This window comes from Alnus glutinosa, chromosome 5 (assembly GCF_958979055.1).
Source record: "Alnus glutinosa chromosome 5, dhAlnGlut1.1, whole genome shotgun sequence".
Classification (NCBI taxonomy): domain Eukaryota; kingdom Viridiplantae; phylum Streptophyta; class Magnoliopsida; order Fagales; family Betulaceae; genus Alnus; species Alnus glutinosa.
This window is the reverse complement of record NC_084890.1, coordinates 13,959,895-14,031,983: the sequence shown is the minus strand read 5'-3', so window position 1 is coordinate 14,031,983 and position 72,089 is coordinate 13,959,895. Positions and strand designations below refer to the sequence as shown.

Below are 72,089 nucleotides of genomic sequence, written 5' to 3'. Positions count from 1 at the left end.
CTAGAAGCCAAGTCCAAACGCCACCTATGTAAATTCAAGTTTGAGTAGAATTAGGATTTCTGAAACCTATTTGAAGAGGCTTCTAGGTTGTGTTTTTTAGAGAATTCAATGTAGAATTCCAGTGTGCTAAGAGATGGTATTTATGCAGATATTGTTAGATGTTCTAACTTTCTTAGAGTTTTGTGTTGTATTTGAAATACCGTGTGAAGACTAACTTATAGAGGAGCTTTAAGTTATAAGGTTCTGTTGAAGAACTCTTCAGATAGGAGTCTGGTTGAGAGGCGCTCAAGTATAGGTACTTGTTTGAGTTTAAAGTACGACTATTGCAAGGATATTATGAGTATTACTATCTTGTGATGAGTGCCAAATATTGTATATTTGGATCATTTAATTTGCATGTGATAAATCTTTAACTTTGTTATTTTCTGATTTTTTTTGTTAGTTTTGGTGTTTTAGTGTTTTATAAGTCATTGAGAGAAAATAACGATTTTTATGTTGACCCAAGGTAGTGTCATGGGCCATAAGACCAACGCTCATCGTGGATCTTCACTAGACCCATGGTGACCCATGTCAGCACGGCCACCATGTCTATTGTTGGTCATCGGACCCATAGTAGCGGCCTTGGATCTTCTTCACCCTGTTTGTTTTTTTTTCCTTTTTTTTTTTTTTTTCAAAGTTATAAGGTAATTTTGGTTTTATTGAAAAAAGTTTACAACTATATATTGACTTTTTTAAAAATAAATAAATAAATAAATAAAAAATGGTCTGATTTGAGGTCTTTTTAAAAAAAATAATAAATAAATAAATAGGAAAAAAAAAAAAAAAGAAGAAGAAGAAGAAGAAATGTTTGGTTTCATTATTATTTACATCTCTTATCCATTTCCGTACAAAAGATGTACAAATCTTCCATTGAATCTATGAAACCATAGATGAATTCCTCAAATTTAATGGGAAATTTCCAAAAATACGTGTAAGAGAATGATACCAAACACATTTCAATTTCAAATAAGAGTCGTAAATCCAGAGCAATTATGTCACCCTATTTGGGAGCTTTATAATAAAAAGGAATGACAAAAAAGAAAGATTAAATTAAGAAGGAACCGAATGAAATAGAAAGACACGAGCTGCTTTCCTCCGTGTGCATGTGTTGAAAAAGTATTTGGGGGACTAGTGCCCCTCCAATGCCAAGGGTAATTCCACTCCCGATGAAAATCGCGACGATTAGAAACTTATTTGGTTTGAAGATGTTTTTAACTTTTTTATTATGATATGACATAAATATAAAAGCTAATTTTGATTATTGTTTTATGAATGTTTTATGTTTTGAAATGTTTGATAATAATTTTATTTTTTTGCTAAAAATAAAAGAGAATAACTTTTATAGAGACTTCACATACATAAGATCTTTTGTACCTTCCAATGAGAGAATGACATATCAGCGTAGAAAAAAAAAAAAAGGATGGAAAAAGAGGAAAAAAAACCAAATTATTTGATAATATGGCTACTCTCTTCTAAAGCAAATCCAAATTATTTGATTTTTCATCAATATTAAAACTGAAGCTAGCTATTAAAAGTTATATGACTGCAATGTTTATAAATTTAACATTGGTTTATTTTTAAAATGAAGATTTTAAGATTAAAAGTTGATAATGTCACTTAAATTAAGAAATTAAGAATTACATATATAAATATCAAATGATATAAATTATTAATTTTCAAATAGAGCTATTGAGACTGCCATTAGTATGGAATGAGTATAATAAATGGGTATAAAGAAAGAGGAGTATTATTTTACTCCGAAACATCTGTTGTACATGTAAGTATATATATTGTTTTGAACTTAAGGGTTGTTGTTTACTCTCCTCTTTCGCTCTCCAAGCATAACGTTTTCCTTGGGCTAGTCTCCTTCCCTGTAACCTGACTTAGGCTTCTGTATTTAGAAAAATTAACATAGAATATCCTCCCAAACTTTAAAGTTTAATTATTTGTCATTTAATACTAACTCATCCATGTTAATTATTTAAAATTAGTCCGAAGTACGTGTTAGCCACGTGTACGGACACTGTACACGTGGCTAACAGGTTGCCACTTGTCATTGGCGACGTGTTCCGCGCGTGTTAAATCTGGGTGTAGCTAAATGCACATTTGGCCGTGTGTACAGTAATACACGTGTCCAATTATGATACACGTGGCCAGATTGCCATGAGTATTAAAATACTCGTGGCAAGTTTGCCACGTGTATCATAATACACGTGGCAGGCTGCTGTCCTTTTTTAAATTATATTTTTTATTTAAATAAAATTATTTCATATATTAAATATAATTATTTAATATAATTTTCGAATTAATTAAATTTTTATTTTTATTCCTTTTTCAAATTTTAATTGTATTTTTATATTATTTAATTTTTAATTGTATTTTTTTATTTTATTTAATTTTTAATTGTATTTTTATTTTATTTAATTTCTAATTGTATTTTTATTTCATTTAATTTTTAATTGTATTTTTATTTCATTTTATTTTGTAATTGTATTATTTTTTAAATACCTAATTGCATTTTTATTTAGGCTAATTATTTTTGAAATTTATTTTGTAATTTCTTTTTTTGCAGTAATTTTGTTATTGCCGGCCTAAAATATCGCAAAATCTATTTTACCCCAAAATAGAACAAAATGAAATTACACATATCAATAATTAATAACATATTTGTTAACTATACATATCTTCACAAACCAAAAATAATTACATAAAATATCTACGACTCGGAAGGGTGTCTCTGCGGTACCGTCGCAGGAGTATACTGGCCACCCGGCGATTGCTGCACAATGGACGGTGTAATAGGCGATGGTGTCCCAACAGGGGAGTGCTGGCTCAGCCGTCGTCCAGAGGGCGACAACGGACCAATTGTTGTCGCATAACCTGCAAATAATAAATACACTTATAATATATAATGCTATACATAAAGTATGACAATTAATGAAAAGAAAATTAAATTAATTATGTCATATACACAATATGAATCATACCTGCAGATGCACTACTAACTGACGACGTGCTACCTACGTTTGCAGATGAACCCTGCTGAGCACCTCCTGTGCCATGCGAGGCCATGAATGCCTCGAACCCTCGCATGCGCTGCTCCAAGATGTCGTTTCTCTCTCGCTCGGGACGTAGCTTCGCCCGCAAATCCGCCACCTCCCGGGTATTTTTAGCCAAAGCCTGGGACGTGCTATCTGATGGAGCCTCCTGTGAACGAGACCTGTACGCGAAACACGTCCCACGAACAGGAGTAACATTCGGCCCAACCTGCCGAACCTTCCCTGCGTACTCAAGCCTCCCAATCACCTGTTCGTACGCGTCGTTCGGTGCCCATCGCATCGTGTCTTGTGACACGCTCTGCGTGGCGGCGAGATCAGTAGATAAATTCTGCGCCATCCTCTCCTGTACGTCATCAACATAAAATACACATATATTAAATAATGTCATATCACACACATAACTTAGAAATAGACGAGTAAAATAACGATGTAGCATACACATAGGATCCGTGTGCGTTCATTCGGGTAAGTGCTGTCCTTCCTTGTGTGCGTCTTCACGAACGACTCGGCGCGAGTGGGGGGCGTGCCAGATGTACATGCCTGTCACCATCCAGTTGAAATATATAACAAACAGAGAGCGAGAAAATAGTGACAATTAGCAACAATTGGCAACAAATATTGTATTTACATATATTTGTTCATACCTCCTCGTGATTAAATCTAGCATAACTTTTAGATCCCGTACAATGAGGGAGGTTATTCTGCACGCGCAAACGCTTCATCCGTTCAGATGTCGCCTACGCATTGAACATGATGGTAAAAATGTAAGCATTGACACAATTAAATTAGTAATCAAAATTAAATTAACTAATTTACTAAAAAACACAACATTTTTATGTCATACAATCAAAGACCTACATACTCTTTTTTGCTCAGTGCACCAGTCGGTCAGCAGGAACTCCACATCTTCTGCGTCATACTTCTCCAAAAATCTGACTGGCACTCTCGCACGTATAATATCGGGTGTGTCACCGTCTCGAATTTTTAGCTTGGTTTTGAACTTCGACTTCCACGAGCGGTGCTTGCGGCCAATATCATTCAACGCTTCCTGTTCTGCCCTGCGCTCATCTACAGATACAGGTAGATGGAACTCCTCTTACACATTCAATGTAAGCATTAATTTTTAAACCTTCAAGAGAAACTTAATCTTAGATTTAATTTAAATAAATAAATAAATTAGATTCATAACCATACCATCAGCGCGTGCCACATAGCCTTTTTAATCTGCTTATCTACTTTGGCCCATTCGTCCCGCATATGTATGAATGACCCGCTCCTAATGAGCATGCCCTCAGCCCGCCAAAACCGATTGCAAGCTCGCCCTACAGGTTGTATCGCAGCATTGTACTGCAATACAATCTTCTTCCCCCTCGGGAGCACCAAATTTCTCTCTGGGTCCCTAATCACCTCATAATAGATGCTCCCGTCTGGGTTGTACCCTAATCAAAAAAATATACAACATTTAATTGTTTAACACTAAAAAACATAATTATATTAATAAATTGAAAATTCAATTTATTTTTCTTCCAAACTTAATATTTAAGTATTTCGGTAACATAATATGAATTTTAATGATGTCTAAATATGTACTTACCTATCAATCGAATCTGGTCAATCTCTATGTGCTGGGTCGCTGGGTCGCCTGCGACCTCCTCGCCAACCCCTCTCGCTGGGGGAGGCTGCTCATCATCCTCTGAAAGCATATCTTGGGGGCTATCGGGGGCCAAATCATCGGGACCCAACATCGCAACGTCCCCCTCATGTGGAAGCTGGCTCCCCCCCAAATCAGGCATCTGGCTCTCACCAGCTAGTGGCACCTGGCTCTCACCAAATAAAGGCACCTGGCTCTCACCAGATAAAGGCACCTGGCTCTCTCCAAGTCCCGAGCCCTGACTTGCTGCCGATGCTGGCATCTGTCTCAACCCTATAATCTGGCCCTTCATCTCCAGATGTGCTGGTATCTGTCCCAACCCCATATCCGGCATCTGCATCTCCCCGGTCTGTGACAGGAGAACCCTATCATCCCGTGTCTCACTATCAGGGTTACACAGCGTAGGTGGAGTATATGTATACGGAAAGTACGGCGCATAACCATGTGGCCCCATCCCCTCTCGCAGCCACCATCGAGTCACGTTACCCGGTGGAGTGAACCCTATCTAAGATAATGTCGGGAGCTCCGAATATGGAGAACTGGAACATCCAGCTGTGCTGGTCTGCCCGTGATCTGACGTGGGCACAGCCACCGTACCCGGCATCAACGGTCTGTAAGCGGCATCTGGGTGGTGTGGCCACGCCGCAGTATATAATGCCGTCGAATATGTGGGCGTGGTCATGGAGGGCAGGGGTGGGCGGGGTGTCCGATATGCACAAGGAGGGTGTCTCTGGTCCATCGATACCTGCGAACAAATGTAGACAAATTAATTAAAATTTGTATTTTATATATTATTAATGAATATGCAAATTATACAATGACATTTACGCAAATAAAAAAAACTGTATTGAGTTCAAGCGAATTGTACTAACAATAAATATCAATCATTGTATCACGGGAGCTTCAATCGGATCAATGTCGGGCCTGTCGTACTCGAATTCATCATTCGTATTGGGTATGTCATTAGTGGCTAGTACGAGCGGTACACACTCATGATAGGTTGTACCTGTCTCATTACTCCCTTCCCCCTGACCAACGTCGTATACGTTGCGCGGTTTGGTCCTAACTGCACAAACCCAATTTGGGTTCCTTCCATCCTCGACGTAGAATACTTGATCTACCTGAGATGTAAGCACGTACGGCTCGTCCTGAATCAGTTCTCCCCTGTGGACGAGGTGATTGAAGTTGACAAGCAGGCCATACTCGTCTATTTTGAACCCTATGCCCATCGTCGGGTTTGCCCAATTGCACTTAAACAGGACGTACGTAGTCCTGTCATAGTACTCGACCTCAACTATATCGGTTAACTGTCCGTAGTACATTTCGCCGTTAACAGTTGGAACACATACGCCGCTGTTCTGTGTCCTCCTTCCAACATCATGGGCAAGCGTGCGGAACAATTTTCCATTTACCACGTACTCGTTATACTTGACTGCTGTCTCCTTCAGCCTTCTACAACGCATAACCAATTTGTGGCCCAATTCCTCCCTACGTTGATCGTCCAGGCCATCGACCTATGTTATAGTTACATATATTAAAGACAACATTGGTTAATTACACCCAACACGGGTAAATTTTTTCAATTTCAAATTTACCTCTATTTCCTTACATATGCACGGTACCATTCACAGAACTGCTCATGATGTTGTGCTTCAGTAAGAGCCCCCGTGATGCGACTCCTAGTACATGATCGCCTAAGCGCGTCTTTGTGCATCCTACACGCAATGTATACAATTACGTAATAATAGTTTTTAATATTTTTAATTTTTATTCTATTAAATATATAAACACTACTTACATCCGCAAATTGTGAAACTCGTCAGAGTTGAACACAATATAACGATGAATCTGGTGCATTGTCAACCGGTTCAGGGTAACTCGCGTGCCCGCCCCCTTGGATCCATCAGGATTTCGCTGAGGTCTGTTGTGACAGGTTGGTGCGTTATTCAGATACCTAGAACAGAACGTTATCAGCTCCGTTGCTATGTACCCCTCTGCAATGCACCCCTCAGGAGCTGCTTTATTACGCACATTAGACTTAAAAATCCCAAGACTCCTGGTGTACACACATGCACGACGATAAATTGACATCGTTTATTGAACCAATTAAATCAACGAAATTTTACTAACAGAATTTTACCTCTCTGCTGGGTACATCCACCTATACTGCACGGGTCCGCCGAGTCTACACTCGCGCACAAGATGCACGACCAAGTGGACCATGCTGGTAAAAAACCCTGGAGCAAATACCTGTTCTAGCTTGCACAACGTTGTACAGACTTCACCCTACAGTCGGTCCATCTCATCTTGTTTTAGGTTGGTTGAGCATATGCCTCTGAAAAATGCAGAAATCTCCACAAGAGGTCTACCCACTTTTTCTGGCAATGACTAACGCAATGCAATTGGGAGAAGCTATTGCATCAGTATGTGGCTATCATGGCTCTTCAACCCCGAAATTGTACGGTCCTTGAGCCGAACACATCGTGAAATGTTCAAGGCGTATCCATCCGGGACCCTCACATTTCGAAGAACCTTCAAAAAATTTTCTTTGTCCTCCCTAGACATGGTGTGACAGGCGGCAGGCATATATGTCTTACCATTTGCGGCTGTGAACGGATGCAACTTAGGTTTCAACCCCATTTCTTGCAAGTCCAGCCGAGTTGCCAAGTTGTCCTTTGTTTTCCCTTTGATATCCAAAATAGTGCCAAGTATATTATCCATGACATTTTTTTCTATATGCATGATATCAAAATTGTGCCGAAGCAGATTGTCTTTCCAATATGGCAATCTAAAAAAAATACTTTTCTTCTTCCACAACACATCATCAGAGCTTGCTGCACCCCACTTCCGCTTCTTTCGTTTCCTCTTCTTACCCGCGTTCTCATCCCCAAACGCAACTCCGTCTAACTGTTGGATGATCTCGTCTCCGCTTGGCACGTTTGGTGCGCTGTCAAATTCTTCAGTATTGTTAAATGTTCTTCTGTTCAGCCGCCACAGATGTTCAGTTGGCAAGTATCGCCTGTGCCCCATATAGCAAAATTTACATCCGTTCTTTAAATATTTAGAACGTGTCGAATGCATACAGCAAGGACATGCCTTCACACCCTTGTTAGGCCAGCCTGATAAATCTGCATACGCTGGTAGGTCGTTTATTGTCCACATCAACTGAGCTCGCATATTAAAAATTTCCTATCTTTGAGCATCAAATGTCTGCACCCCAACACAATTCCAGCAACTCATTAATCAGTGGCTGAAGGTAGACATCAATATCCATACCAGGTGAGCTCGGTCCAGGGATAACCAGTGAGAGGATGAACGATGTCTGTTTCATGCACATCCAAGGAGGCAGATTGTACGGCACAAGCATTATGAGCCAGGTGCTGTGGGATGTGCTCATGTTCCCAAAAGGATTAAATCCATTGGCTGTCAAACCAAGCCAAACGTTCCTGCTGTCTGCCATGAAATCTGGATGTAAAATGTCAAACGATCTTCATGCCTCACCGTCAGCCAGGTGCCTCAAAACGCCATCCCTAGTGCGGCCTTCTGCATGCCATCTCATATATGGTGCAGTATGCTCAGACATGAATAGCCTCTGTAACCGTGGGATGAGTGGAAACCACCTCAACGTCTTCACCAAACGTTTTTTCCTCGATGTTATGACCTCACCATCCTCATCTACATGTGTATCAGCCCTCCACTTAGATTCTCCACAAACGGCACATGAATCTAAGTCTTTATTGTCTTTCCAGAATAACATACAGTCATTACAGCACGTCGGAATCTTCTCATACCCTAGACCCATGGAACTTAGGAACTTCTTCGTCTCATATGTACTAATTGGCAAAGTCTCATCACAAGGAGGTAATAGCTGATTGATAAACTCGAAAATGTCTGAAAAAATTTTGTTATTAATACCTCCCACGCACTTCAAATTGTACATGTGCACAGTAGCACTCAATTTAATGTGCTTGGTACCAAAGTGAAGTGGCTTCTCAGCAGTCTTTAACAACTCTTGGTACTTCAATGCATCCCTGCAAGAGGTTCCTTCATCAACATATTCAGGATCCGTATTGAAGGCTTCAGGAACATCGTGCATGCCGAAGGCGTCACGCAACATGGCGTGCATGTCACCCCTCCTTGTTCTGTGAATTCACCCTGTTCAGTGCTACCGGCAGCCGGATCTGTACCACTAGGATGACTCGAACGCTGACCAGGAACAGTAGACCCGCTCGTGGTCTCCCCGTGCATATACCACAAATTGTATCCTGGACTCATCCCCTTACCTCCTGTCAGGTGGGCAAGAACGTAATCTGGAGTGTGACGCTAGTTATTTCGACAATACTTGCATGGACAGTAAATTTTGCCATCGATAGCCGTACATTTACTAACGGCAAATGCAACAAACGACCTACACCCGTTGTTATACTTTGTCGTACCCCTACGTGCTGACATCCAAGACTTGTCCATATTTCTCTGTGTAGGAGTAAGAGACCTAGTCAAATCATATTTCTTATAGTATAAACTTGTAAAAAAGGAAGATCATGTGTTACAATTTGGCGGTTATGGTTTTAGGGTTTAGTGTTTAGGGTTTAGGGTTAGGATTTTAGTTTTAATTTTTTTTTTTTAAGGGTTTAGGGTTAAGATTTTAGTTTTTTTCCTTTAAGAATTTCGGGTTTAGGGTTAGGGTTTTAGTTTTTTTTTTTTTTAAGGGTTTAGGGTTTAGGGTTCAGGTTTTAGGTTTTATTTTTTTTTAAAGGGTTAAGGGTTTAGGGTTTGGGTTGTAGTTCTAGTTCATTTTTTTTTTTAAGGGTTTAGGGTTTAGGGTTAGGGTTTCAGTTGTTTTTGTTTTTTTAAGGGTTTAGGGTTTAGGTTTTAGGGTTAGGGTTTTAGCTATTTTTTGTTTTTAAGGGTTTATGGTTTAGGGTTTAGAGTTAGGACTTTAGTTGGTTTTTTTTTTTTTTTTAAGGGTTTAGGGTTTAGGGTTCGGGTTTTAGTTATTTATTTTATTTTTTTTTAGGGTTTAGGGTTAGGGTTTTAGTTTCTTTCTTTTTTTTTTTTTTTTTTTTTTTTTTTTTTTTTTTTTTTTTTTTTTTTTTTTTAAAGGGTTTAGGGTTTAGGGTTAGGGTTTTAGTTCTTTTTTTTTTTAAAGGGTTGAGGATTAGGGTTAGGGTTTTAGTTCTTCTTTTTTTTTTTTTTTTTTTTTTTTTTTTTTTTTTTTATAGGGTTTAGGATTTAGGGTTAGGATTTTAGTTTTTTCCTTTAAGGATAGAGGGTTTAGGGTTTAGGGTTAGGGTTTTAGTTCTTTTTTTTTTTAAAAGGGTTTAGGGTTAGGGTTTTAGTTTTTTTCCTTTAAGGATTTCGGGTTTAAGGTTAGGGTTTTAGTTTTTTTTTTTTTTTTAAAGGGTTTAGGATTTAGGGTTAGGATTTTAGTTTTTTCCTTTAAGGATAGAGGGTTTAGGGTTTAGGGTTAGGGTTTTAGTTCTTTTTTTTTTTTTTAAAGGGTTTAAGGTTTAGGGTTAGGGTTTTAGTTTTTTTTTTCTTTAAGGATTTCGGGTTTAAGGTTAGGGTTTTAGTTCTTTTTTTTTTTTTTTTTTAAAGGGTTTAGGATTTAGGGTTAGGATTTTAGTTTTTTCCTTTAAGGATAGAGGGTATAGGGTTTAGGGTTTAGGGTTTTAGTTCCTTTTTTTTTTTTTTTTTTTTTTTTTTTTTTTTTTTTTTTTTTTAAGGGTTAGGGTTTTAGTTCTTTTATTTTAAAGGGTTGAGGGTTTAGGGTTAGGGTTTTAGTTTTTTTTTTTTTTTTTTTTTTTTTTTAAAGGGTTTAGGGTTTAGGGTTAGGGTTTTAGTTTTTTTCCTTTAAGGATTTCGGGTTTAAGGTTAGGGTTTTAGTTTTTTTTTTTTTTTTTTGTTTTTGGGTTAGGGTTTTGGTTATTTTTTTTTTTAAGGGTGTAGGGTTTATGGTTAGGGTTTTTGTTTGTTTTGAAGGGTTTAGGGTTGTGGATTTACGGTTTAGAGTTTTTGAAATTTTTAAGGGTTTTTATTGGTGTTTTTTTTTCTAAGGGTTTGTGTTGGTTTTACGGTTATGATTTTAGGATTAAACTCTAATCCTAAACTTTAAGTATTTAAAGTTTAGAGTTAGAGTTTAGCTATTTCTTAACGCGTAGACGGTCAATTTTTTTTTTTTTCCTTTAATTCTTATACTAAAAAAAGTTTTTTTTTTTTTGTTTTTGTTTTTTTTTTTTAATTTATCATTTTCAAAACTGTCATCGTTGGTTTATAACGGGAAACTAATGGCGGAAATTGTTTGATTTTTTTCACTAACAAAAAAACTCCTAAATTCATAATAACACATTAAAATATGTATATATATAAAACCTCTCAAATCAACCATTACAAAAATCAAATTATAAACACTAAAAACACAACAACATAGTGAAAAATGTCGTGACTTAAAAAAAATATTAAATAAATTAAACCCTAATCAAATTTTTTCACATGCAGCATTGTTAAAAAAAAATAATAATAATAATTAACCAAATTAATACTTATGGACTGAAATACCTGGTCCATAAAAAAAAAAAAAAAAAAAAAAACCCAAATTATATGTATACAACTTTCAACAAGTCAGTAACATTGGATAAAAAAAATGGGAATAACAAAAAAAATATTACAACCTTAGCATATGCTCAACAAAATACAATCCTCAACAATATATATATCACAAGGAAATGAACACAGCCGGATATACATGTAGAAGGAAAAAATAAATACAAACAATGACACACAAAATACTCACAAAAAATTTCAGGGTTTATGGATTTAGGGTTGCTTATATATATATACATATATATACACCTGCATATATGGAGGAAAAAGAAGTTAAAAAACTGAGAAAAATATATATGTGGAAACCGGCCGGTAGACAGAGAGCTAGAGGAAGAAGAAGATTACCGGAGCAGATCGACGCACAGCCGTGCCCAGCTGCCAGAGAGTAGTCCCAGTAGAAAGAGAGAGCTAGAGAGAGAGAGAGAGAGAGATAATTAGATCCGATATATACGTGAGAGAGAGGGAGAGAGAGAGAGAAACAGCCGGTGAGAGAGAGAGGTGATCGGTGGTGGACGGTCACCACGGCGGAGACAAGGCCGGAGGCACAGTAACGGGCTGAGCTCGACGGAGAGAGAGGGAGAGAGAGAGAGAGAGAGTGTTCGTAGAAATGGGTAGGTTCCAGAGGAAGCTACCCATTTCTATTATATATATATATTAATATAAATTTAAAATAATATGCACGGATGGCCAGGTGGCGCGCGGGAGAACTCCCGCGCAGTGTGCCTGGCCAAACGATTGGACACGTGTTATTATAACACGTCTTCAATTGGAGACGTGTATTTTAAATACACGTCTCCAATTGTATTATATATTTAATAAGTAAAATATATTATAATTATATATAAATTATTATTTATATAAATGTGTGTATAAGTTATTCACGTGATACAAATACAAACCCATGCAACCATGCAAACCTATTCATAAAAAAAAAACAAAAACCATGCAACCCTATTCATCAAAAAAAAAAAAAAACCGTACAACCCTAAGTGTATGTAATGTACACATTGCTAAACCCTAAGCCCTAAAACTAAACCGTAAACTATAAATCAAAACTAAATCCTAACCATAAATTTAAACCCTAACACTAAGTATATATATATATATATATATATATATATATATATATATATATATATATATATATATATATATATATATACTAGACTAAACCCTAACAAAAAAATTAAACCCGAAAACCCCTAACCTCATCGTGTATATACTATATATAGCCATAAACCATAACCTTAACGGATATCTTGAGTGTATGTATTATATATACCTATAAACGACACCCATAAATGTATATACTATATATATCTATAAACCTTAACCCTATATACTATATATAGCTATAAACCCTAACCATAAATGTATATACTAATATATCTATAAACCCTAACCGTATATACGATATATAGCTATAAACCCTAACCCTAAATGTATATACTATATATATCTACAAACCCTAATCGTATATACTATATATAGCCATAAACCCTAACTCTAAGTGTATGTACTATATATAGCCATAAACCTAGTGTATATCAAATATATATAGCCATAAACATTTATCTTTAAAGAATGAGAAAAATGAATATTTAGCTTTTTAATTTTTAATTTTGCTATTGTTTGAGGAGATTCTCTCTTTAACTTGATTGAATAAAATTCGACTAAAATGCCGTAAAAAAATATAAGATATACGCTATAGTTTTTTTCAATTTTTCAACTGTTTAGATTTAATATTACAATCTTTCTAATACAAAATTAGAGTAAATATACTGTACTTTTTTTGTAACAACACATAAGCCAAATTCATTCGAATTTATATGATATCGGAACAATCTAATTATAATCAATCTAGGATTTAAAGTTATATTTAAAAGTGTACAATAATGACACGTGAAAAAATATTGACATTATTATTCATAAAACGTAAAATCAAATAGGTTATAACTCATAACCCGAAGTGTATATATTATATATACTATAACCCTAAGTGTAAATACTATATATATCAATAAACCCTAACCCTAAGTATATATACTATATATAGCTATAAATCCTAACCATAGTCCATAGGTATATATACTATATATAGCCATAAACCCTAACCCTAAGTATATGTACTATATATAGCCATTGACATAAGTGTATATAGCTATATATATAGCTATAAACCATAGTGTAAATACTATATATAGCTATAAACCCTAATCCTAAGTGTATATACTATATATATCGATAAACACTAACCCTAAGTATATATATTATATATAGCTATAAACCCTAGCCCTAAGTATATATACTATATATAGCTATAAACCATAACCCTAAGTTTATGTACTATATAAGGGACTAAACCATAAGTATTTAATTTATTATGTAGCACGTAACCCTCAAAATAATTGCATTTACTATATATAGCCATAGATAGCAAGGTTAGGGTATATATATACAAGTCATTATAAATGTATATATATGGTATATATATAAATGCATACATATCTATATATATAGTATTAATTATAGGTTTTTTAACTTTGTTATGTTTGAAATTTTTTTTCTTTGGTTTCTAAATGTTGATAGTGTACAAAACTAAACCCTAATTTGAAGTACTATTTGGTTTAATTATGCATATAGTACAATATGTAAATTAGGTTAGGGTTTTTTTTTTTTTTTTTTTTTTTTTTTTTTTTATTTTTTATATATACTTAATAAAATAAGAAGTTTTTTTTTTATTTTTTATTTATTTTTATTTTTATTTTTATTTTTAATACACGCGTCTATATACACACGTGTAAAAATACACGTGTCCATATAGACGTGTAATAATAAACGTGTCCATATGGACACGTGTATTAAATACACGCATCTATATGGACGCGTGTATTTAATACACGTGTCCAATTGGCCGCATGTATTAAATACACGCGGCCAATTGGGCCATGTATACTATTAGCCACGTGTCATAATGACACGTGGCTAGTTACTTGTACTGTAGACACGCGGCTAATTGTCAGTTTTTTAGTAGTGTAAGAGCAACTAATTTCGAATTGATTGTTTTCTCTCCTATCTAATGGCATGCCAACAAGTGTTTAGTGTGACCAAGTGGCCAGGAAATTGCTTTGCATGCTTCCCAGCTACTAGCTAGCTAGTTCTTATTGTTTCATAAATGAAATTAGAATGGAAAAGTTTTTCTTTAACAACTCAAGTAAGACCTCCATACCCATTTCACAAGATGGTTTGTAGAGCCATTTGAAAACTTGGCATGCTTCTTTTCTCTGCATGTTGGAGGATAGCATACCAGTCACTCACATCACATAACATAACGTACAACTCATTCAAAGTGGATGAAGGCTTCATGATAGAGATTTTATTAAAGTACTTCAATCATAAAACTACATACTCTCAAATCATAGATTGTGCGCAACCCTAAAATTGTCTACCAGGATTTTTTGTAGGCCAAGAAGTCTTCAATGATGCGGGTAAATTGCAATAACATACACAGGACATCTCCCTACGGCCCACATACAAAGATCCAGATGATGACTTCGTTTGCTTAAAATATATATATATATATATATATATATATATATATATATATATATATATTTGACATTACCTCCCCAAAGAAAATAAAAAAATTACCATTCATATAAAGAACATACCTTATCTATGCCACGAGAAGCTTCCTTTACTTTGGAATCTTGTAGGTGACTTGATGAAATTTCTTCCTTCTGTGCCTTTCATCGTGGGATTTTCGAGAAGATAAACTCTAGATGAAGCTCCCTCGACTTCCTCTACTTCAACTTCTTCGTTACGGCAAAATCAAATTAACTGGCTAGGAATCATGTGTTTTGGGGAAATTGGGAGAAATCAAGAAGGAAGCGGAAAATGAAGGTAAATCTAGGTTTTGCGTGGATTTAATTCATTACGTGACACTGACGTGGCGACATGGACAGGTCTAGTGGCATCTTGGACAGGTTTCGCCTTTTTAAATTAGCTTATTGGCAGTGAGGTGGGCTTCAGATAACTTTTTGGATGGAGGTACCATCTCCGTTTTTAGCCGTAAGAGATGATATTATCTATGAAACAAATTGAAACCTAGCTAGGTGAGAAAAAAATAAAGTTGTAAAACTACAAGGGGTCAAAGATATTTAACCCTTTATTTTATTTCAAAATTTTCACTTTTTTTGTGGTTATATACATGTTGTATACTATGCTATACATGAACACAGGCCGTACATTGATATTCATCAAAATCCAAGGAAAGAGATTAGAGGCTATTTAAGGCCCAACTTTTAACTTGATCTACTAGGATTAAATAGCCCAACATTATTGATAAGGTACTACTGTTTTATCCGTGTTTTGTTCTCCACTTTGTTCTTGGTGGGATACTTCAAGGCTTATCTAGTAAGATGAAATAAATCAACTTGCAAAATGGTACGTATGAATAAGGTATGCTCCTGCCAGGAACAACTCTTGTCTCCCTAATAAAAAATCAACAACTATCATCACTACAAAAAAAAAATAGTATTTTGCCACTTGCATTTAGCCACGTGTACAGACACAGTACACGTGGCTAACAGTTTGCCACGTGTAAATGGCCACGTGTGCGACTCATGTTAAATCCGGGTGTTACTAAATGCACATTTTGCCGCGTGTATCACAATACACGTGGCCACTGTGCCACGTGTATTATATGGTTCACGCGGCTGATAGTTAGCCACGTGTATTTAGTACACGCGGCTGACTGTTTGCCGCGTGTACTAAATATACGTGGCTAGCTGCTTCATTTTTGTTAAAAAAAAAAAAAAAAAATTCTGTTCTTCTTCCCTTTTTTTTTTTTTTTTTTTTTTTTTTTTTTTTTTTTTTTTTCGCCAGTGCCCTCGCCAGAAACTTTTTTTGCAATTTTTTTTTTTAATTTCCGTCGCCGGAAATTTCTGCAAGGCCGGTGAAATCACTACGAAAATCCCCCAAATTTAATATTCAGTCAACCACATTACCAAAAAATACCAACAAAACACCAAAAAATCTCCAACAAAATACGAAAAAATCACCAACAATCACCAAAAATCACCAACAATTACAAAAAATCAACAACAAAAACCAAAAATCACAAACTTTCAGATCAGAGAACTCAAAGAAACAGAAGGAAAAAAAAAAAAAAAAAAAAAACTCTCAAAAAACGCCGGTAAAACACCCCCTTGGCTTCACCGGCGTGGGACCATGACCCTCCGGACTCCGTCACCATCGACGACCATGGCTCTCTCTCCGCCGGCTGGCCCCCCTTGGCTTCTCTCAGTCTCCCTTTCCATCTCCCTGTCTGCGTGAAGAAAAAGGAAAAAAAAAAAGAAAGGGAAAAGTACACATAAACCCCTCAAACTACCACCTCATTGTCAATGTACCCCCCAAACTACCAATTGTGTCAATGTCCCCCTAATGACAAAAATGTCCTTCATAAAATTATTAAAATAAAATAAAATAAAAATTATTAAAAAAATACAAAATTTTATTCCAAAAAAATAACAAAAAATTAAAACTGTTTTTTATTTATTTTATTTTTTTTTAAAAAAAATTAATTTTCAGTATTTTTTTTCGTTTTTTTATTTTTTAAAAAAATTGTTCTTTTTCGTTTTTTTAATTTAATAAAAACTGGTTTTTTTTTTTTCATTTGTTTTAAAAAAAAAATTAGTTATTTTTTGTTTTTTCGTTTTTTTTCTTTAAAAAAAATTGTTCTTTTTTGTTTTTTAATTTAATAAAAACTGGTTTTTCTTTTTTTCATTTTTTAAAAAAAAAAATAAATTTCTGTTATTTTTTGTTTGCTTTTTTTAAAAAAAGAATAATAAAATTGTTCTTTTTTATTATTATTTTATTTTTCGTTTTTTATTTAATTTTTTAAAATATTTTTTTTTTAGTTTTTTATTATTTTTTTTGTAAGTTTTTTAGTTTTAGTTTTAATTTTTTAAATTTATGAGGACATTTTTGTCTTATTCAAAAAAAATTAGGGTCCTTTTTATCTTTTTGTTGGTCTTAGGGGGGACATTGACATTTTTTGGTAGTTTAGGGGGGGACATTAACACAATTGGTAGTTTAGGGGGTACATTGACAATTGAGTGGTAGTTTGAGGGGGTTATGTGTACTTTTCCCCCCAAAAAAAAATAGAGAAGGAAAGGCGTCTGTGCAAGAGAAAAAGGGGAAGAAGGAAGAAAAAAAGAAGAAAAAAGGGAAGAAGGAAAAGGCCAGGCGTCTGTGCAAGGGAAAAAGGGGAAGAAGGAAGAAAAAATAAGAAAAAAAGAGAAGAAGGAAAAGGCTAGGCGTGTAAAAAATAGAGAGGAGGAAATAAAAAGATAAAGGGGGGAAATGGAAAAAAGAAAAGGGGGGAAATTAGAAACAGTTGGCCATGTGTAAAAAATACACACGGTCACTTAGCCACGTGATAAAAAATACACGCTGCCAATTAGCAGCATGTAAAAAATACAAATACACACGGCTACTTGTTTCTCAAATGCAACCAGCCACGTGTTGGCCGCGTGGCTACAGTAACCGCTACTGTAGACACGCGGCGAATTGCAGCATTTTTTGTAGTGCATCTTCATCTTCTTCTTCTTTTCTTTTTTCTTTTTTTCTTTTTCTTTTTCTCTATCTTTTTTTTTTCTTTACAATTACATTATTAATGGCCGAGACTCGGATCCCTTGACTAACCTAATGCTTGACGAGGGATAATTCAAATTCTCAAAAAAATTCAATCCCTGGCCTCGTGCATGTGGATAGTTTCCACACGGATCGTTTCTCCTATTGAAAAACAAAAAAAAACAAAAAAAAAAGTAATGCTATGTACGTACCAACTTTTCCACACTTGCATTAACTGAAGAAAGGCAATTTTTGTGAACAAAATTGCACTGTAGAATTACGTACATATATACTTAATTGCCAGCGTTCTATTATATATTTATATATTTTCCGAAGCATTTTATTTTTTCAATTGGGAGACCGATTACGTAACATGGCTTTAGACATTGACTTATAATTATATATACATAAACAAAACCGTCTCATTTGATATCTTCAGGAATCTAGATCATTTGAGTGCTTCCGTTGTTGATTGAGCAGAAGGCAGCCTTTACAAATATGTTACGGCGTTGAAGTGGTCTGGCCCAATGAAAAAAATGACAAACTACTTCTCAATTACTTGTGGAGTTAAGCACGAGAAGAAGTAATCCATCAAGAGAAAAGAAAAAGCATGCAATATGGGATTAAGAAGTAACCACACGTGGTTAAAAGTCAGCTGTAGTTGTTGAAGAACTTGGTCCTCGTCATATTAAATCATGGACCAGTTCCATATATAGCAGTTGTCGATCTATAAATAGACATGTTTCCCATATAATATATCTCACCCATCACTCAAGCAAAATATTAGAGATCGAGCTTAATTAGATATGTCGACGAAAGGAGTCCATTTCGTTGTAATTGTGGCTCTCTTGTCACTCTCATCTTCCCTTGTCTCTGCCTACGATCCCAGCCCTCTTCAGGACATCTGTGTAGCAATCGATGACCCCAAGTCAGCTGGTATTTACTTTTTTTATTTATCAACCTTCTACATATATATTTAAATTCATTATATTCTGCTTAGATGCAAGCCTATCAGTAGTACTATTGCTTTCTTAGTAGTCTTGTATGTCATCTTACAAACTGTTACTATATATGAATGTGTCACTTTCTTTTTCCTTTAATGCTAACCAAGATTTCTTTCCTGCAGTGTTCGTGAATGGGAAATTCTGCAAGGATTTGGAAGATTCCAAGGCTGAAGATTTCTTCTTTTCAGGGCTTCAAAATCCTGGAAATACAGACAATCCAGCTGGGTCGAATGTTACCACTGTGAATGTGGAAAAAATACCAGGCCTCAACGCTCTAGGCATATCTTTGGCTCGCATTGACTTTGCACCATATGGCGAAAATCCTCCCCACACTCACCCTCGTGGCACTGAGATTCTTGTAGTCATAGAAGGTACTCTGTTAGTTGGTTTTGTCACATCCAACCCCGAAAACCGCCTTTTCACCAAAGTTCTAAAAAAGGGAGATGTCTTTGTGTTTCCAATTGGTCTCATTCACTTCCAATTCAACGTGGGACACACCAATGCTATAGCCATTTCTGGTCTTAGCAGCCAAAATGCAGGTGTCATCACGATAGCAGACACCGTTTTCGGATCTAATCCTCCTATCAATCCTGATGTTCTCAGCAAGGCCTTCCAACTTGACAAGAATATTGTTGAATATCTTCAAAAGAAGTTCTAATGGGATAACATTTAGAGAAACTTATGAAACAATATTTATGCTAGTTTGTCTCATTCTATCGTAATAATATTAAAATAAAAGATTGCTTATGTAACTCTCTCTAGGTAGAGTTGGAGAATAAAATAATGTTGACGTTTGTTGAGCATCTCTCTCTCTCTCTCTCTCTCTCTTTCTCTCTCTCAATAGAGTTGAATCGAAGGTCATAACTCCTCGTTGAATGGCCACCAGGAACAATTGTCGCTAGTTTGAACGAGCCATATTTGTCCAAACATAAAAAAAAAATAAAAAAAAAATAAAAAAAAAAATAATAACAGATTCGAAATTTGCATTTTGTTTCTCCTTTATAGTTTGTATAACTCCCCCAAATTTAAATAATTGTATTTACTTAAGTTGGAGAGTTACTGGCGATTCCTAGCCTCTAAATAAATTAATTGGTAACTGATCGGTAGAATTACCAATAAACTTATCAAATAAAAAGTATACTTAAAGCAGAAATCATGAATTGAGAGTTTTAAAAATAATTATTCATAAGTATGTATTAAGATTGACATATTAATAAGATAGCATGTAGGCACTACTATAAAAAGAAACAAAAATGAAAAAGTAAAGTTTCTAAAATTGCAGCTTACGCTCCTTTAGAGAACTAGCTAAAATCATTAAGTATCAAATTTGAATTGACTTTCACAATAATTTCTCTTTTTCTATATAGATAACTATTTGTTGTATAAATGAGAATAAGCACGATGTTAACATTATGACATAAACAACTAACATGCTACGAGTTGAGCAACACAACATAAGAGGCTTCTAAAACTAATTGAGAAGTAAAAACCACTGAGGCGTTACGCCTTCTTAAATTGGAAGAAAAGTCATTCTTTGTTTACACAATTGATTTTTAAAAAAATAAAAAATAAAATAAAAGGAGTGGGCGTGAGATAAAAACATGATTTTCACTTCCCTTTCACTTTTGGGTGGTGGCCATTTTGAAAAGTCAACAAAATCATGTAGAGTCATAGCTTCTTGAAACGGATGAATTGACTAAGCATACCATTTTTTTTATTTTTTATTTTTTTTTTTTTAAGTTTTTGCAGGGTCCATGGCCCCTTCTTGTCCTTAAGTGGCCCCGCCATTGATTGAAGGCCATAACTCCTCTTTGAATGGCCACTAGGAACAATTGTCGCTAGTTTGAACCAGCCATATTTGTCAAAGCATAAAAAAAGGACAAATTCTAAATTTGCTTTTTCTTTCTCCTTTATAATTTTTGACGCACCCAAATTTAAAGAATTGTATTTACTTAAGTTTGAGAATTACTAGCAATTTTTTCAGATTAATTAACTCGTAATTGACTGGTAGAATTACCCATAAACTTATCAGATAAAAAGAATGCCAAAAGCGAAAATCTTGATTTGAGACTTTTAACAATAAACCTCTAATACATAATCATGTATCATCAATCATCGACTCAAAGCCTCCGAACAGACATTATTATCAAGTAACTACTAATTACCTAACCTCATAATATGAGCCATCTGCTTGGCGTCTTCATCCCAACGAATTCTCACTCTAACGCCTCGCAACCCGCTAAGCTGTAAACACCGAGTTATTCGACAAGTGGAGGAAAAGTAATTGCGTAAGTCCATGAATTAGTAAATAAATTACTAAAATACCAGTTATGCAATGAGCCTTAGGTAATATTTCAAAATTCTGGAATTATAAACATGAGTTTTCACAAAAATGATGTGTGTTGCCTCCGTTAGTACGCCAAATAAACGGTAGTTTATTTTGAAAAATTAATGAGGCATAATTCCGGTAACAAACACTAATATATTAATATAGAAAAAAACATGCTATGCATATACAAAAATAAGGTCATAACTATTCACCATATGGTCTACCCAGTATATTAACCCCTTCTCGGCAAGGTTGGCGCATTCATAAGGCACTTGTAATACAACATGATACTCCATATATTGTATGCATAATGTCATATACTAGCAACCGGACTGAGTCCCACCGCAGGTGGCCTACGTTACTAGCAAAGCCGTAACCATGACCCTCATTCAAACATGGTGCGTTGGTCACAAAACAACTATTAGATCCAAGACTCATCATAACAAAATCATAAATCTCTGTGACCATATGATCAAACTCGTATAGCAAGCCTATGGCCGTCCTACAACATGTACAGTGTACCATGTCATACAATGTAAATATTGCTCATTTATCATCATCATAAAATAAGTAATACTCGTATCAAAGCAGTTATCAAAATAATTGGCTCATGACATATCGTTATGAAGAATAAAGCATGCTCAGTCCACGGCCACATCGCATATTAAAGTGAAACCAATTTTGTGAGTACTTACTTCAAACGCTCATCCGTAGGCTCAGATATCTCGAACTCCAGCTTTTGCAAAACATACCCTAACATTAAACATAATACAACAAGAGCTCTAACTCAAGCACATAACAATTTTAATATCAACCTTGGCACTCTAACCTACCATTAAAACCCTAATTAATTAATTCTAGCCATTGTTGAACATTCGCTATCGAGGACGAGCGTTCGATCAGCAAGGGTCGAACGTTCAAGGGGTACCCGAATGCATAAAAAACTCAAAGTTCATACCCAGGCCATTTTTTTTTATCCTAACCAAAGCTCAGAATAGCTTTATAAAAACACATTAAACCACGTTAATGTGAGAGTTTATGAAAAAATGAGGGTAAGTTCTCAAATTTTTAGAAAACTATTTCTTTTTAAGAGAGATAGATTATGAACTCTTCATGGCATGTTCAGAACTCATAAAAACATGATAAATCACGTGAATAAAATACTAACAATATATCTTACTTCTAATCTTGCATTTTGATGCACTAACGAAACACAGAAATCGGTTACTACTTTTTTGTCACAGATCTAGTGGCCGAAAAGGCATTTAATTTCAAATTTTTATCAAGCCACGATCAGATTGCAAATGTCTTAACAAAGCCCCTTGTCTCAAGAAGATTCTGCATGCTACAAAAGAAGCCCCTTGTCTCAAGAAGATTTTGCATGCTACGAAAGAATCTCAATGTCTTTCCAACCTAGAGATTGTAGGGGCGTATTGAAGCACAACATAAGGAGAAGGAGAAAGATCCTCAACAAACTGTGATACTCTCAACAAGAATAGAGGTGAGCGAAACCCACAGGACTCGATCTGGCCCGCACAAACCGCCCTGGTCCAACCTGCAAATCACGGTTTTAACTTTATAATTTGAGGGCATGGGCACAGGTTTTGCAAAACCAAGCTAGGCGGGGCACGGGTTGTGTTTTTTAAAAACCTCGAGTATCCGACCCGCCCCACCCCGCACAAAACAAACAACTAAAAAGTAAAAAACCCTAATCTCATATATGATTCCTCATTTCCTCACCTGCACCGCTCTTCATCTTCTTCACCCTCCCTCACTCTTGCCTTCCTTGCGCCACTCTTCTTCACCCCGCACACAGCACACTTAGGGTTAGGGTTTTCCAGCTCTTCATCTTCTTCAATCCCTCCCTCACTTTTGCCTCCCCTGTGCTAAGAGTCCAAGACCTACATTGCTCTCCACCACCAGCGATGGATTCTCACGGCAATCTCACCACCGCGTTCACCACCTACACGCGGATCACAACTTACGGCTAAGCTCGTACACCCATGACACATGGCCACCAACAACGCAGCCCCAAAAGGCACGTACGGCACAATACGTATTTTTGTTTCTCTCGATCTTTCTTTCCTTTCATTTGATTCAGAAACCTTGGCCTAAATTGGGACTACCCGCCCTGCCCCGTACAACTCACATAACCCACCCCCGCAATTAATCCCGCCCCGCACAACCCGCAACCATGCGGCTACACTATAAAACCTGCGGCCATGGGTATGATTTTTTGCACCCGCAAGGTGTGGGGGAAGGGGCCAAAATGGAGGAAACCTGCCCTGCCCCGTGCCCAGTCCAAAACAAGAAGTTTGAATCCACCGTGATACTCTCAACATGAGATTGAAACCTCCTCAACAAAAAATTCAATATGTTGTGATACTTCAGTACATTTTAAATTTCAAATAGATAGAGTTTTTTTATTTTTTTTATTTTTTATGAATGAGTAACTTTCATTATCAACAAAGTATCTAATTACAAATAAACCCTAGCAAAGCTAAAGTAAAAGACAACAACCCACCTAAAGTATTCAACAAGAGGAGAACAACGGGAAAAAACACAACAAAATCAAACTAAAATCCCTTCTAAAACCAAAATCCTACAAATGATAACATTTCCTTTAGTGGCCTTAAACTTACCTTTAGAACAAATCCTAGTTTTAACGTCCCATACAATCTGTTTGAGCAATTGTTCTTCAGTTTTATGATGATTAACATAATCGTGGATAGCATTACCGTTTCTCTAAATGTTGTAAACAACATAACCAAACACCAACTGGCAAAGATAAGCTTTCAACTTAGCACCCTTCCAACTCTACATCCCCAAATCAACAATACCATCCCAAATTGTGGGGTGGTTCAAGACATTACAAAGACCCATAACATGCTTCCGAACTCGACTACTAAACGCACACACACAGAAGAAAAAAAAAAAAAAAAAAAAAAAAAAAAAAAAAAAATCCTCTATCCTCAATGCCATACCGACAAAACACAAATTTCACCTCACCCTTATATCACCAATTTGAAAGCTTTAATTCTACCGGTGGCCAAAGCATCCTTAATCACCAGCCAAGTTGCAAAAGCTTGTTTTGGGATGGAGAGAGAAAACCAAACTAAATCTCACCACTCCACATGGTTGTGTTTGATACGACCAAATTCAAATTCAAAGTGTAATTATCTTACACTTATTATTCGTGTAATTTTTCTATAAATGATAATCATCCCAAATGTTGAAGTTGGGATTGTCAAACTCAAAACAATTTGTTCGTATTGCCTTCTTCTTCTTGTTCATCTTCTATTGAGACTGATTCCAAGGCCTCTTGGACAAACGTAGTGAAGGGCTACTTCTTGATTCGATTGTGACGAGGGTTGAGGAGCTGTGCTTGCAAGACTCCACCTAACAACGACATACTTCTCTCTGTTCATTCTGCCTTTGGCAGATCTTCTTCATCTCCTATATCAATGGTTTACACTCTCAAAGGGGCAAAAGATAATAAAGTCGACCTCATGAATCATTCAATATTTTGTGTAGATGGGTTTTAACTCCCCCACGGAAAAGAGTACAGTGATTATAGCTCTATATACATATATGCATTGAGAAAATCAAAGAGTTTTAAATTGAACTCTTCCCATTTCATCACGATTAACCAACAAAAAAAAAAAGTCTATCACAAAACTGATGAGATCAAATACACTAATATTGATTGCACAACATTATGACTTCGTTATAGTTAACCAAATGGGACTTCCCCTTAAGAGAGCACCTCTGGCTCTGTGAGTCCTTGAAATTTTATTTGGAGGAGCCTTACTACCTCAGTGAGTAAAATTCACACGGATACTTGTTATTTCAAATTACTCAATAAAATGATTAGTACTTTATATGATAAACATGCAAATTTACAACTTACATTAAATTTATTTTAGAGTAATGTAAACTATATTTTTGTGAAGAATGAGATGAATAATGAATATGATGTAAAATGATAGTTTCTAAATGCATGCATGAAAAAAAAAATGTTAAATTCTATTGTATGACATGGTGTTTCATATACGGATGAAAACTATAGGCTATTATTATACTGTTTAATCCCTATGGTCAAAAGAGTTATATTTATTGTTCAGCCTTGAATCTAATAATTTTATAAGTGACCAGTGCAACCACATTTGATTTTAATTAATAATATGCTTTAATAACTAGCTTAGATTAATTGGGTGCTTACTTGGCTTCCTCATTTTATGAACAAAATTAGGAGTTGATTGCTTTGCGTTGCATGGTTGCAAGAGAAAAATAAAGAGACTTCGAATTTGTGGTGTATATGTGTGTGAACAATGTGTAACAAAATATCAAAGTGTGAAATTTAAATGAGACAAATATTTTGTTAACGAAGTGGAAACTCAATTAAGAGAAAAACCACTTCAGGGCAGCCAAACCCAGGAATTCCACTATTCAGAAAACAAAGCTAGTAACAAAGCAATAACACTCACATACTGCAATGTAACGATCGTACCTTACACTCTGACACATAACCCAAAGTGAATGTTTCCCAACTAGGCCTCCTATCTGAAGGGTTCTCAATGGATTCATTTAACTTAGAGCTTCTCCCTAAGTTAGACTTCACACGAACAAGAACCACACACCGGGCAGCATTTAGAGAGCTAGTAAATCTTCATAATTTCTACCATAACACCCTCTCTAAGCTCTATGGAATTCAATACCGAATTCTATAAATAATACATGCCTAGAGGCCTCTATTTATAGGCTTAGAAGACCTAAATCGCCACTGATTCGGATTTCTCTAGGCAGCGTCCGGACAGAGGTAAAGAGCGTTCAGACGGTGAACTGTGCAGCCGTCTTTCCATAACGCACTTTACGCGTTTTCATATAAAGGCCGCATTCGAACAATGTTGCCCTAGCGTCCGGGCGATTGCAAGTTGTCTTTCCCGATTTGTGTCTACAAAAAAAAACTGGATTCTTCTCAAACACTAAAGAGCATCCGGACGTGTTCCCCTGACGTCTGGATGGATGCACGCTGAGCTTGTCAGAATCTTCTCGACACAGGAAGGCGTTCGAACTCTCCACTGGACCATCCAAACGAGAACAAGGGATCCGACTTTTGCTGAGTTGGAAACTTCACAGAATCTTGCTGGAACTCTGAAATTGCCTTCTTGAAGCTTGTGACACTGAAACTTGTCATAATAAGGCTATTTTCATATTAGAGAAATAAATTCTGAATATTTGAAAACTCTGAAATAAACGGTATCCCTGTTGGTAGCGGACTAACCGGCTACGTGGATTTTAAATTTATAAGTTTACCACTCGCAATAGTACGTATCGATTGTACTATAGTAAGGGTGATCGAACCACAGAGATTATTGGTTGTTTTTTATGTGTCCAAATTATTATATATTTGGACCCCTTAATTTACATTAGTTAAACCTTTAGCTTTGTTATTTTCTAATGCTGTGGTTAGTTTTAGTGTTTTTATACTTTGTAGGACAATAAGAGAGAAATGATATAATTCAAGCAAAATACAAGGAAATTCGGATGCAGCAGACTACTAGATTTAGACCTATCATAACAGGACCAAACGATATCCTTTTTGAGAGTTTCTTAGGTCTAAATTGAAATTCAAGATGTCAGCTTTCCAACGCAACAAATTTCAGCAGTTTAGAGATGCGTGGAGAAAGTTATGGCTATTTTAATTTTAGTCGTTGGATCATCCCGAAAATCCAGAAGTTTGTCCATCTCTCTTATTTTATTTTATTTTGTCCTATTCCTTGTCTCCCCAAGCTGCACGTGAAGAACAAAGCTACAAAGCTGGACAGCACATATCTCCATAATGGGCAGCAACTCTACACTTATTGACAACAAAGATTGAAGAAAATTCAACAAAGTGGAAAAGTCCAAAACCAATATTTCAACAAAGTGGAAAAATCCTTGAGTTATGCATGTTACTTTCATCATAACTTTTGACTCGAAAATCATATTGCGTTGATTCTGGTGGCGTTGGAAAGCTCATGAAAAATTCAACAAATAAGTCTGAAATAGGTTTTTTCTATTTCGGACTTTTACTATGCCCAAATTGCCCCGCAATAAAAGTGCGCAAATCTGTGCGAATTTGGAGTTTGTCTTTTCCTGCTTTGATTGGATTTTCTATAAGTATAGAGGGAAGAAGAAGGAGAAGAGAGAGGGGAGTTCCAGCAACATTATTGGGCAGAAACTTTCGGTGGACAGCAAGGGGATGGAAGGGTTTGCAACACCAAATTCTCAAAGGCTCTCCATGCATAGCTAAGCTCTTCCTAGGGTTTTGATAAACCCTATCCAAGTATCAATGGCTTAATTGTGTTTTATTTTGGGATATTTATTTTGGGCATTGATGATTGTATAACTATGAGAATTACATTTTCGTAATTGGTTTTAAAGTTAAATGCAATCATGATGAAATGTTTATCTAGAAAGCTTATCATTTTGATTGTGCTCAAATTATATTTGTCATCCAAAAAATGATAAGTGTAATGGTTATGCAATGGTATTCTTTGAACATGCAACAAGAGGTTTTGATAGTTCATGCCTAGGATAGACAAATGATGCTACACCCTAGCTTAGGTAGATGATTTGTACTAATCTTAGGATGGGCTACACTTAATCATTGTTTGCATGTAACTAAGTTAATAAATTTGATACCTCATGCCTAGGATAGACGGATGATGCTACACCCTAGTTTAGGTAGATGATCCGTACTAATCTTAGGATGGGGTATGCTTATTTTTAATGATGGTATTTTCTTGTCACCTTGTTGGGCGCTTGACAACCGCACACGGGTAATATCATGCCTAGAAAGAATGTCCCATGTTAATGTGATGGCCATTGGTACAAGGATAGTGGTGAAATCAATTCCCTAGTTTCCCATATCATTTCATACAACTTTAACTTACTTTGTAGAATTTAATTTCTGTTAGTAATTTACAATTTGAAAATCACAAAAAAACAACATACTTTCCAAAGGATAAATTTGGACCGATTTTATTAAAGCTTGATGCATGCAACCAATACATTCCCTGTGGATCGACACCCTCAATATAGACATTATCCTACAACGATTCGTTCTATTGCGAGTGGTATTATTATTGAAGTACAAAACGACCACATCAGTTTTGCGTAACAGGATATCTAAAGAGTGTATTTAACTTAACTTAAAGATAAAAATAAAAGCAAGGGTTGTAGAATTGAAGCTACAACAATAAAGTGAAAGAATGAAAGCAGAAAATGAAAACAAACTAAGAGAAAACTTAGGGTATTGATCTTGTCCAATCCTCAACCAATGAAATGCTTAAAGTCTATATGGATCTTCCTAACATACATGATATGAGTGCGTAATGGGCGTCAACCATTACGACGACCTCGACATTAAAACACTTTTGTTAAGACGTAGTTATAAAGCACCTAGTTTTACATTAATCAACTACACGTAAAGATTAGTCTATAATTGAAAAACGTTTACACTAATCCTAACATACATGATATGAGTGCGTAATGGGCGTCAACCATTACGACGACCTCGACATGAAAACACTTTTGTTAAGACGTAGTTATAAAGCACCTAGTTTACATTAATCAACTACACGTAAAGATTAGTCTATAATTGAAAAACGTTTACACTACGAAAGGTGTGGAGTGATTAATGCTCCCTAGCTTACTACTCTACAACACATCCTAATAAGCATACACAATATATGAAAACCCTAGTTAGGCTACAATGATAAGGTATCTAGTTTTACACCGAACGCATCACGTAAAAGTTACACTATAATTGAAAAACGGTTTAAACTACCAATGGTGTGAAACGACCGGTATTCCCTAATATACCCTATAAGGTGACTCTAATGAGAAAACACACATTATGTCAAAAAGCATCATTGCACAAGACATCATTCTCTTTCAAAAATGTTGATTTTATTCATGAATCCAAGAAAACTTATAAACAAGCATAACTCTTTTTCATGAATAAATGGATTGAAATATTGAAAACAAAACCTTTTAGCATGAGTTTTGCAATCCTATAGCCTTACACAATTATCAAACATATTAAGAAAATCTCAAGAACATCAAGAACACTTCATGGTTTTTGGAGAGGATTTTGATCAAACCCTAAGAACTAAATTAGCTAGACATGAATTGAATCTAATCTAAGCATGAATTTAAAGGAAAGCAGTAAAGAAACAAGAAAGAAATAAATCAAAAACAACTATATTAGAATGATGAAATTCGGATTACAAAAAGGAAGAAAAACCTAAGCTAGAACATGAAGAACAAAAGGGAAAAAGAAGAAGAAATTGCTCTCTGGAATTAAACCCAGAAAACGTGCATCAAAGTAAACTAAGACATGAGAAATTAAAGTGATACACCTGAGAAAATCCGAACAAACCCCAAAAGATGCATCCTCTAACCTAAATCCCTAATCTCATATATATAGAGAATTGGATTTACAAAAGACCATCAAGAATTAATTCTAGCCACACAAACAAAGCTGGTCGGTGTCCATTTCTGTCCACAAAATCCAACTTATGATTTGAATTGCATAAAGAATTCAAAAGATCTTGAAATATCTGATTTTCTGGAAGACGGAGAAATCGATCGATCACAGTCGGGCATGTCCTGGTTCGATCGATCGAGTTTGACTCGATCGACTTTTCTTCGACTGATGAACTTCGATCGATCGATTATAAAGTCGATCGATCGAATTGCCTTGGTCAATTCTTCAACTAACAGGAACAATCTCGAACTCTGAAAATGACTAAAATACCCTTGATGTATTTTCAGGTCTAATTCAAGTGTTTTGAATTAGATTTCAATTAAGACCTGAAAATAAGACAAAACAATAAACTACAACAAAAAATTATATATACAACAAGAACTAGGTATAATAAATGCAAGTTAAGGGGTCTTGAATCAGATAATTCAAGACTTATCACCTGTTAAGACAGCATCATTACATAATAGTGATTTTGTCAACAGAATGAAGCCAATTAAAACTAACAAACTCCCCATTTGGCCATTCTGGGACAAAAATCACTTGATTGGTTTAAAAATACAATCTCGGTTCAAAAATAAAAAATACTCCCCCTTGTTGTCTCAAAAGGACAAGGGTAAACAAAATATATAAAATCCATAGTCATAAAATTACAAATATCCAAAAACATGAATAAAAGTAAAAAGTCTCAAACAAGAGCCAAGAAAACAATAAAAATGAGTGACAACAATACTCAATCCTCATCATCGTTATGTGGATGATGGTGCTTAAGGCACTCCTTGATGTCAATCTGGTATTGCTCAACTCTGACACCGATAGTACTGACCTCTCGCTGAAGAGTACGCAAAATATCCATCATCTAAGCAAAGCCAACATCATAAGATGGAGGAGGTGGAGCAGTTTGAGAGGAGGAGGCAGCTGCATGCTGATCACCCTATACTGAAGGAGCCTGAGGTGCTTCTCCTTGACCCTCAAATCGAAGCTGAGCATTAGACTTCATGAGAATCTGACTACCAAGAGCATCCTGAACTCTCACCTTGGGCTTAGTCTCAGCAATATCCATCATAGAACGGAGATAGATCTTCGTGACAAGGCACGCAAAAGTAAGACCTGTAGAGTGCTCGTCTCTCATCTCAAGCATGATCTGCAAAATGTGCTTGTATAGACAAAAAGGCATCCTCATGGCCAAAGCGTAAAGAAATCTAGCCCTCGTCAGTACCAGCTCACTCCTACGAGCTGTGGGCCATAGATTGTGTAAAACAATCTTTGCAAGCAGGCGGTGCAGGGGAGAAAATGCATTGATCTTGATATGCGAGAGTGCTCGCTCATCGCCCTGAGGATGGACTTGCTAAAATGGCATGCACTGGAACGTCAATGATGGAGCTGATCAACTGGGGGTCAATCTGAATTGTGTGCTCTCGGACTCTAGTCTAAAGAATGATCCCACTGTCATTATCCTGTATCACCTCCAAGTGCCTATAAAAGTCTCACACTAGCTGGGGATACACTGGGCATGCACAACTGTAGAGATATCCCCAATGATTGTCCTGAATCATCTGAGCAATGAAGTCTAGTGGAGCAACCATAATATCTGCTCTGAGAATATTCCTTTCTAGAATCACCTGTTTGTTTTCCATTCTAGCCCGGTGGCTGCTATTTCCTAATTTGTCCTTTATCTGACCCTACGCTGAGAACTGCCTAAAGACATTTTTCTAAAAAAAAAATGCAAAGAAATATATTCCAAAAATACCACTTAAATGTCAAATCTTGTTAGTCCCAAAAAAAAAATCGGCATTTTAACAGTAGTAAAAATGACTTTCCAAAAATTACACATGAAACATCAAATAGCCCAAAAAAGTTCAAATAATTGACAGAACATATAACCCAACCTTAGTAGTAGAGAAAGTAAACAATTTCATGCATTATTTATCTCAACAAAAATATTCCAAAATAATCTTAATATTCAAACAGTTAATAGACCCTGAAAAGAATATAAAAGATATAATAAAGTACCTGGAATGGAGAGAAAATGCAGAAAATGACAAAATAGAATGAAAACTCGTGAGAAAGCACGAGAAAAACGCACCAAACTGCAAGAAATGAGAGAAAAAGTGATAAATACGGCGCAGGGAGAAGGAGATGCAAACCTTAAACCTGTAGGGTTACCATTCGGACGTATCACTTAACTGTTCGAACGGCTACTGCCAAGTTAGCATTTGGCAAGACCGCGCATGTCAGGATGCAAGAACAAGTTCGTCCGAATGATCCACACTGAAAAGTTGATATTATAGGGAAATTTGCAGAAAAAATAATTTTTCCTAAAATTAGCTTTAGAACACGCATGTATAAATAACTGATAAGACGATCAAATAGTATTTAAAAATATGCAAAGATATAATTGAGAGTCAAGTATTCAGTAAGCACAAATTTCCTTGCAGATAGAAATTTTAAATAGATTACTCAAGTTATGCTTTGTGTGTGTGTAAAAGCTTTCTCAATAAGATATGATATTTGCTGATATGATTTAAAGCAACTGAATTTTCTAAACAAGAGAGAAAATCAATGTTAGATCAGTCAAAAGTCAAACCTTATTTTACTAGGGCCTAGCTACCCTCATCTGATACACTCCCCCTAAGATGCAGCACTTTTCTTTTACTTAGTCCTTTATTGACCGTCTATTTTCTCAATGATATGGTCACTAACTATTTCTATAGAGACAAGTTTAAGAAGAAATTTATAGCACAATAAGCAGTGGATATTTTTAATTATCCATAATTACTGAAATTTAAATGTTTTTTATCACTTGGTGCTGCAACCTATAGAGAATGTCAGAATTTATAAATTCTAGGTTCAACTAACGAGTTGGTCAATTTGACCATCTTAGCAAAAAAAATCTCTCATCAGAATTTTTAGAAGCTAAAAATTATAGAGTAAAAAAAATGTACCTTAGGGGAGCTTTGGCTAGTGCACAATTTTTTATCGCATGAGAAAAGTAACGATCTAACATTAAGATGCAACAGGAAAACTTAGCAGATATCAGGCATAAACTCTCAATCATATATAAACATATTTAATCAAAGCACAATGAACTGAGATATCAGGTAAAAAGACATGCAATATCTGAAAATCTATCAAAATAAAAAAAATTCTGCATCTTCTCCCCCAATTTTTTTTTTTTTTTAATGAAAAAAAGAAACATAAAAACAAAAACATGCTCTATGGTAAAGAACCATAATCTAAACCCAGCATGTGTGGTAAGATCAAACCTGTCCTCAGGGAGAGAAGTTCAGAATTACCAAGATAGAAAAACAACCACCCAACGTACTTTTTCTGTCATCAGAAAGTTTTCCTCAAAACAACAAGAGAAAATATGTGGATAAAACAAATATGGTTCCTAAGAATGCAAAGCATGTGAGCAGATATATGATAGGAAAAATCCAATGCAATGCAAGCAAACCTGGCATGCTTTGGAATTAGGAACCAAAATCCTAGGCATGTGTGATCATACCAACTAGGTGGATCCATTCTCCCTCGAGGGGTGAGTGTCCTCATCCTTTCTATCCCAATCCTGCCTTTCTTGTGGTGATGGTTGATCATCTTTCAATTGATTTTCCATCCATCTCAGCAAGCTATGCATAAAACTACTGACAAAGGGCGGCCCTTCATAAGATGGGTCTCTTTTAGGCGTTTGTAGAGTCTCCTTGTAGGGTCTTGATGTGTCCTTCTTTGGGATCCATTTTTGATTGACAAGAACAAATCTCTGTTGTTTACGTTGATGCTGCGGAGCTTGATATCTTGCTGGAGGTCTAATTCCTGATGGAGCGTGTCTTGATAGCTTCTTCTGACCTTGACGCTGAGGACTCCTGGGTCGGATGTGACCGCTTACACCACAGTGATGGCATATGGGAGGTCTAGTTCCTGATGGAGCATGTCTTGATAGCTTCTTCTGACCTTGATGCTGAGGACACCTAGGTCAGATGTAACCGCTTACACCACATTGATGGCATATGGGAGGGCTTCTATTGGTAGGAGGCTTTTTATTGATTTTAGCATCAACCGGACCTTCTCCTCCAATGACAGCATTTCCCTTATCCACGCAGGAGGGTGGAGGTTCAAGGATTGTGGGCTTGACAAACACAGTCTTTGAAGTAGAGGGGATATCAGAGGTAGAAGCTACATACCTGAGTCCAATCTTGTCAGTTGAGCACTTCTGAATAGATAGTATATGAGTGAGTTTCTCATCAGTGACCCTCTCCAACTGTAGTTGTGTCTCCAACAACTTCTCCTCTAGATCTTGAATCTTGAGCAATAAGGAACTCTTCTCAGTCTGCAGACTGTTCAGCTCATGCATATGTTGTTGGCTAATCTCTGTTAGCTTCAAGAACTTTATATAGAGGATTTTATAGACCTTTTTGAGTTATTCCCTGTCTTCATCATTGCGCTCTAAGTAGTAAGATTGGGAATCCTTTTAGTCTCTATGTGAAACCACAAAGGCTAGAAATTTCTAATCTTTACCATGAGTTTCTTCTTCTTCTAACTCATCACTAAGAGTAGCATTGTAGGCCTTCCCTTTAGCTTGCTTGAGATTCCCACAGTCAACCCGAATATGCCCAAAGCCTGAGCACTCAAAACATTTGGGACCTCTTGGATCCTTCTTCTCAGCTTCTTCTGGCTCAGATTCTCTAGGAGCCTTCTTCAATCTTTCAGTGAACTTCTTCTTGAATTTATCATTCTTCATCAGTCTCCCAAAGTTTTTGGCCAGCATTGCCACTGTATCTTCTTAATTATCAGAGTCTTCCTCAGATGAGACTCTGGCCTTCTTTTTAAATGCCTTGAGGGCAATTGTCTTTGCCTTCTTGACTGGAGCAGGGAATACTCATAAGTTTGAAGAGATCTTACTAACTCTTCAATCTTCATTGACTCTAGGTCCTTGGTTTCTTCAATAGTTGTAACTTTGATCCTGAAACATTTTGGTAAAGACCTTAAAATATTTCAAATGAGTTTTGCATCAAAGACCATCTTCCCGAGACTGGCCATTGAGTTCCTTAAGTCGTTGATTCTTGTGTAAGACTCATTGAATGTCTCATCCTCTAGCATCTTAATTTCTTCAAATCTAAAAATCAACATTTGGAGCTTGGCAGATTTAACAAGTTTGGTGCCCTCATAATTTGTTTCTAAGATTTGCCATGCTTCTTGAGCAGATTCAAAATTTGATATTCTTGCAAATTCAGACGGTGAAAACACTTGACATAGAGCATGGAGGGGTTTAACATTCAAAATTCGTGCGCTGGTTTGAGCAACTATGAGTTCATCAGTTGTATCCTCTGGTTTAATCCAACTAGTTTCAAAAATCTTCCAAACATCAATAGATTTTAAAAAGAAGCGCACACGAGCTTTCTAATAGCCATAATTCGTGCCATCAAAGGTAGGAACAAAATTAAGAGTTTGAGACATAGTAAAAATAAATAGAAGTCAAACAGATCACACTCAAGAATTTAATCTAACAGAGTGTACCAGGCTCTGATACCAATTGAAAAATAAATAGACTTATAATTTACGGTGTGTGCATGAACAATGTGTAACAAAATATCAAAGTGCGGAATTTAAATGAGACAAATATTTTGTTAACGAAGTGGAAACTCAATTAAGAGAAAAACCACTATGGGGCAGCCAAACCTAGGAATTCCACTATTCAGAAGACAAAGCTAACAACAAAGCAGTAACACTCACATATCCTGATGTAGCATCGTACCTTACACTCTGACACGTAACCCAACGTGAACACTTTCCAACCAAATCTCTTACCTGAAGGGGTCTTTAATGGATTCTTTTAACTTATGGCTACTCCCTAAACTAGACTTCACAAGAACAAGAACCACACACCGGGCAGCACTTAGAGAGCTAGCAAATCTTCATAATTTCTACTTAAACACCCTCTCTAAGCTCTAAAAAATTCAATACTGAATTCTGTAAATAATACATGCCTAGAGGCCTCTATTTATAGGCTTAGAAGACCTAAATCGCCACTGATTCGAATTTCTCTGAGCGGCATCTGGACAGAGGCAAAGAGCGTTTGGATGGTGAACTGTGCAACCGCCTTTTCATAACGCGCTTCATGGGTTTCGATATTAAGGCCGCATTCGGACGGTGTTGCCCTAACGTCCAGATGACTGCAAGCTGTCTTTCCCGATCCGTGTCTGCAAAGGAAATCTGGATTCTTGTCGAACACTGAACAACGTTCGAACATGTTGCCTTGACGTTCAGACGGATGCACGCTGAGCTTGTTAGAATCTTCTCAACACAGGAAGGCATCCGGATGCTTCAGTGGACCGTCCGGACGGGAACAAGGGATCCAACGTTTGCTTAGTTGGAAACTTCACAAAATCTACCTGGAATTCTGAAATTGCCTTCTTAAAGCTTGTAACACTGAAACTTGTCATAATAAGGCTATTTCCATATTAGAGAAATAAACTTTGAATATTAGAAGACTCTAAAATAAACAATATCCCTATTAAGACAACATCATTACATGATAGTGATTTTGTCAACATAATGAAGTCAATTAAAACTAACAGCAAGCATCACAAAAAGGATAGAGAATTTTATGTCAATACTATGATTGTGTGAGACAAGTTTATTACACGATTGATTGTTGCGGCAACAATTTTTTGCTTCTTTGTTTTTTTAAAGAACAATGAAACCAACTACGGTCAACAAACATAACAGCAACAAAAATCAGTAAAATATATATATATATATATATATATATATATATATAATAATAATAATAATAAATTAAAATAAAAAAACAGAATATAATTAATACAAGTAAATCAAAGAAAAACCCAATCCAGACAGACTCTACACTGCTCCTGATGAAAACAAGGGAGGTAGAAGTCGAGCTAGAATGTAGCCAACAAAGCTAGTGGTTGCAGCCCTTGATGGAAAAAAGCATAAGGAGTACTAATGAGAGAAACCATATAACATAACTCCTAACGATAATTCCGGGGGAACTGGAGAGACTAAGGGGAATCTATGCAACAGTTTCGGGTTCTCCTTCTGGGGCAATGAGTCTGAAGCCTAACCATAACGGATTTTGTGGAATCTTAGATCCAGAGAAGAGCGAAAGGACCAGGGATCGGTTGCAAGATTCTCATGGCAGCAGTGGTGCGTGCATGTAACCCATGTGCGCTAGGAAGGCACATGGGGTTCTCCCTCAGGAACAACAACCATGGAGTGAAAGAGATCAGACTAATGACGATCCAGAGGAGACGCTTGGAAGACAGAGATGGAGGGATGAAAGTAGTTATGATCTAAAACCTTAGACCGCGTTTCTTAGAATTAAATTAAAGATTAGCAAAAATAAAAGACTCTTAATTAGGGGCAGCCCATCAAGATTTATGCAAATGCCGCGACCAGCTTCTTGCTTAGGTGTGGGGAATCATTTTGGTCAAAGAAAAAAAAAATGTAAAATACAGGCAAGTGTTAAGTGTATCAAGCTAGTGGACGTACCCGAAACTGCTTTGTATGCTTCCCAGCTGTTAAATTACTACTTATTCTAAAAGCTCAAGTTAATAGGAAGATGTAAAGTTAATCACTTAATCAGTACTTTAACACTCCCCTCACGTGAGGGGCCAGCAAACAAATTACAATGGGAATGGAAAAAGTTCTCTTTTCTTCTTATCTTCTTATCTTCTTTTTTACTATTATTATTTATTTATTGATGAATTAAGTATTCATAAACAAAACCGTCTCATTTGACATCTTCAGCAATCTAGATTGGAGTGATTCGGTTGTTAATTGATGAAAGGTCCTTTACAAGTATGTTACGGGCGTTGAAGTGGCATGACCCAATTATGGTTAAAAGTCTTCATTAGTTATTGAACAATGAAGAACAATTTGTACGTACTTCGTAGTACTTGTAATATTAAATCCATAACCACTAAAGACTTGTATAGTACGTTGTAGCACAACCATTGAAGCCTGAAGACTTGCCGTAGCAGAACCATGCACCAGTTATTTATAAATACACATGTTTCCCATTCAATATTTCTCACCCATCACCAAGTTAGATATGTCGACAAAAGGAGTGCATTTGGTTGCAATTGTTGCTCTCTTGTCACTCGCATCCTCCCTTTGTCTCTGCCTACGATCCCAGCCCTCTTCGGGACATTTGTGTAGCGGTTGATGACCCCAAGTCTGCTGGTATTTACTTTTTTATTTATCAACATTCTGCTTAGAAGCAAGACTATCGATCGTTAATTACTCTTGTATGGCATATAACTTGCAAACTATTATTATTTTTTCTTTTAATACTAACTAAGGTTTCTTTCCTGGCCTGCAGTGTTCGTTAATATATGGGAAATTCTGCAAGGATTTGAAGCTTGCCAAGGCCGATGATTTCTACTTCTCAGGGCTTTAGAATTCTGGAAATATAGGAAATCGAGTTGGATCGAATGTTACTACTGCGAATGTGGAACAAATACCAGGCCTCAACACTCTAGGCATATCTTTGGTTCGCATTGACTATGCACCATATGGCCAAAATCCTCCCCACACTCACCCTCGTGCCACTGAGATTCTCGTAGTCGTAGAAGGTACTCTGTTAGTTGGTTTCATCACATCCAACACCGAGAACCACCTTTTCACCAAAGTTCTAAACAAGGGAGATGTCTTTGTATTCCCAATTGGTCTCATTCACTTCCAGTTCAATGCTGGAAACACTAATGCTGTAGCCTTTGCGAGTTTGAACAGCCAAAATGCTGGTGTCATCACGATAGCAAACGCTGTTTTCGGATCCAATCCTCTCATCAATCCTGTTGTTCTCACCAACGCCTTCCAACTCGACAAGAATATTGTTGAAGATCTTCAGAAAAAGTTCTGATGGGACAACATTTAAAGTAACTTATGAAACAATTACGCCAATTTGCCTCATTCCATCGTAACAATATTAAAATTAATAAAAGGCTGCTTATGTAACTCTTACTAGATGGAGTTGGAGTATAAAATAATGTTGACATTTGTTGAGCATATCTCTCTCTATTATATATATATAATGTGGTCATCCCAAATAAACACATAATATAACAATCTAAGGAGCCTATTTCTAGTTTTTGTCATATTAATTAAGAACTCTACCGTCCTTTAAGACCAAGACCATGGGATGTGCCTCATTTTTGGAAAAAAATTTCAACCATTCGAGCATTCACATCATCATATGCATTCTTTATCTCACGCTCCAATTATATTTTCAACCAAATTATTTTTTTAAGAAAGTATTTTTTGGTGTTTGGCTCGTATAAAAAATGAGCGATGGCAGAGAACGGCCGCCGACTTCCAGCAACCTTCAGCGGATGTCCGGCAAATTCAGACAATGGTCCAACAAAATTCAGCAATTTGAAAATAAAAAACTCAAACTCAAAAGATGGTTTACGATTTTAAAAAATAAAAACAATTTTACAAAAAATTAAAGGTTTTCTTAGTCAACCGAAAATAGTTTCAATTTGATCCTGATTTTCGATCTTACCAAACACCGAAAAATATGAAAAATATTTTGCAGTAAACAGTTTACATCGAAACAAACGGAGCATAAATTTTAACTAAAAGAAACAATTTTTTTCTATTTTAGCTTCCCACTCTTTCAAATCCTCACATCAACTTATTTAAAATTCTTCTTTACTAAAATAATTTGTTCAATAATTTTCTTTTCATTTTTGTACAAAACGCAATTTCCTCTCTTTTACACCTTCCACATTCTCTTCCATTTTCGTCGTGTCTTGGGGTTGAAGGAGGGGGGCTTCGCTTGCCCCTTTCTCTTCTTCTATTCAGAGTGATTCCAAGGTCTTCCGGACAAACGAAATGAAGGGATGCTCCTTGATTCGATTGACGATCGTTGAGGAGCTGTGCTTGCAAGACTCCGGCCACCTGACGACAATGACGACGTACTTCTCTCTGTTCATTTTGCCTCCTGAAGATCGTCTTCCTGTCCTCCACCATTGGTTTACACTCTCAACGGTTCAAAAGAGAACAGAGTCGACCTCATGAATCATTCCGTATTTGGTGCATACTAGAAAATCAAGGAATTTTAAATTGAACTCTTCCCATTTCATCAAGATTAACAAAACAAAAAAGGTACCGGACCATGTAGACTTTCAGTCACAAAACTGATGAGGTCAAATACAGCTAATATAGATTACACAATATTATGACTTGGTTATACATTAACCAAATGGGACTTCCCCATAAGATAACCAGAACTTCCAAATCATGGTGATGAGATGAAACCAAAGGAAAAGAGAAATGGCACTGAGATAATCATCAATGCCTGAAGTGCCTGACATTGGTGAAGAGCAGTGAAACGCCGTACTTATCACAGCAGTCTACGGCATCCCCGTCTCTGATGCTCCCGCCAGGCTCTGCAATAACACTAACCCCGTTCTCACATGCTTCTTCCACCGCATCTTTCCAGGCTGTTTACACAACAAACAGTATCCACATTAAAAGAGAGATATAACCATCACTAAAATTTACTGGTAAGGAGTTATTTCACTGGTTCATTATCATTGATAATCCTAAATTCTCTTCACATGAGCACCATCGTCAAAAACTTTCAAGTACATTTACTGAATAATGTAGCAATTACCAAATGGAAAGAAGGCGTCACTAGCCAAAGCTGCCCCTTTGACCTCATCTCCTGCTTTCTTCAGTGCTATCCTCAAACTCTCTAAACGGTTTGGTTGGCCGCTTCCCATGCCCAACATACAGTTATTCTGCACAAATGGTAACAAGTATGAGAACAGAGTGTTCAGCCAAATCTATTGATGCAAAATCTAACTCAGAAAAAAAACCAACCTTTGCTATAACAATGGCATTACTTTTGACATGCTTGACACATAACCATGCAAACTCTGCATCATGAAGCTCACTTTCTTGGGGAGCCTTCTTAGAAACAACCTTAAATTGAATATCCTGGGGGGTCAAGTCATCTGAATCCTGGGCTAACCACCCACCACCAACTTGTCTGAGTGAAAGCTTTCCTTTCTCATTTTTGCTTGCTTCAAGGATCCTTAGAGTCTTAGATTTTCCACGAAGGATCTCAAGGCCTTTCTTTGTATACTTGGGTGCAACCACAATCTCATAAAACATCCGAGTCTCACCATCTGTGGGGCTCCTAAACTCTCGAATTTCCTTAGCAAGAGCCTACAAAGTACAATACAGAAAAACAATTAGTGAGAGAGTTTTAACTCTTTGGTTCTGGTTTTCAAAAATTTAGTTGCATCAGCAATCTACTTGTCAGATCTTAGTGCATGGAGAAGGGATTCAATCTATTCAGTGAAGAGAATATGATTTATCCCCGGGGCCTTGGATCACATGATTAAGGCACACGGTGGGCTTCGAGACTTGGGTATGTCTTATATTCAATTTTCAAACTATGCTTAGCCAAAAATATGCATAGCAGTAATAATAATAATAGATAATATATTATGTAATGAAAGAAAACTGATCTAACGTTAGATATCATCATCGTCCCCCCATGCTTCAATGCACTTCAAAGTGATTAGAAAGCTCCCGAGAAGTGCATATTGTACTGGGCTCAACTTGTAAAAGATTTCTATGCTACACTCAGAAACTTTTAAATAGCAACTGACCTCATCAATTTCCACATTGAAGGCTACAATACCGCCAAATGCACTCACTGGATCTGCTTTAACAGCAAGCCTGTATGCTTCAAGGATATCATCACGTGAAGCTACACCACAAGGATTTGTATGCTTCACAATTACACAGGTAGGGTTTCTAAACTCCGATACACAATTCCAAGCTGCATCAGCATCTAAATAGTTATTGTAAGACATTGCCTGCACCATAAATGAAAAAGGTTTTAAGCATGTCAATTCAGCAGACATGTATACCATCAAAAGAGTGATTAGTAGTGTAGACCATAACAGAATCAGATAATCCTCCACTCAAAAAACTCTCATTCTCAAACATCAACCGATGAAGAGAAATCTCAATTATAAACAATTTAACAGTAGAAACTTAAGGGGGGCAAAGAAAGAAAATAGAAAAATGAGACAAGCTCAACACACAAACATAGGCACAAACAATAAAAAAGAAATTAGAGAAATCAAACACACATACAAGGATATTAAAAGAACCCAACCACAGTGCTGCTATGGTAGTTGTACACATACTAGTACAGACATTCATACATGGGTATGCTATGACAATGTATTTACTTTATTTTTTCCAGTCTCACCAACAGGAAACAAACTTAAGAGAAACTATAATGATGATTTAATATAGAAAATACTGAACTTATCAATCACATGAAAATATAGAACACAAGGGGGATTGCAATTTTCTGCAGCAGCAATATTTTATTCATAGTGCCAACATCACTATTGAACTCACTTCCCTTTTAGGACAAGCTGATGATAGCAGTAATGACATACGACACCCATGGGCATATTGGTACCCTATTCAAACCAAAGTTGATATACATCTTCGCTATAACAGTAAAGGTTCTATTATTACTATATTAGAAAATTAGCTGCCAAAATACTTCTAAATAAGACAAGAGACTAGCTTAGCCCTCTTGAGTTTTCATTTCTGAAATCAGTAGTTGCACAGATATATTAGAGGATACCTTTGTCAGCGAGATTCCTTAAAATAATAATAATAAAAGACAATATGTACCACTTCTTAGGAAAAAAAAACACCAACTAATCCCCATGTACATTTATTTTTGTAACTGCCATCCTAAAACCGAGGAACTCTACAGTGATACAAAGAGATTAAGAAAAACTCGCGAGAAAGACTTACATATCATGTAATTTTTTACATTAGTAACAGATGAACAGTTGCATGTACTTCTCACCTTCCCATGGTGTTGAATAGCTGTTGCAATACCACCAGCATTAACCTCTGCCAGTCTCTTATCAACATAAAATGCACTGTTTTGATGAGGATTTTCACCATAGCGAAGAGTACTTTTGCACTCTAGAGGCACTGTTAAGCTGGGAGGGAATTTATCTGGAAACAATTAAAGTACCCCCATCAATCCATACACCCAAGTGGGAGGCACTTTTGAAACACAATATAATGAATTCACTGCATTCTGCTTTCTTAGACTTTTCTTTCTTTCTTTCTTTTTTTGGTATTCTGCTTTCTCAGATATTATTCACAAAGAAAAAGCTAGTTTTTTAATAAGTCAAGATCATTTCAGAATATCCCCTTTCTACCTTTTGAACATGAAATTGTTGTGGATGTCATCATGGTTTATAATGCATTTTAAATTGTTAAATCTATAGATGAAGAGGCATTAGCGAGAATACTCAGTGAGGGACTTATCATGTAGCAGGGAAGCTGTTTATAATTACGAAATGACAACCAGTTTAGCTTCTTAAGAAGAGCACCTTCACAAAAATTCTGTCCCTTATTGGTTGGTCACCCCATTCTTGTGGCAGAAGGAAGTGCCATTTAAGAGAAGGCTCATTGGCAAAGAATAAGTAATGTAAAGATTACCACCGTCAAAAAAAATCTTGTCCGGATAAAGCTTTACAATGTCCCATTGGAGTTATTTTCTGAGGGTCTTGGTTATATAGATAATATCCTTGGAGATCCTCTCAGTGCATATGCACAGACATCTGCCAGGAGCAAGACTGACTTTGTTAGGATCTAGGATTAGATGAGGCAGACGAAGATATTCTCAAATCGTTTAAACTCAGTCTTGGTATGTAGATGTTGCTGAAGTTATGAAGTTACGATGGGAGTCATTTGAACACACTCCCTGAAGATGTCCTGTGGCAACTGGGGTGTTTTGAAAGCCAAATCAGCACATTTGAAGCAAAGGGATTAAAAGTATACAAGCTTTTTTAAACTCTGTAGCCCCCAGGGGATGGGGGGTAAGGGGTATGTGGTTCAGATTCTTGCTAGTTTTATGCCAGGGAAAGAAAAAAAGGGATACAAATCCCATTGAAAGTGAGAAGACTAGTGTGTGGTGTATGGGGAGGAAGAATCCTTAAGCGAAGCAAATAGAACAAAGTTGAACAAGGAAACACAAAATCTGAAGGGGAAAGCCATCAAGAGAGGAACACAATAGGATTTTGAAATAAAAAGTACTAATATTTCAAGGAAGCAAAGTATAAAGCCAAGAATGCTCGGTCTACCAATCAAGGATGAAGGTCACAGCTACTTTCAATGACACTAAAAAGGATGTGGCTGAGAAAGCACTCAAGAAACCTCTTTAGCATGTTGATCTCACCCTGCAGGATGTGAGAGCATTTTGAGCATGTCTGGGCCATGAGGTTATCTAATGGGATCTCTGTTACTTTGGGACATATCTTTTGTTTAGGTAGTGCATATTGTGTTTCTTTTAGGAAACCTAACCTCTCAAGTTGTGAAAGGTGGAGCAAGTTTTAGTGTGCTTTAGGAACTAAGGGCACCTAATGTTTAAGCTGAGCATTTGTATTTCTTTTCTTCTTCTTCTTCTTTTTTTTCTTTTTTTTTTTTTTTTTTGTTGAAAAAATTAGCTAACCAAAAGCAGAAAAAGAAGTCGAACCCCCTGCAGTTTGCTTCCAAAGCCACTCAGAAACTGCAGAATCATAAGAAGCAACATGTTGAAATGCCTTCCAAGCAAGCCTTCTACGGAACTGCTGATCATCCCCCTCTCCTTTTAGAAATTCTATGAGCACAGGATAATCTTGTGGATCTACAACCACCAAGACGTCCTTATGATTCTGTTTATTAACAGTATGTCAGTTGGAGTGAGAGATAATAAAAAAATATTAAAATCTGGCCCACCAAAATAAAAATGACGTATATGTTGTAATTGTTCTTCCTTAAAAGCAGAATATGGGCTCTTGGCTAAAAGCAAATGGCTGAGAAATTCTTTAAAATGTTAGAAATTAATACCCCATTAAATCTCCATAACTTAATTACAACTCAAATGACACTGTTTCTTAATCAATTCAATAACAGTAGGCCGCATTGCATAAAACACGATTAGTTTTTTAAGTTTTTAGAAGCTAGGCAATTGCAGCATTTGAAATAGCTGGGACTGTGCAGTCACTCTTGGTGTTGCTCACAAATTCAAGCCTCTGTCTAATTTATGACCTTTGCCAGAGGAAATTTTTGTGGCTCAGCTTCAGCCAGATGAATAACCTTCACTTTGTTAACAATTTTGGTGATAAAAATGGTCATAAATGAGACAGTTTAAAACACAAGAAAACAAGTTCGCTAATATTTGGCTGCTGGCAAGAACTATGCATAAATCATGTTACAACTATACCAAGTCCACAGAGAAAACCCCTATATCCCCCATAATTATTTTGCCAATAACAAGTCAGAGTAGTAATTCAGACAAACAACCTTTGCAGCAGCTCTGATCATTGAAGGACCACCAATATCTATATTTTCAATTCCATCCTCAAACTCAATTCCTCCAGCTGAAGTAACTTTATCATAGAAGGGATACAAATTCACTACAACAACATCAAATGTACCTGTGGAAGAGCTTAGCCAAGTAACTAGTTAGCAAATCACACAACGCAACATCATGCAAATTAATAATAATAATGAGAAACCGAAAAGGTGAAGGCATAGTAAAGGATTTCACATCTAAACTAACCAATTCCATGTTTATTGAGGGCTTCCATGTGATGCTTTTGGTCTCTTCTAGCTAGAATACCACCATGTATGTTAGGATGTAGAGTTTTTACACGGCCATCGAGCTGTAAAAGAGAATCTAAAGAATCAATTTTGTGAACATACTTCAACATGAAATTCTTCCTTCTCTATCAATTCATTCATGAAAGAAGTTCATTCATCACAAGTGGAAGATAAAAAGAAGGCGGCGTAGGTAAAATCCAAAGATATTTATTTGAGCAATCAATGGTGAATCAATAGCAAGAAGACAACCTACAGCAGGAGATCAACTCCCATTGGCTAGAACCTCTCATTTGGTAACTTGCACCAGTTTACCAGAATTAGATACATGGTTATTGACCAATTTGGCGGTTAAAATGTCCAAAATTACTAAAATTAATTTAACATCAACCCAAAAAAGCCTTGGTATGTGCTCGAAGAATTCACCATATATACAGTTATAGTTAAAAAGTAAGCTACTGTCAAAGTAGAGGGACATTTAATTTATTATAAGAACAAAACAATCTTACTTTTTGACGATATGAGAAAAACAATAAAATTCCACACTTAAGATCCAGAGAGAGCTCAAAAGCTGCACAACACACTGTAACTCCATATAAAACATATCAGAACCCCTAGATTGATTTGCTAACCTACAAGATTTTCCTTTTGCAAATAACCATATCCTAAAGAACATTGTAACAACAACATTAGTACAAAGATTGGTACTTAAAAAATTTAAAAGCAATTTAGCTAAAACAGATATGCTCACCATTTCCGGAAAACAGGTAAGCTGTTCCACTTTAGTAACAGACACCCCGGCACTTTCCAAAGCTGACGCCGTCCCTCCAGTTGAAACAATTGTGTAGCTACAGTTCACAAGAGAGGCCATCATAAGAGTAATCAACAACTTTGAAAATTACATCAAACAAAGTTTCATGAAATGGACTGACATAGAGGCAGAGGACCAACATTCATAACAAGAGCTTCCGGAATTAAAATCTTCAATTAAGAGGATATATTACCTCAAGCAATAAATCTAAAACAAGCGTGGTATGATATCAAAAACTTCAAACAGCGAAATGGGGTATTTAAATTTTGAAAATGCTAAACTCCAAGGGGTGCTCAATCAGCGGAAGAGCACGCCTCATGAAGCGGAATTCACTAGTCTAAATTTCTCCTTCCCCTCCCATTGGACCAATTACTAATCAAAAAAAAAAAATTGATAATGCTAGGGGTATTTAAATTTTAATAATGCTAGTTTCCAGCCGATAGATACACGCCAAAAATGAAGACTTTCTGTAACAAGAGCTTCCAAAAATCAGTCTTTAACAACAGAGTTTATAGACTAGAAAGCACTTATGCTAAAAAACCAGCACCGGATACAGACAGGGAACCCCGTTATTGCTTGGCTTGACTATATGGGTCCACTTCGTTATAAAAACCTCAAAAAAGAGAAACGGGTATGCAAAAATTACCCCAGATCAGAAAGCCCATTTCCAAGAAAAGCGAGCTCCTTCTTGTCTGACAACGATATTAGTGCTTGCTTGTTGCCTGAAACAAAACAACTAACCATGAGAATGTTATCTAATTATCCAAACAAAAAGAATAAGTTACGATATCGTTGATATGCTTATTAATAGGTATTTCATCAAACAGTGTGAAAAAAAAAAATCAAAAAATCAAAAAATCAAAGAGAAGAATACCAGAAGCGGAGGACTGAGAAACAATGTGTGGCACCGATAGAGTATCAGTCTCAGACATGGCTTTGATTGGGCCACAGCTCAAGCGAAGCGAGCACGAGGAATTCCGAGCGCACCCAATCGAGGACTGAAACAGAAAATGACAGTGAAGTTTCAAAATAAAATCAAAAGCACCAAAGCCTGTTCGAACGGATATGGGCTGGAATTCAGGGGCATCTCGGGGGAGTTGAAAAGTTACCGGTAGCGAGCAGGGAGAGGTAGAGTCAGTTCCGTGAAGAGCAGCGCACGGTACGCGAGCGTGCGCAGTGTCTGCGGCGAAGGCTGACGCGGCGGGTTGGGTTAAGGCGGTGGAGGCGCGAGCTGTAAACGCAAACATATCTCGTTTTCTTCTCTCTGAAAACCACCGCTTCCTGTTGGTGGTGTCTGTTCTACTTCAAGTTTAGGTTGATGTTGCAGTGTTAAAAGTGCTTTGCGTTTTTATTCGGGCTTATATCCAATTCTTTATTGGGATAATTGCACTACTGGTGTTTTGGGTCGGCTTAAATTATGAATCACTCTTTATAGTATAAAATGTCCATAGAGGGCTTTTGTAATAAACTATAATTACGAATCACTCTCTGAACCGTTTTCCGTCTACCAAGTTAATAGAATCTATTAGTTTGTCACATCATATCCAATAGAAAATCAACACGTCAACCCGTTGTTCGTTCACCAAATTAACGAACTCTGTTAACTTAGTGGATGAAAATCGGATTCAGAGAGTGATTTGTAATTATAGTTTACCTCAAAGACCCTCCATGAACTTTTTATACCATAGGAAATTATTAGTAATTTAGACCAATCTCAATGACCTATAGTGCAATTATCTATTCTTTTATGATTGGTACAAAATGTCTATTCTAATTAAGAAAATAAATAATTTTTATTGCAAATAAAATAATATGAAATGAAATAATCTTAAAAATAGGTATTCTAGTTAATTATCTTCGGATTTTTTTATATAAATAGTTATTCATCAATTTAAAGAATAATCATTCTTTTAGGAAAAATGAAGATGGTCATTCCAAATGTTAGATGCTTATTATATACAAATTACCGATGGTACATTGAGGCTTAGACGACAATTTATAACCATGGAATTTTCGGTAACAATTACTAATGTTTTAATGTAGAAAAATCATGTTATGTATGTAATTCTGTACATGATGCACCCATTACAAAATAACTATTGGATCCGATGCCAATTATAAAAGTAAATTTATGTGACCATAAGGCCAAGCCTGTATAACAGTAAACTCATGGTTGCAATATCGCGCATACTGGTGTACCATATCACACGAAACAAATATTGTTCATTTACTTTAAGAAAATCATATGCAATCATTTATCCATTTGAATCAATCTAAACATGTTATAAAGTTAGTAGGCTCAGGACATATCATTTTGAAAAGTAAAGCATGCTCAGTCACTAACATATCTCATGTAAAACTGAAACCAGTTTCGTAAGTATTTATTTACCTCAAACGTTCATCCACAAACTTGGATATCTTGAACTCTCGCTACAACGAAACATGCCCTAATTTTAACGAGAGTTCTAACCCAAGCACGTAAATACCCTAATAATGCATTAGATACTCTAATCCATCGTTAAAATCATAATAATTCATTTATGGTCAATGTCGAACATTCGGTATTGAGGTTAAGCGTTCGATCAACAATAGTCGAACATTCGGTCAAATGCAGTGACGTTCGATGGGTACCAGAATGCTTGAAAACTAGAAACATCTACCAAGACCATATTTTATCTTAACCAAAGTTCATAATAACTCTATAAAACCATATTAAACCATCTCAGCGTGAGAGTTCATGGAAAATGAGAGCAAGTTCCCAACTTTTTAGAAAACTACTTCATTTTAAGAAAAATAATTTATGAACTTATCATGGTATGCTTAAGACTCATAAAAAACATGATAAATCAGATGGACAAAATATCAACAACGTTATAAAAAATAAAAATAAAAATAAATTTTAAATTTAAATTTAAATTTTATTTAAAAAAAAAAAAAAAAGAAAAAAAGAGTTTAAGGTTTAAGGTTTACCTTAATGAAGATGTAACAATACCATAATCACCTCATTCTCTCTCTAGAATATTTCTTTCTCAAGGATTGGGTGGCTGGGATGCATGGGTGATGAATGAGGTCTAAAGGGAGTGCATTTATAGTTAAGATTATATATATAATTGTTTGTATTTTTGAGAAAATTATTTTAAGGTATTTGTATGATAAATTTAACAACAGTAGTATTTAATTATAAAACATGATTTAAAACAAATAATTACTTATTATTTTATTTTATTATTTCGGGGTATAATGCCGGCGGAGGCATTGGTGGCGGCCCGGCGGTGGTCAGGGGTGACTCGATGGTAGTCAGGTGGTGGCAAAGGAAGTTTCGAGCGGTGGCTTGATGGAGGTTCGATAGTAGGTAGGGGTGTGCACGGGGCGGGGCAGATTTCTGCCCTTTTTGCCCCCACCCCACACCCCTGCGGGTGCCTAAAATCACACTCGAGAACCGCACAAAAAAGGGAGAATTCATGCGGTGCAGGGTGATGCTGGGCGGAGGGGTGCGGGTTGTACGGGCCTGAGCGGTTTTTTGTGTGAAACCCTTCAATCTAAGATGCAGCATCTCAGATTATCTGCAACCAAACGGCAATTGGAAAACACAATACACATACATAGAAATCAAACATAAAAATTGAAAAAGAAGACTAACACCAAGGTTTAAAAACAACAAGGAAAGAAACTAAACAGTCTAGTTCGATCTTCAAAGTAGACTAATCACTATCAACCACACCTATCAAGCTCTGAGCTCTCCATGGTCGCCGACTCACCATTACACAAACCCTAGAAGAACCAGAAGAAGAAGAAGAATTGGAGGAGCGAGTCTGCGAGTGAGTGTGAGAAAAGCGGAGAGCAATCTATAGAGAGATCAGAGATGGAAGAAGAAGAAGAAGAAGAAGATTCTATACTAGGGGCAGGGTGTTGCATTTTTACTTTTTAGATTTACGCTAAACGCACTGTATGAGTGATTTAGGCTAAACGCACCATTTGGAGAAGGGAGTGTAGTGACTAACAGATGTATAACAGTTCCAAAAAAAATACAACCTACATGCGACACGTGGCTTCTAGATTCTTCCATCCTTCAATAATCAACGAGTGGTCTCTAAGTCTCTTCTTTTCCTTTTAGGTTTCACCGTTTCAGCTTCGTCTCTTCTTTTCCTTTCTTCTTTTTGCAAATCACAACCCTAGTCCCTAATCCCAGCTGCCGTCTGAGCGTCTCAACAATCAACATATCTCAGTTGTTGTCCTCCCCCAATCTGCGTCCTCCTTTGTTTGTAATGAAGATGAAGAAAGGGTGACATCAAAGTCGTGTGACTCGTGGAGGGACAGCCGAAGTCTCCGAACAGGGGGTTGGGGTTTTTTATTTTTAGGTCTTTAGGCTTATGCAGGGCGGGGATCCAGTGTTGTAAAAATCCTAAAACCACACCCCGCCCAACCCCTCACGGTTTTACAAAATATCAAACCGTGTTTCCAAATTTTCAACCAAAAACTGCTAGGGGCAGGGCTGGGCGGTGCGGGTCATGCGGTTTTTGCCCACCCTTAGTAGTAGGAGAATGAGAAGTTCAAACTCCGAAAATAATTTAAAGTTTTAAAAAAGAGAAAATATTTTACAAAAATTAAAAAAGCTTTTCTGATCAAATTGAAAATGTTTTCGATTGATTATTATTTTCCGTCATACCAAATATTGAAAAATACAAAAAATAATTTTCAGAAATCATTTTACGCAGAAACAAACAGAGCCTGAAATCTACTATAGCGAAAGAAACACAATGATTTGAAGCAAAATTAAAGAAAAAATGAAAGGTAGGGTATCATCAATTGGAATTTGTGCAAGCAAAAATTCATCTTCACACTCATTCCACAACACAATCTAGGAGTCATTATAGGAAAATATCAAATCATTTTATCAATTTATCATATAATTGTAGATGAAAGTTGCGAGCCTTGTGTACAACAACAATGGTGTAAATAAAGCCCTTGTGTTGCTTGTGAGTATTATGGTTGAAGAAATTTGTAGACTTTGTAGTTCTCCATGTCAAGCTTCAGTGAATTAACGATACCATCTTATATTATCATTTAAAATATTGCATTGCCAATTCAAAGAAGAAGATTAATGATCATCCTCCCCTCTCTCTTGTCTTTCTCTCCTCTAGAGCCCCTCCCCTGTGAGCATGGTTTTCACCGGGAGGGGGTGGCCTCACGCCTCTCCCTCCCGGTGGTGATTTTTCTCTAGCTTCTCGTGAGTCAGAGTGTTTTTTGTTCCCCCTGGGTTGGTCCAGTGGGGTTAGTTTTCTCTCAACCTCTAGGGTTGTGGAGCTTTTGTTCCCTCGGCTAGATCCTGTGGTAGCTGTCTTTCCCCTAGCCTTTTTGGACTATGGTGGCTTGTTCTTTGCTTTTCTTCGTTATTTCTTTCGTTTTTGGCAGGATTGTTCATCTCAAGATGTCTTCTTTGGGGGAGTGGCTGAGCCAACTTGTCGTCGGTGGGGTGATTTTTGTCCGGTTTTTTCAATTTTTTTTCTTTGATTTTGGAAGCCAGATCTACACTTCTCCGCCAACTTCTGACTGACACGCGCCCCCCAGCCATGTTCCCCATCGTCTTCTGCCCCTGCCACGGCAACTTCAGTAGTGTCGGTCATCGGTGATCGGCGCGTGGGCTGGGAGCTCTCTGCTCTATGGTGCGCGTGAGGGCCACGCTCTGCCTTTTTCAGGCCGTGCTCGGCAGCAATTGGTTATACGGCATTAGATCTCCATCTAGGTGGTACCAGTGACGACGCGTGTCCTTCACGCGCCGCCGTCTGGCATCTTGGCATTTTACTCCACTGCCGACAGCTTGTTTTTTGGTGTTTTTGCTCATATGTTTTTGTGTTTTTCTCTTGTTTCTCTGGTCACAGCCTGCTTGTGTTTGATTCAAATTTTATGAGAATATTTGTTGGTTAATTGCTAGATCAGGTCTCTTTCTTTAGAAAGTGAGCGTTAATGTAAGAGATTTTCAAGTTTCATTCTTGTAAAATTTGTATTTATGCTTAGGCAGCTATTTTATTAAGCTAGATCATTCTGGCTTAGAGAATGAGGGAGTCTTGTCCCTTATTTTCAAGTTGTAAGCCCCTGGGCTTTTTGCAATATCAATGATAGCATATGTTTCCTGTTCAAAAAAAAAAAAAAAAAAAAAAATGGATTAATGATGCAAGAGAATGTTACTTTGCTTCATTTTGTCAACGGCTTGATCAGGATCGACTATGGTCTGTAGCTTTGCAGAGCAATCTAGGGTTGGTTTGACCAAAAAAAAAATTAGATACTGTCTTTTTCTTTTTAGTTGTAATGTAATGTAAATGTAAAAATAATTTTGAGTGATTTGTGAGTATTTTGTATTTTGAGTTATTTATTAATAATTTTGTTTACAAAGTATTGCCAAACGAGCCTTAACATTTCAAAAATTACAAATTTTTATTGCCTCTCTTGCATATTTATCAAATGAGTATTGATTGATAAGCGCTAAATGTTGTACATTCAAACCCTTTAACTCGCATTTGTTAACTCCTTAACTTCTTTGTAATATAATGTTTTGCGTTATTTTTGCGGTTTAAGCATTTTCAAGTTTCTAAGAAAAAAGACAAGTAAAGCCATCATTTTTTAGCTTAAAAAGCGCAACAAGTTTTCTGCCAAGGCAATACGCTCAAGCGCACAACTAGAAGGGCTCGAGCACACATGTGCTCGTGGGTACAGCCAGACAATAGAGTGCAGGAATCCAACCAACCAGCATGGTGTTCTTGAGCGCACAAAAATATAGGCTTGAGCGCACTTGAAAAGGAATTGAGTGCATTTTGCGGCATCAAAATGCAGAACTGCAACAGAAATACAAAGAAAAAGAAGAAAAGAAGGAAAATAGCTACATTAAGGAATCCAGACCTCCTAAAGTGCAGAAACAAAGAAGAATATGACTTTCTTCATGAGGAGGAAAGCTCATTTGCCTTTAAATAGAGGATTAATATACAGTTTAAAAGAGAGTTTTGAGTTTTTCTTAGTTTTTTTAGCTTCTCTCAACAAGAAGTTGTGGACAGCAACTATTGGATGGATTTCTCTTCAACCAAAGTAATTCCAACACCTCCATGAGTAGCTAATCTTTTCATAAGGTATTGATGTAACCCTTTCCAGGTAGCAATGGCTTAAATTGTATTTTCTCTTTGGGATTCTTTGCATATTGCATGATGGTTGTATAGCCTAGAGGATTACAACTTTTGTAATTGGTTTTAGTGATTATATACAATCTTGACGAAATACTTATCTTGTTTTAGAAAGCTTTTTGTCTTGATCGAACTCAAATTGTTCTTATTCTCTATGATTATAAGAATGATGGTTATGCAACGGTTTTTCCTTGACATGCAATTAAGAGAATTTGATAACATATGCCTAGGGAAAGCAAATCGTACTACACCCTAGTTTAGTGTAACGTAGGTAAACGATTTGTGCTAACCAAAGATGAGTGATGTTTAATCTTTGATTGTTTGTAACTAAGTTGAGAAATTTGATAATCCATGCTAATCAAAGATAAGTTATACTTATGTTTTGATGATGGTGTTTTTTTGACAACATTGTTGTGTGCTTGACAAACACATACAAGTAAAATCATGCATAGAATGAGTTTCCTTGATTAATATGATAGCCACTGTTATGAGGTTAGTGGTGAAATCAATTCGCTATCCTACACTCTCATTTAGTTGCATTTCAATTTATATTTCAATACTTAGTTTCAAAACAAAATCACAAATTATTTTTTTGTGGAGTTAAGTTTGAGTAAATTTTATTAAGACTTAGTAATACAACCAACGCAGTCCTTGAGGTTCGACATTTTCTCTGTAGACCTGTCCTACAGTGAGTCGTGCTATTGCAAGTGATATTTATTATTGACGTTACAAAAACAACCACATCACCGCTATTTAGTAAATTGTTATACTACTTACATTCAACTTGATGATGTAACAATAAAAATTATCAAGTTATGATGCATTGTTTTTTCACATATGAATCGGAATAAAATATCAAGTTGTACACTGGCTTAACCCATGCCCCTAGCCCTAGCCCTAGCCAAACCTGGGGTTAGTGTTTTTTCTGCACGGCCTAACCCATGCACCTAGTCTTGACCTAACTTGGGGTTAGTATTTTAACTGTGCGGCCTAACCTGCGCACCTAGCCTCAGCCTAACTTAGGGTTAGTCTTTTAACTATGCAGCCTAACCTGTGCACCTAGCCTCAACGCAACCCTGGGGTTAGTATTTATGTATGCTGTCTAACCCGTGTACGCAGCAATACTCGATGAAATTTGAGTCTAATCGCAAAGAAGCTCCAAAGAGTATGAGTGCACAAGCGAAGTAGAAGAAGCTCAAACCAAATCACTCGAACGAGGTAAATTTATGTATACTTTAATTTATTTTATTAATTAGAAATTTGTCTACATTGAGGTTTTATAAAAGCAATCATAAAAGAACCAGTGGAGGTTTTTGTCGCCTTCATCATCGGCTCCCTGCAATAAGTTTTCGCTGGTCACTAGGCATAAGCCAGTCAGTCATAGGGCCAGTCTGCAGGCGCCTCCATCAGCGGCTCCCTACAATAAGTCTTAGCCGATCACTAGGCATAAGCCAATCGAATTTGGATCCTCTCCAGTTCAGTTGAACTGGAGAGGATCCAATTAGTTATAGGGCAGGGGTATATTTATCCAAAAAAAAGTGAAATGACAAAAATACCCCTGCCCTATAACTAACTGGATACTCTCCAATTCAACTGAACTAGAGAGAATCCTGTTCCAAGCCAATCACACGATAAACCTGCACGAACCCCCCAAAAGTCGCTGCAAAGCGCAACACTACTTGGTTAAAAGCCAAACTAATAATCGATTCTTGGGGACCAGTGCGAGACTGATCCTAAAAAGTCGCTGCACATCACATCAGTACTCGGTTAAAACCTAGATTGATAATTAGTTCTCAACGACCAATGCTAAACTTGCAGTGACATAGGAAAAAACGTTAATCAAATTTGCACTATCATTATAAATAAGTTAGTTAATTTAAAGTTTTCTTAGAATCACATTAAGTAAAATTTTACTTAATAGATAAGCAATGTTGAACTTAGTACCTATGAGCATCTTTTATAAATTACATACGCTCTATATGGGTTTCTCATCCTCTCAATATGGGACCGGAGTGTTACAAACTCCCCCTTAAATCTTTGATGGCCACGTCATGTGGTGTTGATAGTACCACATGGCATTTTTAGGTGGCTCTTATACCATTTGTAACAACCCAGAGAAAAGTGCTAGCCACATTTGCGCTATCACCTCCAAAAATGACTAATCAATTTTGAGCTTCCCTATAATCAATTTTAAAGCCTAATTTCATATTGTAAGCAATGTGGGATTTAACACCCATATGCATCTCTTATAAACTACGAAGTCTATTTATGAACTTCTCATCTTCCCAATATGGGACTGAGGAGTTACAATTCTAATCATAAAAATCATTGCAAAGCGCATCAATTCTAGGTGAAAAGCAAGACTGATACTCGACTTAGAGAAGATATTCTCGTTGCTTGCTAATGGAAGACAGGGAATGAGGAGGGCAACCAAAAAAAATCCCGAATCAAGAGAAGACATTATGTTATGTGAATACGTAACGAATCTTGTAACGCGTCTTTCGACAAGATAAAAAGAAACTAGATTGAGGTTCGTTGATAAGAACCCGAAATTGGGAACTCAAAAGGGGAAGCTAGGATGCCGAAAACCCTAATTGCTATTTGTCGTGCTTATCATTCGTCTTTCTAAATATTTTGATAAACTGTTAGGTTCTGAGGGAACCTAGACCTGAGATTCTTAGAGAACTTAGACTTTTTAGATTCAGAGAAAACCTATATCTTTTCAAACACAACGTTTGAGAGTAATTTTCGCTTCTTCATTTATTCAATGACATAGTTTAAATAGAAAGAATACAAGATTTAAACTTGGAGTAGAACTCCTTAATGACATTTACTTGAAAATAACTCGCACTCAGCTAGGAGATAACTTCTACACGACTTAGAGTTTCACCCTTACACGCAAATAAATGCACCGTACGTAGTGCTACAACCCAATTGACTCTAACATTTACTTCTAATACCACACTGGCACTAATTTTTTAAGTTGTTGAATCTGAACTTTGATATTAAGCATCTACAATAACAAATTTCAATCACTCGTAATTGCAACAAATCTAATGTTTATCTTCATTAGCGATAGCTTAAAGCTCCTAGCTATCTAGCTACCATCTCCAGTGAGCTTCACGAAGGTGTAGGTACCTGCACCTGCCAAGCCCCCAAGTACAGGTGCCACCATGTATAGCCAAAATCCTTTATAAGTTCCTGCTGCGATGGCTGGCCCAATAGTTCGTACGGGATTCATAGATGCACCAGTGGTTGTCCTGATCATATGTCAACAAAATATAAAATAATCATGTATTTTGATCGATTTTGATTTATTTAGAACCTCGGTTTTTTATTTTTATTTTTATCTTTTTTACCTCAGACTATCCAACTTTTGGAATATACACACATTTATTCTTTTTTATATTAAATTTATAACAGAAAACATGTGAAATTATAATTATGCCGCTTACCATGAAAAAAGAAAACAAATTATCCAACCTCCGTAGCGCTAGCCATGCATGGACCTCCTCCATGGCCCTCCACAACCATGGAGGTGATTGTGGACCTCTATGGTCCAAAACAGAGGTAACTCCATGGCCGGCCACGGGCCACCTCCACATCGGAGGTTATGAGGACTTTTCTCCTTTCTTTTTTTTTTCTTTTTTTTTTTTTCTTATATTAAATTTTATCCTAGGAGCAAGGCCAAACTAAATAAGAGTCTTGGGGGCTCAAAATGTTCTCAATTTTTTTTTTTTTGTTGTAAAATATCTCTATAATTCTTTTAAAATCAAATTTATACCCTCTTTTTTTTTAAAAAAAAATTCGTCCCCACACATCTAAAATCTTAATTCCAACCAACAAAATTATTCATGAGACGATACTATCACTCCAAAGGAGAAAATGACAAATAAAATAGGATTTATTAAATAAAGAATGAATAATAAATTAAAGAAATATTACGTAGTTACTATTTACTAACCCTGCCAGAAGAACGTTGAGCATAATAGTACCTCCAATTGCTATACCTGCGAAGTCTCCCACCTGCCATGAAAGTATGAAACCCTTTGCCGTGAGAAATATTACAAAAACTTCAGTACACCTATTGCATTGTTTCCGAGGCCATTTAATTTTAAGTTCAAATTAGTTTTTCGTGAAACTCACTTTACAATAACAAAGGAGAAAACTTCAGTTACATCCCCCCAAGTATAAGCAGTTTGTAATCACAATTTTAAATTTTAAAAATGTGCAATATTGATATTACATATTTCAGCTTATTTTTTAAAACTTTATCCTTATTTTTTTTTTTAAACGCTCAAAATGCCCTCAATTTTTTTTTAGAAAAATAAATCTGGTGACTCACAAATCTAGATTGGCCCACGTCGAGCCCTGGATCTAGATTGATCCACAATCACGTCGTGGTTCTAGACTAATCCACGGCCAGCCATGGATCTAGATTGATCCACGACCACGACGTTGATCTAGACTGACCCTCGGCCAACCGTGGGTTTGGTGATGTCTGCGGGTCACCATAATTTGTACATTTCTTTTTTTTTTAAAAAAAAAAAAAAATGGTGTCATTTTAATAAGAAGTGAGTGAAATAAAAAGAACTAAAACATATGATATTGATGTTGCAAATTTTTAAACTTTAAAATTATAGCTATAAAGCCGTTTATATTTTGAGAGAGTATAAGTAAAGTTTCCCATAATAAGAAATGAGTAGGATACATACCGCACATTTATCAGTTGCTACAGCGGTGATGACAAATAAGAGAGTGAAAGTTATAATGAACTCGAGTGCAAAGGCTTGGCCAATGCTTACAGCCGGAACAGTAACACCACCGGACATGAATGGATGGAACACTCCCTTGAGAGTGAAGGCAGCACAAATGGACGCAGAAACCTGCGCTATCAAATAGCCCGGTACTTGGATCCACGGGAATTGACGCACCGCCGCCAAAGCTATGGTGACAGAAGGGTTGAAGTGTGCTCCGGAGATGTGGCCGGTAGAGAAAACCATGGCCATCACAGCCAGCCCTGCACAAGCTGCGTTCCCAATCAGTGACTCTGCTCCATCGTACTTTTGGTTCACAATGGGTCCTCCTGCTGCTGAGAATACCAGTATGAAGGTTCCAACAAACTCCGCTCCAAGCTGCATGCACAACCATGCCCACCACCGCCATTACAACAAATTAAGTCTTCCATTAAAAATGTTGTTTGAGGAACGAACTGATTAGTAATGCTAGAAGACTAGAAGTTATTCTTGTGTCTCTCTTCTATCTTTCTAATAATGATAGTGACTTTTAAAATCACCATTAGGCTTTTAATTGATTACTATTGAATTTTGATCAAATTGTAATTTTAAAAGCTTCCTTATTTTTGGAAGAGCACATAAGAAACTTTTAGAATTACTCCCAAACTGATATTCTGATGGTTAAATGTTTTTATTATTTTAACATGTTGTGTCTTTTGCTATATATAAATAAAGTTAAGAGAAAAATACACTTACTCCTCTTAAGTGAGAAAATTGCTATATATTTTTACAATTTTTTAATTTTTTTTTATTAAGGATATTTATGTCATTTGATTATTGAAACTTGAGTGTAGGTAACAATTTAATTACTCGAGGAAAAAAAAAATTAAAACAAAAAACCCTCATTTTTGTTTCTGGCATGCTGATAGAGCACCACACATATAAATAAGGAATAATTACATCATTGGTCTCTAGGGTACTCCATAATTACGAATCATTCCTACACAAAATCATTTCCTATCGTTGGATTCTTTGCATTGTTGTATTTTTTCTTTGTGCATATTATTGTTCATGTATATATATAGTACCTATGCGTTCGGCCTGTCGTCGTTGGATTCTGGTGTGACCTCTAATTACGTGAGGACCCTTATCGCTGTGTATCTTCGATGCAAATATGAGATCATTAGCCTACGATCATTCTACATGTGGACTCCACAGCTAGCTAGGGAGAGGGAGTCTGTTGGTGAGGCTCCACCTAACAGGCAGAGCCCAAGTCAAGCTTGAGCATGTGAGATCTCATTTTGATTTATGATTGTTATGGTTGTTAGATGAATGAATCTTATCAAATTTCAAGCATGGAATTTTATAAGGGAGGGGAGAATTGTAACATCCCAACCTTAAAGTATATATTAACCTAATTCAATGGATAAAATGCCATTAATATGTTATCAAAATTCTTAATTAGTAATAATATACTGTTAAAGAAATTGTTTTTTAAAGCCCTAAAGTTTTGGTTTAATCACATTTGTGCATGACATTGCATGAAAGCTTTATCTGATCAAGTGTTTTAATGGCATCCAACCTTATTTGTAGCAGGATAATTTCAATAAATTAATATTGGAGATAGTATTTTTAACCCAAATAAGCCCTAGCCACCACCTATGGGTACTTTTGTCAAAATTTTGCAATTTTTCTTAAAATTAAACCTTATGCTAAATTGGACTACTCTAAACCCTAATCCTACTAGCAAAAGAAAACAAAACCCTAGGCTAAAAAACTCCCCTTTTGGCTGTGCACCCCGGCCATATGCCCCTCATTCTCTCACTTTTTCACAATTTTCTCAAGAGAACACAAACACCCTAGACCCCTATGAAAGAATCGCCCACCACTTTTCTTTAGAAAATGTCAAATTCTTTTCAATTCTTCCATACCGGCCACACGGCCAAAGATAAGATCCAAACACAAGATTTTCATCAATTTTTTATGTTTCAATTGTGAGTATTACTATTCTTTTAAGTTTTATTCAAAGTTCATGTTATAATTTTTAGATTTCATTGAAACTAGTTTATGTTAGTTAATTATATCAAACACATGTTTTGCATAAGATAACTAGTTTATGTTAGTTAATTATATCAAACACATGTTTTGCATAAGATTATTGTTTACAAAACTTCTAATATAAATGAAACATCATCTAGACATGAAACTTCATTAGTTTCTTAATGATTTCATCATAGTATAATAGGTTTTCATGAGTTGACCCATACATATCCATGATACAAAAACTAAAACTAGTTTTGTAAAATCATACCAAAGCATGATATGATGTTTTTGTTTTTCAATTAGAATTCATGAACATGAGTAATAATCACATGTGTTATTCGGCCATCAACAATATAGTGCATGCAATTAATTAATTTTTTTTAGCCAAAAACCGATTATATGTATTGTAGTAATTACTTTTACCAAAATACTTTCAAAAGCTAGTTTGGGGATTGAATTTTTCGGTTTGGACAGAAACTCCAGGGGTTGAAATTTCAATCCAAAAGTCCCCTAATTATTTTAATAAAACTCAAATAAACATTTATTACATATTCTAGGCGAAAATCAAGCTCATAATACATTGATTTTTCAAGAAAATTTCATACAAAGCTACTGACTTGATTTAGTCACAGACTCACAGATCGAAAGTTTATGAAGAATATTTTAGACACCTGTTTGTTCCATTTTGTTTAGGTTATAGGCCCCAAGAGGCGTTTTTAGTGAATTGGGCCAATTAAAACTAGTTAAGTAAATTTTTAAGCCTAATTGTGTGTTTTTGCGCTTTAGAATTAAGAAACTAGTTCGGAGAAAGTCAAAATGATCAGCCAATATTGGTGATTCATATCCCCATTTTAGAAAGTCAAATAATGATTTTAGAAACATATGGAAATTTCTAAAGTGAAATAGGCTAATATGTGATTTTATAAATGAATTTTTTAACAAAATTTAAAGTCCAAAATAAAATTATTTTGACAAGATAAATTTTTATTTAAATTAAACAATTTTTTTTTTTTTTTTTTTTTAAAAAAAAGGGGCAATTAATTACATTTTAACCCGAAGCATATTTTCACAAAGAAAATTTTTATAGGAGGGACAAGCCAAGAAATGTCTTAGTTTAGGGCCAAATTTTAACTAGAGCTAGAGCATGTTTAGACTTAGAGAAATAAGACTCGATCAAGTTTGTAGAAGTCGTTCGGCCTATTTTCAACAGAGAGGTAAGTGATATTCCTTACCCCTTTTACGTACAAGTTTTATGTTATGCTTTGATTAACGCATGCATGTTGTGATTTTTTTCTTTTGGATGAATCAAAGCTATTATAAATGTCATGCTTTTTTTCTTGTTATAAAATGTTTATGTTTATATGCTATCACGTGCTATGGTTCTATTCTATGAAAATAATGTTGATGTTTTAAAAATGTTACTATGTCACTCGAATACACGTGGTACTCATATGATTCTAAGAGATAGAAAAAAAAAAAAATATATATATATATATATATATATATATATATATATATATATATATATATATTATTTCTAAAGAAAAAAAAAAAAAAAAAAAAAAAAAAAAAAAAAAAAAACCTCGCATATTGCCCCAGATTATGAGAGAAGATCGAGTTTAAGAAAGAGAGAGAGAAAGTTATGAGCTATGAAGTGGTGATTATTTTATGTATATATTTGGCCTAAGAGAAGAGAACGAGGAGGCAGGGCACGATATCAAAGCTAGGATGGAGGTTTGGTCCATCATCATATATGTTTGCCAAGATAAGTCCACCTAAAATTTAATAACCTGGCAAGAGGGCATGTCCACGGCCACATGTACGTACGTTTAGTCGTTTACGAGAGGCTGCCTTTGTATGTACGTATAGTTACGAGTTAAGCAAGAAAAAGCATTTGAACAAGCTTATATATATAGACGGCAATGGGCTCTCCCAAAAGCCAAACATTTAAATTTATACTCGGTTTGTTTTGATGTAAAAAATTTTTGACGAAAATTATAATTTTTTTGAAAATATTTTCTGGCATTTGGTTCTTACAAAAAAATCACCAACAGTAAAAAACTATCGGTGATGAGATTCCGTCACTGGCCAGCAGAATTCCTACTAGTGTTGCTGGATTCTAGCAATAATGGCTAGATTCCGGTGAAGGTGGCCGGAATCAGGCACAATTAACATTAATTTGGGAAACACTTGGGATACTGAATATTCACTGTGCCATTACAAATTTTCTCCCCCAAAATTTTCTCCCCTTTCTCTTTCCCTCAAATGTCCTTCCCCATTTTCCCACGATCTCCATCTTTTTCGGCCGATTTCCAGCATAGGCGTGCCCCCATTTTCCGGCCGATTTCCAACAGAACCCGATTTGTTGGAGACCGGGTTCGACAGAGAGCGGTGTCGGCGTCAGATCTGGGCGGCCGGTCTGTGCTAGGTTCAAGAGATCGAGAGAGTTGGGCGGGTGGGTCGTAGAGAAACCCGGTCGATATGGGTGGCGTCGGAGATCCGTTGCCCGTCTGTGAGAGAGCTGGGCGTCGATCTGGGCGTCGGTCGGTGGGCCAGCAGGATTTGGGTAGCCGGTCTATGCTGGGTTCAAGAGAGAGAGAGCTGGGACGCCCGGTCGAGCTGGACGTCGGATCTACTGGTTTAGAGGTACTCCGAGGGAGAGAGAGCGTCGTCGGCGTCAGCAAGGGCGTCAAATTTCCGGTCGGTGGGGGAGGCGACGGTGGAGAGGGGAGGATTTGGTCGGTGGGGGAGGGGACAGTGGAGAGGGAGAGATTTGGGAAATGAGAAATTTTTTAAAAATGAACCTAAATGAACCCTGTGTTTTCAAGCTTTTTTGTTTAAAAAAAAAAAAAACAATTACACGTGAAAAAAAGACGGAAGAGGGACGGACAAAAGGCGCATGCGTAGAAGCTCTCATAAAAGGTGTTGTAAAAAAGGTTACAATTTCCTCACAAAAAAAAAAAAAAAATTGCCGTTTTACAAAAGTTTTGGACAATTCTACGCAACCTTGTCAGTTGTTTGAATTTGATTTCATCCCACAATTATGATTTATCCATATACCACTAAAGATAAATAAAAATAATAATAATATCTGACAATTACATATTTTTTAGCAATGAGGTAAGTTTCTTTGATGTAATTTTTTTTTAAGGAAATGCTTTACAGATCATTCAAGAGGTTAATGCTAGAAACGCACCCATGAGTAGAAATGGGCATCTAGTGGAAGGCATTCAACAAGAGATGAGTTCTTATAGATCTTCATGTATTGTCCATGTACGAAGGGAAGCAAATTCAGCGGCTAATACTCTAATAAGGGAGGCAACAAATCATGTCATAAACTCTGTTTGGTTTGAAGATATTCCAAATAGTATCTATGGAATTGTTAATAGGGAACGCATTTGTTCCTAGATCTTGGTTTTTGGATCGTTCTGTTTTACTCAATAAAATGGGGATTTGTTCAAAAATAAATAAATAAATAAAAATTACACATCTACCGTCTCTTACCAAATGGTATTTTTTATTGTCAGTTAGTCAGTTTCGTAGCTTCACACAATCTCTAATAACAACGCTGCTTTATTGCAAATAGTTTTTCTCATTCTTCAAAAATTGGATGTATATATGAAATCAAATTGTTATATAGATTTATTTTTAAATTTACTACCAAGTAATAAAATTATCTATAGAAACTTTTATATTTAGATTGCAAATATTTCAAAATATGAAAACTGAATAAATTGACGCTAAGCGTGAAAATAAATTGCAAGTTTCATTTATGTCTTAATATAAACAATAATTAAATCTTGTTGAACTATTAATTTATTTCATTAGTTATATTCTCTAATATTTTTAATTAATTATTGTTCAACTATTTTTTAATCTTGCTCCTAGTGAACTGAAATCATGGTTCCACCACTCACGGGGAATAAGTCACGTTCACACTTTTTAAGTTAACTTGTTTTTGATTAGTGCCTAGGGCACAAGAGATAAATTTCCTCAAAACTCTTATCATGTCACATTTAGACCTTTACGTTTTCACATTTATGATTAATAAAGACTTTATAAACTCATGAATCTAATGTTTAGTAATACTCTGTTTGTTTCGGCATAAAATGTTTTTTTAAAAAAAATTTCGGCATTTTTCGGTGTTCCATAGGGGCAAAAATAATGGTCAAAGAAAATCATTTTCAGTTTAACTATATAAGCCTCTTTAATTTTTGGAAAACGATTGGTTCTAGATTTAAACTCTTCATTTTTACACGCACGCTTGTGGAAATCCGCCACCACCGTACACTGAAATTTGTTGGTAATCCGACTCTACCGCCGAAGATCCCCGAATTTTTGTATTCGATTTCCGGAATCCGGCTGTTTTGTTCAGACTCCTGACAATTTGGCCCAAATTTGAAAATTTCTGCAGAAATCCGGCGAAGTTATCGGATTCCGACAGACAAGATTCCAGCCAGTACAGCCAAAATCCGACGGTGGAGGTCGGACATCGTCGTAATCTAGCGACGGTGGCTGGACGTCGTCGTAATCAGGCAACGTCTTGCTAGATTTCGTTTTACATTGTTGGTGATTTTTTCGTACGAGCCAAACGTCAAAAAATATTTTCAATAAAATTATTTTTTTCTGAAAAATGATTTCGTTGAAAATATTTTACGACGGAAAACATTTTACGTCAAAACAAACGAAGTATAAGTGTTATGGTGTTCCTATTTATCACTTTTATACTTTTATTTTTTGTGGTTTTCAAATTTTGATATATATACTGGTCCGGTTCAGCAATTCTTTTCTTCTATACTTAAAGTGGAATTTTTTTTAGGGGGTAATAAAAAGGGGATTTGATTCTTGTACAACACCAATACAACAACTGTACAACAATCCCTCACATGAGGGTAGGCTCCAGTATGTGGGACCCACCTTCATGTGAGGGATTGTTGTACAGTTGTTGTATTGGTGTTGTAAATCTAACATTTTTCAATAAAAAGTGTATGATGTGATATAAAAAAAAATAAAAAATAAAAAATAAAATAAAATTATATGAGAATTTTCAATATGATATTTCTTAAAGTCAAACAACGTGACACCCGCAATGAATGTTCTGACCAAACTACGTACGTACGAACGTGACACCCAACCATAAGATATGGAGATAGATTTTTTTTTTTTTTTTTTTCCTTGGACAAAAAATATAAAAAAATACAGGAAATTAAGGGTAGTAAGAGGACTTAAGATCGCGAAGGGGGAAACAAGAAACGAAGGGAGGGGAGGAATTAAAGGATGACATGCAGCAGTCAATTTAACAAGAGAGAGATACGTACGTACCTTTCGGATGAGAGAAAAATCAGGTGAAGAAAGATGGCGAAAGCACTTGCACCGAGGCATTGATGCAGCAGATGAGCACCTGGTTTCCTGGATGTTTCCAAAACAATGTAGTCTAGCTGCAAGAAGAAGAAGAAGCAGCAAATGGATATATACAACTGAGTGGGCCGGCCAGGAAGGAGATCAGAGCTAGGCAGGCAGCTAGCAAGATTCCTTAAAACTCAAACGAAGGCCATTCAAGTTGACCTTCTCAGATTCATCCAAAAAGAAGTTGACCTTCTCATTCAACTTTAGATAAAAAAAAAAAAGAGAAAGAGGCTAGAACGTGTCATATATCATACTATAGAAAGAGAATAAGTCATTGATAATAATGCCCCATTTATTTTGATGTAAAATATTTTTTGTCAAAATATATTTTTAATGAAATTACTATTTTTTAAATATTTTTTTACGTTTAACTCGTATAGAAAATGAGGGACAACAGAAAACAGCCGACGACCTCTAGCAATGGTCCGGCAAACTTCCACGATTGAGAGGAAGAAGCTTAAACTCAAAAAATAGTTTGTGGTTAAAAAATGAAAATTCTTTTACGAAAATTAAAAAAAAAAAATTCTAGTCTACTGAAAATGTTTTTCTTTTAATTTGACTGGCCACTCTTTTTGATCGTACATACCAAACACCAAAATCGAAAAATAAGGAAAACGCTTTTCAAAAACATTTTACATCGAAATAAATAGAACCAAGTCGATGAACAACGATAAACGACTTACATGAATTAATCAGCTAATGAAATTTGTAAATATATTGGAAACGGCTGGATCGAGTCTACTCAAACTTTTCTTTAGATTGCTTCGAGTAAATTAATTAAGCATGGGAAATAGAAATCAATATAATAGATTGCTCATTTGCTCTCAATCCCATATATAATTAACTTCAAGCTATCAATTGGTTGATTTTATTCCACGTTATGAAAAGTCAACTATATTTCCTGAGATACGGATTATTGTGAAACTAGCTAGCAACATCGTACCTACTAATTAATATATATCCCACGCACAATGCCAGCCCCTCTCTTCGCAAGTCCATGGTGCTCACGTTTCCTTCAATTGACGAGTCCTTATTTTGACAGATAATCAGAAAACAATTCCATGACTTATTGGATGTCACATATATATTTTTAAATCTTTTAACTTTCTCTCTAACCTATAACAGCCCATGGTTAATGAAGAAAAACTCTATCGAAACCTTGGCTTCTCTCACTTTCTTTCTGCAACCTATAATATCTTCGTGTTCGATCTCTCACTAACAAAAAAAAAGAGGCACTATTCATTTAACACCGTTTGAATAGTGTAGCCTTAAAAACAGCACAAAGTATAGGGACGAGATTTCAAATTAATTTACTGTTCAAACAACGTAAATTAATGCCGTCTCTGTTCAAATAACACTATCCAAATAGTTTCGTTTGAATAGTAGACGACACTATCTAATATTGTCGTTTGAACAGTGAAACAGCCCTAGTGTGAATAAAAATAAAAAATAAAAAATTAGGAGGATCCTCCTCCTCCTCCTTTCTTGAGCCAGGAAGGGAAGCTCCCCTGCCCAAGTGCAAGATCCCTTCTTGCGCCTACGCTTCTGCGCAGGAAGAAAAGCTCCTGCGCAAGCGCAAGAGTGCAAGAAGGGATCGATCCCTTCCTGTGCAAGAGCTCCCTTCTGCGCAGGAGGAGAGCTCATTTTTCTTTCTTTCTCTCCCTAAAAAAATGACAAACTAAAATATATAACTTAATTTTTCACCACAAGAATTTGTGTCGTTTGAACAATAAATGACGCTATTTAGCGCCGTTTGTATCTTTGTGCAAGAATGGATCCCTTCCTGTGCAGGAGCTCCCTTTTGTGCAGGAGGAGAGCTCCTCTCTCTTTCTTTCTCTCCCTAAAAAAATGTTAAACTAAAATATATAACTCAATTTTTCACCACAAGAATTAGTTTTGTTTGAACAATAAACAACACTAACAACCTTTTTTCTTTTTTCTTTTTTTTCTTTTTCTTTTTTTTTTTCTTTTTTTTATAGTGTCTAATTAACAAGTCAACAATAATGATATTTGAAGGAAGACAATAAAAGAACTACAAAAGATGTGTTGAGTAGAATTTATTCAACCACATAATAATGAGATCATTGTTGGTAAGAACTAATTTATTTTTGTTAGGTTTTAGGGTTGACAAATCTACTGTCAAAATGTGATGAGTTGTAAGGTTTAGGTTTAAGGTTTAAGTCGGTGTTAAAGTGTGATTCTAGACTTGGTTGAAACTGATTGTTGAATGCAACCTCGATGAAAGCTCATTCAATCGAGATTGTGTTTCAAGTTTCAATGAGAAACCCAAAATGTATCTGATCACAAGCTTGATCAAACGAAGTCATGAAGACATTTTAAGTTCAAGTTTCAGAAAAGCCCAATATCAAGGACGATTGAACCTCGTTCGAACGCACACTACAAAAAAACTGGACATTACTAACGTGCAGAAACTATCACGTTACTGAACTTACTAACGTCAAATAACATATACACGTTACAATATATTTTAGTGGCGTGCAAAAATTAGCACGATACTGTATAGTAACGCATAATTCATCCACGTTACAATATAGTAACGTGTTAAACAATATTCGTTACTATTTAGTAACGTGTAAACATTTGCTTGTTACTAAAATGTATTTCGGATTTATTTTTTTTAACAGTTTATATAAATTCTAAATTATACTAACGTGGTGTAGTATGCACGTTAGAAGATTAATAATGTGAGAATCTTACACGTTCCAATTATTGTAACGCCTAGGTTTTCCACGTTGCTATATAATGTGGGAAAATTTGCACGTTATATGTAGTAACGTGCGCCACATTTGGTCGTAACTATAATTGTAACGTGTAAATTTGCACGTTACTATAATTGTGACGTGCAAATTTGCAGGTTACCATAATTGTAACGTGTAAACTTGCACGTTACTATAATTGTAACGTGCAAATTTGTACGATACCATAATTGGAACATGCTTTCTTTACCCGTTGATATATAGTAACCTGTAAGTACAACGCATTCTAATTGTTAAAGTGCATAGGATCGGTATATAAGATATAATTGGGTAAGTATAATGTCCAAGTGCGTAAGATCAATCGGTATACAACGTATAATATCTAAGTACAATGTCCAAGTGCATAGGATTGGTATAGAAGGTATAATGTGTAACTATAATGTCCAAGTACATAGAATAGGCAATGAAGCTTCATCAGCAGAGGGACCACGTGCGAGAAGCAGCCAATTTGCACGTTACGTACTATACAGTTTGAAGGACTTGCTTGTACGAGTTGAGAATCAGTTGTCCAGTTGTGAGGTCGAGACTAACCCTAGAGGCTCGTGTACATGGGAGGGATTTATTGGGATATGTTGGACTCCCAAAATAGTTTGCCGGCTCTATCTCGGGAATTAGAAGAGGCAATGAAGCTTCATCAGCAGAGGGAATACGTGCGAGAAGCAGCCAATTTGCACGTTACTATACAGTTTGAAGGACTTGCTTGTATGAGTTTAGAATCAGTTGTCCAGTTGTGAAGTTGAGACTAATCCTAAAGGCTCGTGTACATGGGAGGGATTTATTGGGATATGTTGGACTCCCAAAATTGTTTGCCGGCTCTATCTCGGGAATCAGAAGAGGCAATGAAGCTTCATCAGCAGAGGGAACACGTGCAAAAAGCAGCCAAGACAACCTTATTAACCTTTCTCAATGTAGAATATGACATGATGCTTTATGTTAGGTAGACTATGCCCGTTAGCAATGTTCCAAAAAACCAGATTTTACAAACGTGCATAAATTAACACGCTATTGAACTTATTAACGTTATATCAATTTACACGTTACTAAATACAATAATAACTTGCAATATTTGAATGATACTATATAGTTACACGTAGTTATCCCACGTTACAATATATTATACGTTACTATTTAGTAACGTGAAAATTGATTTAGTAATGTGGTTATTTACCATGCCACTATTGTTTCCACATACCAAAATTCATAATTTAAAAACCCTTATTGTTAGTTTGGATGCAAGTAGAAAACGGTTTTTACTTGCTACGGTGTTTGCTTTTTCAAATAAAAAATAATATTTTACCTAATATAATTCAAGAACAAATCATATGTTTTTTTTTTAAAAAAAAAAACAAATTATATTATGTTCATTTTTTCATAATTTAATCTCACAAAGTCGAACTTCAAATCCTATTTATAATAACAAAAAGCAATCAAATACAACGTACGTAAATCAAAACACAATCAACGTTAACAAAAAGCAATCAAACTAACGGGAAATCAAAACACAAGCTACAATAACAAAAAACAAACAACCTCGAGTTAGTACTAGTTACTTTCTAATAAAGTGAAATTATGAATACAACTATGAAAAATTACGAATAGAACTAAACAGGATGAGCAGCTCCATCCTCATGATCAGGATGAGTAGCTCCATCCTCATGACCAACTGTATCAACCTGAACTGCAACACCTATGAATGATAAAAACAAACAAAGTTAGCAAACAACATGATAAAATCATGTCAATAAAAAGTGCATTAAACAAAGTGGAGAATGTAAACAAACGTTGATGATGTATAATACCGGGAGCGCTACCCACAGACGAATCCACAAGCTGGCTAGGTGCATCACCTGTGACAGGTGCGATGACATGTTGTTCAACTGCGTGCGCAGATGTGGACGTGGTCATTATCGATGTCAAGCTACTCCAACGAGACTCCCACTCAGCCTTCTCTTTTGCCCACGCCTCCTCGCGCATTGACATCATAGACTGGAGCTCAGAAACGCGCGCCTCTAGTGATACGGCGAGGTTGACTGCTCGGTTTATTTCTTCCTGCGATGACTGAGCAGAGGGATTGGAAATCTGTGACCGTGCCTGTGTCGGGGTATAGTATTTGGCTGTGGTCCCCGAGACAGGCCTCACATTCTTGCCAACTCCTCTAACCCTACCCGAGTACTCGGGCTTATTCCCAATTGCTTGCGAATACGCATCATCAGGACGCCATCGTGTGGTCGCCTCAGTCACGCTCGACGCTGCAGCGGGATCAATGGGTGCTAGCCTCTCCATTAATTCCTGTATGTTGTATTAAATTAATGATGGCAAACACCATGTCAATTGTAAAGAGATAATTAAGCAATAAATCGAAAACAAGATAAATTAATGACACTAAACACCATGTCAATTGTAAAGAGATAATTAATTAAGCAATAAATCGAGAACAAGATAAATATGATTAGCATACACATCTCTCGCGCGTTATGTCGTTGGGGAAGCTTCCATCCTTCTTTTTATGTGTTTTATTATATAACCGTGCGCGGGTCGGAGGAATGCCAGACGCGAGTGCCTATCAAGAAAAAATATATGTGCATTAAAAAAAAATATTCAAACATATAATTATATATGTATATGTTAACTTGGTATACATACGTCCTCATGTGACACCCTAGCGAAGCTTTTGGTGCCGCTAGTGTGTGGAGTGTTGTTCCGTGCTCACAAGCCCTTCATGTAGGCTGCGTACTCCTACACAATCAACGTTATCAATATGTTAGTCATGTGGTTATATACGCACAAACGCACGAAATTATGGAAAGTACACCAAATATTAATATAACTCGACTACCTGATCCACCTCCTCACACCATCTCGCTATCAACTCCGTCACGTCCTCGGCATTGTAGCCCTCGAGAGCCTTCTCCCCTACTCTTTCTCGTACGACCTCGGGCCTATCGCCTCGTTGAATGTTAAGTAGTTTCTTGAAGTCGCATCTCCAGGTCCGTACCTTCTGGCTCACATCCTTGAGAACTTCTCTTTTTACCTCCGCCTGATTAACAGTAGGCGGGATGAAGTACTCCGTCTGCACAATTATAAATTTGATGACATTAAATTAAATAACAAAAAAAAACATTTGAAAAACAAAAAATTAAATTTGATGACATTAAATTAAATTTCATGCAAACCTCCTCTTTCTCTGAGGTCATACAAGCAATTCATGGGGTCATATAAACACAGTATACACCCTTTGGCTTGGTGTGTATAATGGAAATATGATACAACATATGTAATAATGCTGAAACATGATCATTGGTTACAAAAACAGAAGGCCATATGGTTATAAATTCTAAGCTTTTGTAACTATCTGAACTAGAGTCGGTAAGCAATTTGCTCACAGAATATTCATATAGAAGTGTCCAATGAATCATAAAGAGAAAAATCAAAACAACCATAAGACATAATGTTGATCAACTCTATACCTAGAAATGTATCACTACCCTAACATCATGCCCATGCATCCCTTGTTTAAATCTAGAACATCAGTTTTGCCTAAAGAGCACAAGACATAATGTTGTCAACTCAACAAGTAAGAAAGTAGTCACCATTACGGAACTTTCAGAACATTATTGCAGAAAC

The 72,089-nt window shown here is 36.2% G+C and overlaps 3 protein-coding genes and 1 pseudogene across 4 annotated transcripts; 2 read left to right on the top strand and 2 right to left on the bottom strand.

Annotated features, from left to right (window-relative positions):
• The first annotated feature begins 18,742 nt into the window (after positions 1-18,742).
• On the top strand, positions 18,743-19,788 carry LOC133869364 (germin-like protein subfamily 1 member 13). Its single transcript, XM_062306342.1, has 2 exons — positions 18,743-18,924; positions 19,115-19,788. The coding sequence occupies exons 1-2, from the start codon at positions 18,795-18,797 to the stop codon at positions 19,648-19,650; spliced, it is 666 nt and encodes a 221-aa protein (XP_062162326.1). The 5' UTR covers positions 18,743-18,794; the 3' UTR covers positions 19,651-19,788.
• A 17,269-nt stretch (positions 19,789-37,057) lies between these two features.
• Positions 37,058-38,805, top strand: LOC133868999 (germin-like protein subfamily 1 member 14; annotated as a pseudogene).
• A 1,128-nt stretch (positions 38,806-39,933) lies between these two features.
• Positions 39,934-47,662, bottom strand: LOC133868782 (uncharacterized). 2 transcript variants are annotated; one of them, XM_062305789.1, is made up of 12 exons: positions 47,444-47,662; positions 47,209-47,332; positions 46,981-47,056; positions 46,275-46,371; positions 45,486-45,588; positions 45,227-45,360; positions 44,394-44,595; positions 42,735-42,889; positions 41,503-41,712; positions 40,706-41,053; positions 40,497-40,623; positions 39,934-40,323 (listed from the first exon to the last, which is right to left on the bottom strand). In XM_062305789.1, exons 1-12 carry the CDS (start codon positions 47,579-47,581, stop codon positions 40,172-40,174), a joined length of 1,866 nt encoding a protein of 621 aa, XP_062161773.1. In that variant the 5' UTR covers positions 47,582-47,662; the 3' UTR covers positions 39,934-40,171. The 2 variants fall into 2 exon arrangements, with proteins under 2 accessions (XP_062161773.1, XP_062161774.1); XM_062305790.1 differs by having other exon boundaries at positions 44,418-44,595.
• An 8,575-nt stretch (positions 47,663-56,237) lies between these two features.
• Positions 56,238-65,762, bottom strand: LOC133869359 (probable aquaporin NIP5-1). Its single transcript, XM_062306337.1, has 4 exons — positions 65,605-65,762; positions 58,219-58,638; positions 57,468-57,529; positions 56,238-56,763 (listed from the first exon to the last, which is right to left on the bottom strand). The coding sequence occupies exons 1-4, from the start codon at positions 65,662-65,664 to the stop codon at positions 56,601-56,603; spliced, it is 705 nt and encodes a 234-aa protein (XP_062162321.1). The 5' UTR covers positions 65,665-65,762; the 3' UTR covers positions 56,238-56,600.
• Positions 65,763-72,089: the final 6,327 nt, after the last annotated feature.

What these genes read in the sequence shown, in the direction of transcription:
- LOC133869359 (XM_062306337.1), bottom strand. Translation starts at nt 65,664, where the DNA reads ATGCCTCGGTGCAAGTGCTTTCGCCATCTTTCTTCACCTGATTTTTCT. An exon ending in TAGCAACTGATAAATGTGCG is followed by an intron (nt 57,530 to 58,218) that starts GTATGTATCCTA and finishes CTTTCATGGCAG; the next exon opens with GTGGGAGACTTCGCAGGTAT. An exon ending in CTCAACGTTCTTCTGGCAGG is followed by an intron (nt 56,764 to 57,467) that starts GTTAGTAAATAG and finishes ACATATGATCAG; the next exon opens with GACAACCACTGGTGCATCTA.
- LOC133868782 (XM_062305789.1), bottom strand. Translation starts at nt 47,581, where the DNA reads ATGTTTGCGTTTACAGCTCGCGCCTCCACCGCCTTAACCCAACCCGCC. An exon ending in TTCTCAGTCCTCCGCTTCTG is followed by an intron (nt 47,057 to 47,208) that starts GTATTCTTCTCT and finishes GTTTTGTTTCAG; the next exon opens with GCAACAAGCAAGCACTAATA. An exon ending in TTACCTGTTTTCCGGAAATG is followed by an intron (nt 45,589 to 46,274) that starts GTGAGCATATCT and finishes TCTCTTTTACAG; the next exon opens with CTCGATGGCCGTGTAAAAAC.
- LOC133869364 (XM_062306342.1), top strand. Translation starts at nt 18,795, where the DNA reads ATGTCGACGAAAGGAGTCCATTTCGTTGTAATTGTGGCTCTCTTGTCA. An exon ending in CGATGACCCCAAGTCAGCTG is followed by an intron (nt 18,925 to 19,114) that starts GTATTTACTTTT and finishes TCTTTCCTGCAG; the next exon opens with TGTTCGTGAATGGGAAATTC.